Source organism: Lycium barbarum, chromosome 8, assembly GCF_019175385.1.
Source record: "Lycium barbarum isolate Lr01 chromosome 8, ASM1917538v2, whole genome shotgun sequence".
Taxonomy (NCBI): Eukaryota; Viridiplantae; Streptophyta; class Magnoliopsida; order Solanales; family Solanaceae; genus Lycium; species Lycium barbarum.
This window is the reverse complement of record NC_083344.1, coordinates 57,203,950-57,276,038: the sequence shown is the minus strand read 5'-3', so window position 1 is coordinate 57,276,038 and position 72,089 is coordinate 57,203,950. Positions and strand designations below refer to the sequence as shown.

General features: G+C 40.4%; 1 protein-coding gene across 3 annotated transcripts; it reads left to right on the top strand.

Annotated features, from left to right (window-relative positions):
• The first annotated feature begins 47,935 nt into the window (after positions 1-47,935).
• LOC132606148 (telomere repeat-binding protein 4-like) lies at positions 47,936-53,052 on the top strand. 3 transcript variants are annotated; one of them, XM_060319514.1, is made up of 10 exons: positions 47,936-48,239; positions 49,193-49,328; positions 49,410-50,223; positions 50,318-50,527; positions 50,623-50,673; positions 50,791-50,870; positions 51,283-51,485; positions 51,632-51,937; positions 52,030-52,093; positions 52,519-53,052. In XM_060319514.1, exons 2-10 carry the CDS (start codon positions 49,248-49,250, stop codon positions 52,720-52,722), a joined length of 2,013 nt encoding a protein of 670 aa, XP_060175497.1. In that variant the 5' UTR covers positions 47,936-48,239; positions 49,193-49,247; the 3' UTR covers positions 52,723-53,052. The 3 variants fall into 3 exon arrangements, with proteins under 3 accessions (XP_060175497.1, XP_060175495.1, XP_060175496.1); XM_060319512.1 differs by having other exon boundaries at positions 47,937-48,239; positions 49,407-50,223; XM_060319513.1 differs by having other exon boundaries at positions 47,937-48,239; positions 49,188-49,328; positions 49,407-50,223.
• The last annotated feature ends 19,037 nt before the right edge of the window (positions 53,053-72,089 follow it).

Here is a 72,089-nt window from a genome sequence, read left to right as displayed (position 1 = left end):
CTAAGTATGTATGAAACACCGAACCTTATGGTCGGGCACGCCATGTATGTATATAAGTCTATGGCTATGTATATAATATGAATATGAATGTGAAAAGACTATGTATACGAATGCGAATAAGGACATGTATACGAATATGAGCACAAGTATGGTACGAGTACTATTATGGAATACGCATGATGACGTAGGTGTACAAATGCGTATGAAAAATGGAAAGTCCTACGAAAGGCAGGTAAGCGCTATGACGATGACATTATCGTCTCCCCCCTCCTATGCTATTTCATATGTTGTTCATGATGCTTATTTATTGATGTTGCTCATGCTTTACATACTCAGTACATTCTTCGTACTGACGTCCTTTTGTTTGTGGACGCTGCGTCATGCCCGCAGGTGCACAGGGAGACAGACTTGATCCATAGCTGCTTATCCAGAGATTGCATAGCAGAGCTCCATTTCTTTCGGAGCCGCAGCTTTTGGGTACTCATTCTTTTGTGTATATAATTATAGGCATAGCGGGCTCCTGTCCCGCTAATGTGATATGTCATACTCTTAGAGGCTCGTAGTCATGTGTATGTGGGTAGAGATGTTCGGCCATGTCGGCCTATGTTTTGTATATCTTTTGTTGGCCTCGTCGGCCTTGTACTTATGATGTGGCATAGATGCCTATGATATGTTGAATGATGATGGTCGTCTAATGGGATCAATATGATTAACGATAAGAAAAGCACGAATTGACTTATGGTTCACCTAGATGTTATGTTATGTACGATAAGGGGGTGCCCGGGTGGGGTAGCACCGGGTGCTCGTTGCGGCCCCCTAGCCGGGTCGTGAAAAAAGTGGTATCAAAGCAGTTCAGTCCTAGGATTTGTCTACGAGCCGTGTCTAGTAGAGTCTTGGTTATGGGTGTGTTGCGCGCCACACTTATAATCAAGAAGCTGCAGACATTTTAGGAATATATGACCTTCTTTCTTTATAAGAATCGTGCGATAGAGCTATGATGTAGCAAATTCTTGCTCCTAAATCGTGTGTTGTGTATTTCAGAGATGCCTAAAAAGAAAAAGGCTACAACAGCCCAAAAGGGCAAGACGGTAGCAGTTAAGCGGGTTGAAAGAGCACCGCCACCGGTAGTAGAGGAAGATGAGTCCCAGAGTGCGGCTCAATCTCAGTCCTCCCAGACAGTGCCTATTACCGAGGGGCACGTGGGAGCCTCAGCCCCAGCTCCAGCTCCTCCACCGAATGCTTCGGGCCAAGATGTGAAAGAGGACATTACTTTATTGACTCAATTGGTTGCGGCCCAGGCTCAGAGGCACAGTTCAGGGTATGGCGATAGGGCTGTTACTGCAAGAGCCCGTGATTTCATTACTTTGAACCCTCCGGAATTCTTTGGGTCAAAACCGGAGGAGGATCCCCTGGACTTTATTGATGGTATGCTAAGGACGCTCCGGTTGATACATGCTTCAGACACCGAGTCGGTAGAGCTAGCGTCATATAGATTGAGAGATGTCTCGATCCAGTGGTATACGGTTTGGATGGATTAACGGGGAGCCAATGCACCTCCGCCGGTATGGCAAGAGTTTGTCAATGCTTTTCTTCGTCATTACATGCCTCCAGAAGTTCGGCGAGCTAGGGCCGATAAATTCTTGAATTTGAGGCAAGGTAACATGAGTGCTACAGAGTATAGTCTCCGCTTTAACTCCTTGGCTAGGTATGCTTCGGCCATGGTAGTTGATATGGGCGATCGGGTGCACCAATTTGTGAAAGGCCTAGGGCCACACTTGATGGATAAATGCTTGACTGCGTCCCTTCAGGATGGCATGGATATTGCACGCATTCAGGCACATGCTCAGGAATTAGAGGAACACTTACAGCAGCGGAGAAATGAACGGGAGCAAGATAGGGGGCATAACAAGAGGGCTAGACCTTCGGGTTCGAGGGGCGAGTCCAGAGGCGGACACAGGCAGCAGTTTCCCAGCCATTCGGGCTATTCCATGACCAGTCCACCTCCACGGTTTTCAGGCCAAGGCCTTGATAGATCTGTTCGTTCAGGGCCAAGTCAGAGTTATTCAGAGTCCCAGTTCAGAGGTGATTCCGGCTAGTCAAGGCCGTCTGTGCCACGATGTTCCCAGTGTGGGAAGTCGCATTGGGGTCAGTGCCGATTGGGTTCAGATGTTTGCTATTCATGTGGTCGACCGGGCCATATTATGCGTGATTGCCCCTCAGCTCATGGTAGAGGTAGGACCCTGCCATTAGGGTCGGTAGCCGGATCTTCGGCATCTGTACGCCCTACGGGGCCAGGTTCACATGTGCCAATCGGCCATGGTAGAGGTAGGGGCAGAGCTCCCAGTACTAGCGGTTCTCAGCACCGTATTTATGCTTTGGCTGGACGCCAAGATCTTGAGTCTTCTCCTGATGTGGTCACAGGTATATTATCGGTATTCTCTCATGATGTATATGCTTTGATTGATCCGGGCTCCACATTATCATATGTTACTCCATATATTGCGGGTCGATTTATAATTGAGCCGAAGTCTATCAAGCCTTTTGAGGTGTCTACACCCGTGGGTGAATCGGTAATAGCTAGCTGAGTATATAGGAATTGTGTGATTGTGATTTGTGATCGTCGTACCATGATTGATTTGCATGAGCTGGAAATGGTAGATTTTGACGTTATTATGGGCATGGATTGGTTGGCTTCTTGTTATGCCAATGTTGATTGCCGAATGAAGATGGTTCGTTTCCAATTTCCGGGAGAACCAGTCTTAGAATGGAAAGGAAATACGGCATCACCAAAAGGTAGGTTTATTTCCTATCTAAAGGCAAGGAAGATGATCACGAAAGGGTGCATTTATCACCTAGTGCGAGTTCAAGATGTAGAAGCTGAGTCGCCGACTCTACAGTCAGTTCCAGTGGTGAACGAATTTCCAGATGTGTTCCCGGAAGAGCTTCCAGGCCTTGCTCCCGAGCGAGAGATCGATTTTGCGATTGATGTGTTGCCAGACACTAAACCCATATCTATTCCTCCCTATAGAATGGCACCCGCAGAGTTGAAAGAGTTGAAGGAGCAATTGAAAGACTTGCTTGAAAAAGGCTTCATTAGGCCTAGTTCGTCCCCGTGGGGAGCGCCCGTACTGTTTGTCCGAAAGAAAGATGGCTCCTTGAGAATGTGCATCGATTATCGGCAATTGAATAAAGTGACGATTAAGAACAAGTATCCTCTCCCGAGGATCGATGACTTATTTGATCAATTGCAAGGTGACAAGTGGTTTTCAAAGATTGATTTGAGGTCTGGGTATCACCAAGTAAGAGTTAGGGAGAAAGATATCCCTAAGACAGCCTTCAGAACAAGATACGGTCACTTCGAGTTTCGAGTGATGTCATTTGGGTTAACTAATGCCCCGGAAGTGTTTATGGACCTAATGAACAATGTATTCAGACCTTTTCTGGATCTATTTGTAATTGTATTCATCGACGACATCTTAGTGTATTCTAGATCTGAGGACGAGCATGCGGATCATTTGCGAATTGTCCTTGGAGTTCTTCGAGCTCGAGAGTTGTTTGCAAAATTCTCCAAGTGTGAGTTTTGGTTGAACTCGGTATCATTTCTGGGCCATATCGTTGCAGCCGATGGTATTCGAGTGGATAGCCAAAAGATCGAGGCCGTGAAGACTTGGCCAAGGCCCACGACTCCTACGGAGGTTCGTAGCATTTTGGGCTTAGCAGGCTATTACAGAAGATTTGTTGAGGGTTTTTCTTCTATTTCTGCGCCACTCACCAAGTTGACTCAGAAGTCAGCTAAGTTTCAATGGACAGATGCTTGCGAGCGTAGTTTCCAAGAGTTGAAAGACCGATTGACTTCAGCCCCAGTCTTGACACTTCCAGAGGGACTGGAAGGATATGTTATTTATTGTGATGCTTCAGGCGTCGGGCTAGGTTGTGTACTGATGCAACACGATAAGGTGATTGCGTACGCTTCTAGGCAATTGCGGAAACATGAACAGAATTACTCGACCCATGATTTAGAATTGGCCGCAGTGGTCCAGGCATTAAAGATATGGCGACATTACTTATATGGTGTCCATGTGGATGTTTATACAAATCATAAGAGCCTTCAGTATATCTTCAAGCAGAAAGAGTTGAATTTGCGACAACGACGATGGTTGGAGTTGCTAAAGGATTACGATGTTGATATCTTGTATCACCCCGGAAAGGCTAACGTTGTGGCTGATGCTCTTAGCCGCAGATCCATGGGAAGTCTAAGTGATGTACGACCAGAAAAGAAAGAGATGGCCCGTGAGCTTCAACAGTTAGCGAGCCTAGGAGTCTGAGTAGTGGACTCAGGTAGCAGCGGAGCTACTATTCAGAATTCAGCAGTTTCATCGCTAGTAACGGAAGTAAAAGAGCGACAATATGAGGATTCCATGCTAATGCAGTACAGAGATACACTCCCTCAGAAGGAGGAGTCATCATTTGATATTTCGGAAGACGGAGTTCTCCGATGTCGAGGCAAGTTATGTGTTCCCGATGTGGTAGGTCTACGTCACCAAATATTGGGGGAAGCTCATTGTTCCCGTTACTCCGTTCACCCCGGAGCGACGAAAATGTATCATGATCTTAAGTCTATATATTGGTGGAATGGGATGAAGAAAGATGTAGCGGAATTTGTAGCTCAATGTCCTAATTGCCAACAAGTGAAGATCGAGCACCAAAAGTCGGGTGGCTTGTTGCAAGCTATAGAAATCCCGACGTGGAAGTGGGAAGTGATTAATATGGATTTCATTACAGGGTTACCTCGTTCTCGACGTAAGTATGATTCCATATGGGTGATTGTGGATAGACTCACAAAGTCAGCTCATTTCTTACCGGTCAGGACAACCTATGTGGAAGAAGATTATGCGAAGCTTTATCTTAAAGAGATAGTGAAACTCCATGGCGTTCCGGTATCTATTATCTCCGATAGAGGGACCCAGTTTACACCTAAGTTTTGGGAGTCTTTCCAAGAGGGTTTAGGGACCCAAGTGCGCCTTAGCATGGCATTTCACCCACAGACCGATGGGCAGGCCGAACGTACCATTCAGACTCTTGAAGATATGTTGCGAGCATGTATGTTAGATTTTGGAGGAAATTGGGATGATCATTTGCCACTCATTGAATTTGCTTACAATAATAGTTACCATTCCAGCATTCAAATGGCACCGTATGAAGCTCTATATGGGCGAAAGTGTGGATCCCCAATTGGGTGGTTTGAAACCGGAGAAACTAAGTTGATAGGGCCAGACTTGGTCCAGCAAGCAATAGAGAAAGTTAAGCTCATACAAGATCGGTTGCTAGCGGCTCAAAGTCGTCAAAAGTCCTATGCGGATAATCGTTGAAGAGACTTTGAGTTCGAAGTGAAAGATTGGGTATTCTTGAAAGTGTCGCCGATGAAGGGCGTAATGAGATTTGGCAAAAAGGGGAAGCTCAGTCCCCGGTATATTGGGTCATACGAAATTGTACGCAAGATAGGCAAAGTGGCCTATGAGTTAAATCTACCTCTAGACTTGGAGTCAGTTCATCCAGTATTTCATGTTTCGATGCTTCGGAAATGTGTTGGAGATCCTACTAGGATCGTCCCGGTGAATGATGTGCAAGTAACAGAGAAATTGACATATGAAGAGATACCCATTGCCATACTAGATAGGCAAGTACGGAGACTTAGAAACAAAGAAGTCGCCTCAGTTAAGGTCTTATGGAGGAACAACAATCGAGAGAAAATGACGTGGGAAGCAGAAGAGAGTATGCGATCCAAATACCCACATCTATTTCAGCCCATGGAAGAAGTACAAAATGAGACGTCGAGATCAAAAGGTATGCATGTTTTCCTTTTATGCTTTTGGGTCGTGTGTGGCCAATTTTTATGTTATTATGTAGTGGCCCTGTGTGGCATCGATATTATGGGCTGTTGTGGCAGGGTGGCAGTGCCATAATGTAGGGGAAACTCTGGCGAAATTTTATAGAATCCCCGAAGACTTAACATTCGAGGACGAATGTTCTTAAGGGGGGGGGGAGAATGTTACACCTCGGAAAATTTTCCGTTGGTACGCAAGAGAATGAACTAGTGATGAATATGAGTGCATGATGTCCATGAGCAAGAAACGACGTTGATGACCTTAGGCGAGATTTCGAAAGTATCCGATGTGAGACGAGGAAGTTGGCTAAGTTAAGATGAGATACAAGGTGAGCAATGCATGTGCATAGACGGGGGTGATTAAAATGAGAAGTCTAAGAAATATGGGAAGTTGCAGAATTGCAACTGGCCAGTGGTCGTAAATTGCAAAATACGGACCGTAAATTGCTATACGGTCCGTAAACTGGCAGTCGTAAACTGCCATGCAAAAGCTTCAGCTTTCTGCCCAGCCGAGACATGGTAAAATACGACTAGGTTTACGGACCGTAAAGTGATTTACGGCCCGTAAACCATGGTCGTAAATCACCATGCATGCAGCCTTAAGTTTTTGGTTCTGCTTAAGCTTAAAGACGACCACGAGGGATGGTCCGTAAACTGAAATACGGACCGTAGACCTCCATGGACGACCACTGTTCACCCAGCACAGATTTTTCAATTCATTAAATATGAGGATCAAGACTTGTTTTATTTCATTTCCACATTACACCACTTCTCTCTAGAATCATCTCTCTACATTTATTTCATAAGTTTTCAAGGATTATAAGTCCCCAACAACATAAACAAGTGAATCAAGTGTAAGCAAGCCATTAAATACCATTCAAGTCAAGAAATGCAAATGGAGAAAAACTAGGGTTTGGCTCAAAGTGGGGTATTATCAACCAAAGCTTGTTCCTACAACTTCTAAGGTAAGATTCATGATTTTTACAAGATGTTTAAGGTATTGCAGAATTAAAATACACGGATTGTAGAAAATGTGGTCAACTAGGTCATGAATGGTGAATAGTGACATTTTGAGGAATAGTTTGAATTGAATTATGAATGTTGTTGTGTTACGATATGCATTTTTCCTAAATGGCCTGTAGCCCCTTGTTTATTGATGTGGCGCACAACACACCATAAACAAGACTCTACTAGACACGGCTCGTAGACACTTCCTAGGACGAACTGCTTTGATACCACTTCTGTCACGACCCAACTAGGGGCCATGACGGGTACCCGGGGCTGACCACCGAGCACCGCTCGTTCAACTACTCATCATACTCATTAAACCTCTCGTTTTTTTTTGTTCATAAACTCATAATCATAAGAAAATCATTTTCATTGCAGAAAATAAATACTTTTATATACATAAGCCCTTTTGCTATCAAAAGATAATGTACACATATCTACGTATATACAGTAGTGACCTTGTGAGACCATATAACCCACACATACGTATCTACGAGCCTCTACTAGAGTACTAGACGTAAGGTCGGGACAAGACGTCGTCGTGCCCAAAATATTTATACATATGTATATACACAAAAGTATAAGCCCGATTAGCACCTCCGGAATAGTGGAGTGCTTCTGCAAATCTGCTGATAGCTCCTAAAGGTCTGCACCGTCTCCCTGTCTACCTGTGGGCATGAACACAGCGTCCAAAGAAAACGGACGTCAGTACGAATACTGTACTGAGTATGTTAGGCATGAATGAAACAAACATAATAGAGAAATCATAAGTCTTGAGGTGAAGGCAAAACCTGCGTGACCTTTAAGGGTGAATGCATTTCATACATATATTGCATATGCATAATCATCGTACATGAACCATCATAGCGTATACATCATCATGTCATATAATTCATCATCGTAGTGCAGTAGCTTATCATACACATAAAACATTATCCCTATTCGGCCACGTAGGGCTCGACAATATCCGTATTCGGCCCCGTGGTGGCTCGACAGTATCCGTATTCGGCCACGTAGTGGCTCGACACTATCACATATATATCTTCCATATTCGGACACGTAGTGGCTCGACCATATCACATGCATCATACAAAGATCAATATGTCTCATCATTATCATAGCCATCACATACATCTTATAAGTTTATCGTAACCTTTCATTAATGCACACATTTAAATTTAAAGACAATCTATGAAAATCACATCATATTCGTAGCATGAATTTCGTATAAATATCGTATGATAGTCTTTACAGTCTTTGGGCTTAAGCTCATCATTTCCATTATCATTTCTATAGCGTATCTCTTACCTTTATCTCACATGAAATCTTTTATGAACATAGACTCGCAGTTTCTCGAAATATTGGTCATAGGACATACATTGAGGCTTATGACAATCTATAACAATGTCGGAGTGACGTAAGGTTGTGAGCCCCCGCGTATATTATGAACGTTTATGAGTATCGTGCCTCACTTTGAAGGAAATAGAGCATAAGGCGAGTGTTAACAAAGATAACATCATTAGCCTTACAGGAACATCATGCCACAATTTCTTGAATCGCTATACTCTAGCTCATTATCATCACCATCATATTCGTATGTAATTCAATATATTGAAGAACTCATAGGCTTCGTTTTGAAGAAGGATTATATGAGACTTGAAGGATTCATGCCTTTTGAAAGAGAATATAAGCCTTACATACCTTTCTCCTTTAGCTATTCTACCGCTTGATCGTTCCTCTTCAATATTCGCGTCTTTACCTTCAAGAGAATTCGCATCAACGTCAGTTAATCGACTATAAGAACGCGTGACTATTCTCTAGGGCAAATTGAGCAGCATTTCCGTTGTTTCTACTACTTTTCCCATGTTTCATTTCAACTACCAAACATTCACAACAACACTCACAATATCGTATCAACAATCGTCATTTATCTACATTACCACATTCCACCATTTTTCTCCAATTTCTCCACATTTACGGTTTTTTTCTCACCATCACATTTTCTCATACATCACACCTATTTTATGGTTTACACGTCATTTATAACATATTTATACTCCCAACTCATCAACATTCATAATTCAATCCAACTATCATTCAACTATGGCACTATTCACATTTTATGACCCATTTTCCATGTCTTTATACAATTCAAGCATCTTAGCTTTCCAATACCTTAAACAATATGCTAAAGTCATAAAACTTACCTTAGATGGTGGTGGAACAAGCCTATAGTGGAGTTCTTCATCTTTCCTCAAAACCCTATTTTTCCTTCTTTGAAATTTCTTGGTTTGGATGAACTTCACTTGAGTTTCACACACTTTGTTTCATGGATTTGGTGTTGTTGATCTTGATCTCCCTTTGATTCTCTTAAATTTTGTGGATGAAATGTTTGGATAAGTTCTAGAGGGTTCTTGAAGGTTGTAGATGGAAAATGAATGAAAATGAATGAGAAAGTTACTTATAATAATCACAAAATCTGATTTTTAATGAGCATTCGTCGGGGTGTACAGTGGTCGTAAACCACAGTTAACGGACCGTATACTAGTTTACGGGCCGTCTAACGTGGTCGTATTTAAGCATATCAAAAACAGAAAGGTTTGCTGGAGGTCATGATGGTTTACGGCCACAGTTTACGGGCCGTATTTCAGTTTACGATCCGTAAACTGGGTCGTATTTTACCATTTAAACTCTGGACAGAAATTTGAAATTTTTGGAACGTTGGAGGACGATGGCAGTATACGGTCCGTAAATCACTTGACGGGTCGTATTCTGTTTTACGACCACTGGCTGAATTGAAATTCTACAACTTTCTTATTTCCAAAAATTCATGAATCGTCATTCCCTACTCAGTAAAACATCGTACACTCATACTCTTCGTTGGTCTATTCATTGTACGTTGATGGAGAAATTTCTGAGGTGTAACATTCTTCCCCCCTTTTTGGAACATTCGTCCTCGAATGTTAAGTTAGCAAGGATTCTACGAAAAATTCGCCAGAGTTTCCCTTGTAATATGGTACTACCACCCTGTCACAACAACCCATAATATCATTTCCTCACAGGGCCACAACATAATAGCAACATATCTATGGCCACACACGACCCAAAAGCATGAAAAGAAAACGTACATACCTTTTTCAAGCTTGGTTCTTAACTTACATCTCTCCCATTCCCTTTTCATCATACAATGAATTCTTTTATGACATCTCTCATGTCCTTTATTGATTATGCAGCCTCGTACTACTAACTCCATAATCCTGTAGTGGTAACTTCTAAAGTGCTATAACTCATGTCTCGTATATTTTCCTCACACTCACATCTTCATAAAAATATATTGACAATATAGTCTGCACGATAAGGAACCTTTCATCAATAACTAACTTGTTCGGTAGCGCATGTAACTCCCTTACTTTTTCTAACTGACCCTATCTTTTCTCTATTCTTTAGCTACTGCTATCTTAGAGGTTCTACCCTTCACACCCTACTTCCTTAAGGCTTGTGTAGCATCGTCCTCACAATCCCCTTTTAGTCTTATCGGTAGTATTTCTAAAGGTATTTCATATAGATTACCAGTGGTGGATCAATACTATCCTCAAGGATATATATATATATATATATATATATATATATATATATATATATATAAACTGTTAATACCACATATCGTACTTTACCGATTACCGTCGCTACATAACATAAAACCTCTCAATTCATACTTGTTTAATATGATAAATATTTATTTCTCCTTTCACACATTATCAAAGGTACAGATATACCTGTGAGGGCATCGGGAAATGACTCTGGATCCTATCGCTCAGCTAAAGCGTATATACGGGGCTGGGTGGCACCTGAAGTAGTTGCTCCCCCTCTGCCTCTACCTCGCCCTGCCGAAACCGGGAAAGTCTGCCCTCCCGGGCGCACCGAAGAAGAACCAGCCGCTGATCCTGCGGGCTGAACCGCGTGCCTACCGCCTCGAAACGGGCACTCTCTCATAATGTGACCCGACTGGCCGCATACATAACAAACATCCGAGCCCAATCGGCATGGTCCCCAATGTAGCTTACCGCACTGGGTACATTGTGGTATAGATGATCTCCTCTGGCCTGAATCACTCCTATACCGATAGCCCGACTCGGTGAAACTCTGATCCGGTCCGGGATGACTAGAGAAGTCGGACCCCTGGTCTGCAACTCGTGGAGGTATACTAGTCACCGACTGACCTGAGTGCCTAGAATACGTCTACCTCGATCCCCTTCTTTGGTCGCTATCAGCACCTATGGATCTGGCCCTCTTACTTGGCCCCTGATCCATATCACACTCGCCCCTTTGCCGATGTCATTGCTCTTCGAGATTTTGAGCATGGTCTTGAATGCGGGAGATATCCATCCCGTCTTGTAATGAAGCCGTTAAGCAATCTTTGAACAAATGAGGCCCTAGGCCACTCACAAACCTATGCACTCTATCTCCCATATCGGACACCATAGCCGGGGTATATCTAGCCAATGAATTGAATTGAAGGCTATACTCCCGAGCACTCAGATTTAAGAACCTATCCGCTCTAGCTCGGCAGACCTCGGGTGGCAAGTAGTGGCGGATGAAGGCATCTACAAATTCTTGCCAAACCGGAGGAGGCGCATTCTCTCCTCTTGATAATACCCAATTATTATACCATAAGACTGCCACGTCCCGGAGTCTATAAGATCCTAACTCCACGGATTCAGTCTCGGAGGCATGGATAATTTTCAATGTCCTCAACATCTCATCAATAAAGCCTTGCGGGTCTTCGTCCGGCTTAGACCCAAAGAACTCCGGAGGATTTAAAGTCATAAAATCACGGGCTCTAGTACTAACGGCCCTGTCACATGAAACTGAACCCTGTAACTGTGCCTGGGCGGTAACTAGCTGTGTCAATAAGCTGATGGCCTCGGTTACTTGTTGACCCGAAGCAACCGGGGGAGGGATTGGAGCAGAGGCTCCTCCTTGCTCTCCTACGTCGGGCGAGGCCTCATTTTGTGATTCACCCTCCTCTACATTCATCGGAGGCTCTCTTTCTGCTCGCCTTTTTGTAATAGCTTTGCCCTTCTGAGCAGCCGTAGCTTTTCCCTTTGGCGGCATTTCTGAAATCATAACATACTTTTAGGAAGAATATAATATTAGACATGGCTCTACCGCACGATCTTATAAGAAGAAAGATGGTCATTTTTCCTAAATTCCCTGTAGCCCCTTGTTTATTGATGTGCCGCGCAACACACCATAAACAAGACTCTACTAGACACGGCTCGTAGACACTTCCTAGGACGAACTGCTTTGATACCACTTCTGTCACGACCCAACTAGGGGCCGTGACGGGTACCCGGGGCTGACCACCGAGCACCGCTCGTTCTACTACTCATCATACTCATTAAACCTCTTTTTTTTTTTTGTTCATAAACTCATTATTATAAGAAAATCATTTTCATTGCAGAACATAAATACTTTTATATACATAAGCCCTTTTGCTATCAAAAGATAATGTACACATATCTACGTATATACAGTAGTGACCTTGTGAGACCATATAACCCACACATACGTATCTACGAGCCTCTACTAGAGTACTAGACGTATGGTCGGAACAAGACCCCGTCGTGCCCAAAATATTTATACATATGTATATACACAAAATTATAAGCCCAATTAGCACCTCCGGAATAATGGAGTGCTTCTGCAAATCTGCTGATAGCTCCTAAAGGTCTGCACCGTCTCCCTGTGGGCATGAACACAATGTCCAAAGAAAACGGACGTCAGTACGAATACTGTACTGAGTATGTAAGGCATGAATGAAACAAACATAATAGAGAAGTCATAAGTCATGAGATGAAGGCAAAACCTGTGTGACCTTTAAGGGTGAATACATTTCATACATATATTGCATATACATAATCGTCGTACATGAACCATCATAGCGTATACATCATCATGTAATATAATTCATCATCGTAGTGATGTAGCTTATCATACACATAAAACATTATCCGTATTCGGCCACGTAGGGCTCGACAATATCCGTATTCGGCCACGTGGTGGCTCGACAGTATCCGTATTCGGCCACGTAGTGGCTCGACACTATCACATACATATCTTCCATATTCGGACACGTAGTGGCTCGACCATATCACATGCATCATACAAAGATCAATGTGTCTCATCATTATCATAGCCATCACATACATCTTATAAGCTTATCATAACCTTTCATTAATGCACACATTTAAATTTAAAGACAATCTATGAAAATCACATCATATTCGTAGCATGAATTTCGTATAAATATCGTATGATAGTCTTTACAGTCTTTGGGCTTAAGCTCATCATTTCCATTATCATTTCTATAGTGTATCTCTTACCTTTATCTCACATGAAATCTTTTATGAACATAGACTCGCAGTTTCTCGAAATATTGGTCATAGGACATACATTGCGGCTTATGAATAATCTATAACAATGTCGGAGTGACGTAAGGTCGAGAGCCCCCGCGTATATTATGAACGTTTATGAGTATCATGCCTCGCCTTGAAGGAAATAGAGCATAAGGCGAGTGTTAACAAAGATAACATCATTAGCCTTACAGGAACATCATGCCACAATTTCTTGAATCGCTATACTCTAGCTCATTATCATCACCATCATATTCGTATGTAATTCAATATATTGAAGAACTCATAGGCTTCGTTTTGAAGAAGGATTATAAGAGACTTGAAGGATTCATGCCTTTTGAAAGAGAATATAAGCCTTACATACCTTTTTCCTTTAGCTATTCTACCGCTTGATCGTTCCTCTTCAATATTCGCGTCTTTACCTTCAAGAGAATTCGCATCAACGTCAGTTAATCGACTATAAGAACGCGTGACTATTCTCTAGGGATAATTGGGCAGCATTTCCGTTGTTTCTACTACTTTTCCCATGTTTCATTTCAACTACAAAACATTCACAACAACACTCACAATATCGTATCAACAATCGTCATTTATCTACATTTACCACATTCCACCAATTTTCTCCAATTTCTCCACATTTACGATTTTTTTCTCACCATCACATTTTCTCATACATCACACCTATTTTATGGTCTACACGTCATTTATAACATATTTATACTCCCAACTCATCAACATTCATAATTCAATCCAACTATCATTCAACTATGGCACTATTCACATTTTATGACCCATTTTCCATGTCTTTCTACAATTCAAGCATCTTAGCTTTTCAATACCTTAAACAACATGCTAAAGTCATAAAATTTACCTTAGATGGTGGTGGAACAAGCCTAGAGTGGAGTTCTTCCTCCTTCCTCAAAACCCTATTTTTCCTTCCTTGGAATTTCTTAGTTTGGATGAACTTCACTTGAGTTTCACACACTTTGTTTCATGGATTTGGTGTTGTTGATCTTGATCTCCCTTTGATTCTCTTAAATTTTGTGGATGAAATGTTTGGATAAGTTCTAGAGGGTTCTTGAAGGTTGTAGATGGAAAATGAATGAGAAAGTCACTTATAATAATCACAAAATCTGATTTTTAATGAGCAGTCGTCGGGGTGTACAGTGGTCGTAAACCACAGTTTACGGACCGTATACTAGTTTACGGGCCGTATAACGTGGTCGTATTTAAGCATATCAAAAACAGAAAGGTTTGCTGGAGGTCATGATGGTTTACGGCCACAGTTTACGGGCCGTATTTCAGTTTACGGTCCGTAAACTGGGTCGTATTTTACCATTTAAACTCTGGACAGAAAGTTGAAATTTTTAGAACATTGGAGGACGATGGCAGTATACGGTCCGTAAATCACTTTACGGGCCGTATTCTTTTTTACGACCACTAGCTGAATTGAAATTCTACAACTTTCTTATTTCCAAAAATTCATGAATCGTCATTCCCTACTCAGTGAAACATCGTACACTCATACTCTTCGTTGGTCTATTCATGGTACGTTGATGGAGAAATTTCCGAGGTGTAACAATACGGACCGTATAAATGATCATATAGTCCATCTTTCTTCCGATCTTGTTCTCGTCGCTTCGTTTGATCTCCAATCCTTATGGAACCTTCTTAGCACTTGTTTAACACTTCATTAACAATCTAAGGGGCGTTATAACTCTTCCTCAAGACATCATTAAGTCAACATTAGTTCGATACTTTGCAAAACCCTTCCAAAACACGACTCATACTTTACATTCCTCAACGAACTTTCTTCTCTTGCCTCGAATGTCTTTGGAATCTTAATTAGAATCGTTAATTAACCTTTCTTACCTGTAGGTACATCGCATACGTCACACCCTGCGTTAGTCTATCTACCACATAGTGACATGAAATTTTTCCGAGGTGTAACACTCTTCCCCCCTTTAAAAACATTTGTCCTCGAATTTTATGCTCTCAGGAATCCTACATAAATTTCGCCAGAGTTTCCCCTGTAACATGGCGCTACCATCCTATTACAACAGTCCATAATAACACTACCACTCAGGGCTATGATATCACACCACATAATATGGCAACACACGACCAAAAGCATTAAAAGTAAAGCATTGCATACCTGAGGGCAATAGTGTTTCATCTTGAACCTCTTCTGTGAATGGAGATAAATGCGTATACTTGGACTTCGTACCCTCTTTCGCTTCCCAATGCATCTCTTCAACTTTCGTACTCTTTCCTAATATCTTCATCAAGATCCCATCAGTTCTTCATTCACTACTTTAAAACCCTTTGAGAGGGCAACAAGAAATTCTAACAAAATTTTTGAATAATCTTCCCCAAATCTTTTCAAAATGAAATTTTTGCACTCTAATGATTTAATACCCTCTCATTCTTGCAAGATTTATGCGACCGCCGATATATATCAATTCAAAGCCATCTTACAGGTCTTTTCATCTTTCTTGAAGGCTTAACGTACGTGTTATTAACATACCTTGGGAAATTAGAAAATGAGCTCTATCCGCTTATTTGTTCCAAAATGGGGGTTTACTAGAATGGCCCATTTTACCCCAAATCTCTCGAAATGTACCAATCTTCAGACATTGGTAGGGAACCAAGCATTTTGACAAATTTTCATCGATAGCTTATATGATTCTTTGCAATTGCAACACCTATTTTAGCTCTAGATTCATCCTCATTCTTGATTAGCACCACGAAATTGTCTTACACAAGTTTACTCCTTGTTTCCTTCTTTATCCACCCTGTTCGCTTCCAGGTTCTCACCTAAATATATCTTACTGCATTTACTTTGTGATGCGGCCTTAATTTCTTCATGTTTGAGTACTCTAAGCTTGAAATTCTCGTATCACCCATACATTCCCTCTTCTACACGATCATACATATTTGTTCCTTTTCATTGTAGGTCGCTACCATCAAGTATTCACATGTTTCCAATTAGTTCATTTCCATTTCAATCCTCTCCCATTGTTAGCTCCGTATCTTTCTGTTAGCAAAGACATTACTAAATTTTGAATCAAGCACTCTGCCTTTAAGGCTTTCCCTGTACAATGCTATCTCCATCGGTATGAAATCTTAGAACCTTGCATCCATACAACTAGCTTGCAGTGGCTGTTTCACCTGACTCCTCATCTTAGCCGATTATTCACTTCTCTCCCTAATTCAAGTCTTACACTCATCACCTGTATCTTCTCACTATGAAATTATTCGTATGAGCCCTTATTGTATAGAAATACTGTTTTACGCTTATCTGTCTTACACTTGAACTGAAGCCGCAATAATCACGTGATGTATCTTCTTAAGTTTAATACTGCTCTTCCGTTATATGCTCATCCTTTAACTCTACCTCATAATCTATCTTATTGTTGCACGACTGCCATGTTGGGTTCTCCGCTCGTCTTCCCCTCTACGGTCCATATCTTGTATTATCTCGTTCTTATGCCTCCGGCGGCCACGTTGCCTCGGAAAATCGAAGACTACTTCTTTGATGGTCTCTTTTGGTTACCATTTTGTTGCCACGACTATCAAACCATGAGGGATCTGCCTTTAGCCCTATGCTCTTTTCCTCAATTCTATTGAGACCCATAGATTGTCTTGCATATTAATCATTTCATCGATATAGCTCATAACCGCTCCATACTCCCTATACCGTATCGTCTACAAACTCGCCCTCTCTTGGCTCACCTTTTCTTAATAATCACTCCCTGGGACCTTTATCGTGTAACTCACCGGGGATGCAATTCCATTTGTTGTTGTTTGGAAATACATATGAAGTCAGTCCATTAATTGTTCACAATCAACCTTGTTTCTTCTTCCGTCTTACCTCTCATACTTCCCTCAAATGATTTCATCCACAGGACAATCGTTCTAAGCATATTTCAGAGTACCATTGACTACCCCTCCTTTTTTTTCGAACTGCAACTTAAGGTTCAACGCCAATCCTTTCATACTCTTCTCTAATCAGTTCACACTGCCATAGGATTATTGTCCCCTGCCATCTCAACATTTTAATAACAGGATAACACTTTGCCCTTTTAAACTTCTTTAGAGAGATGTTGTATAAAGTCACCCCTTTTATGCATAAAATATCTTACTCCATAAATGGCCCCACATCCCTTGTCATCATTCAATCAGCCACACGGTTCTTACAGTAAGATTCAAAATTTCAATCACTCCATGACACCTATTACCATCCCTACTTAATGTTAGGATATCCACAGGGTCTGATCCTCTTCCACCTTCTATTTATCGGGTTTCTGCTCTATAGACCTTTCTTCTATTTTCCTCGCTTTTGCCATTCCTTCTCTATTTCCAACATGTTTCTCTTCCTTCTCCTTTTACTACACGCATCACACATACCGGGAATTCGTCATTTAGCATTCTTTTGTTTCGTTGATCCACCTTATTTTTGGTTTCGCTTCCCTTCATATTAGTAATAACAACTCTTTTTATATAACCGTTCAAGCAAATTCCTGGATGCATAACTTAAACTATAACACGGAACACAACTGCGATCATAAGGTCTACCAAATGCTAGGCAAGGAGCTTTTGTGAACACATCTCTTCTAATCGCTTTTCTCGAGGTATCGCCGAGGTCATTAAGGCTAGCTTATAGTGACATAAAAGTTTCTCCCACTATAATCTTGAGGTGAAACCTAGCTTAATAATCTAATTCGGTGTCACATGCATCGGCCTATACGTATACATCAAGCTCATTTTATGATTCGATACACCAAAGCATAAAAGGGCTAACCAAAATCTTCTAACGTACGACTTCTTATGGAATGCCTATCTCTTTAATTCTCCTTAGTACACAGAAATTCCTTCTATTTCAAGCACATCATTCTCCCTTCCCATGTTCTTTACTCCATCCTAACCTATTCGTCATTCCCTTAGTTTAATACATGCTTGCTACATTTATCCTGCATTTTAACTACTAGCTCCATCCTTAATCACTCGTTGCTAGTCCTCTCTTCTTCTCACGGCAATTCTGTCTACAGTTCTCACAATTTCCTTTAGATTTCTAAGAGAATTTCGGCAGATTTTCCCTTGAAAACATAACAATCCCAAACCTGCACATAGCCCAGAAAACACATCCCATGCCTTAATAGGACACATATCAAAACACATATAATATACAACTCAGAAGCACAAGACTATTTACCATAAGAGGATATAAGTAATAAAACTTGTCTCATAAGTTGTACCTGCACACTCTTTCTAGAATTCCATTATATATTTTTTTCTACACACAACCAACTCCCTTATGGGAGGTTTACTTACTCATAAATCATGATTCTGGCTATCACTGGGTCACTAACAAGCATAACCATCTCAAATTATATGATTGGCTCAGATTTTCACCTCGACACAGTCAACAACATTAGGAGTAACATATGACAGCGTAGAACCCGAATTAATCGATGCATACACATCATAAGAGGATAATGACAATATACCTGGGACAATATAAGGGGGAGACTCAAGATCCTGTCGCCCAGCTAATGCATAGGTATGATGCTGGGATCCACTTGGACTGGGCATTCCTCTTCGGTCTCTCTCACCGCCTAATAACATCTGAGGCCTTTGCCTCGGAGGGTGTACCGATGATGAAGAGCCAGCTGCCACTCCCGTAGACCGAACCTTATCCTTACCACGTAACAATGGACAGTCGCGCCTGAAAGGGCCTGGCCGAGCTCAAGCATAACAAACATTCAAACCCAAGCGGCACGGTCCAGAATGTAAATTGCTACACCGAATACACTGTGGTACCGGTGACCTCATCTGGCTTCAATCACCCTTGTTTTGGGAACTAGGAACTCTAAAACTCTAGACTGGCCCCATGCAAGCAGATCTATTGGCTCTGTGTCTAGGAAACTCTGGTGGTGCACTAGCTGTTGAACGAGCTGAGTGCCTTGAGAATTGTTGCCTCCGGACTCACAATCAAACCCTGAAGACCTGGTCCTCTTCCTCCAACCCCTGCCATCAAGGTTCGCACCTTGCTGCTGAACTTGCGCTGCTACTAACTGGGTCAGCAAAAGGATGGCCTGCCTCATCTCCTGGCTTGAGGTATCTGGTTGAGGGATTGGGGGTGCTGGGGATAAGGTTGAGACCCTCCTTTGATGTGATTCTTCGAGTTAACAAAGAACCAATTGACCAGGATCTTGTTCTTGAAGCGACTGATGGGCAGAATTCAAGAAACGAACGTAAATCGGGCTATACTTCTCGGAATTATGTGGTTTCAAGATGAGGAGAAAGATAACGATTTGAAATATAAAAATGGCTCTTGAATCGTTTAAAATAAGTAAATATTGAGGGTACAAGGATGGAAAAAAAATTAGGGTTCTGGGTATGAAATAGAACGAAATTGTTTTCAAGAAACGTGTTCTTGAATGATCAAGAACCAAAAAGGTTCCTAAGTCACCACTTGAAATCAACTTACATGATAAAGAAACACCACACGCAACTGAAAACAAGGTAAAGACTATCATAACCTTGCTTGGAACCAAAAACAAGGATAAAGAACAAGAAATAGAGAGTAACTCTATTGCAAAATTTAGGTTTATGCTAAAAACGTGAATTCTATATTCATAAGTCATGAGAACCATTTATATAGGCCTAGGGTCTCTTCTTTTATGACTACAAATCCCTATTCTACTCTAGAAAGGAAATAGGTAAAAACAAGGAAAGTAAAATCCCTATTCTATAAGGAAAAGAATAAAGAAAAGAAGAATCCTACTAGAACTAGGATAAAGATCCTACTAATGATAGGAAATTAAATCCTACTATAATATAAATCAAGAAACAAGAAACCTATTTAGAAAAGGATTCAAGAAACAAGAATGGGAAATAATCTTCAAAATTGAGCTTCTTGGACTTTTCTTTTTCTTGAATTTCAGTCTTGTGTTTCTTGATTTTCTTGGATTTCGTGATCTTCTTCATCTTTCATCACGCTTTGACCCTCTAAAGCTGGTGAAGTATGGGAAAACCGAAATAAGGCCTTACCCTGGGTTCACTCTCCTCCATATCCATAGACGACTCCCGCTCAATCTCCTCTTCAACCACTATCTTGCCCTTCTGGGCTGCTGTAGCTTTTCCTTTAATCAACTTTGCTGAAAACATAACGCACGGTTAGGAAAAAAGGAATTCTTATATTATAGCTCTATCGCACGATCTATGAAGAAGAAAGACATTCATTATTCCTAAATGCCCCGCAGCCGCCTGTTTATAAGTGTGGCGCGCTTCACCCCCATAAACAAGACTATACTGGACATGGCTCGTAGACAAACCCTCGGACGGAACTGCTCTGATACCACTTTTGTCACGACCCTACTAATGGGTCATGACGGGTATTCGGAGCTGACTACCGAGCACCACTCATTATGCTAATCATCGTACCCAACTTGAACATACACAATCTCGAAGGCGCACATATATATATATATATATATATATATATATATATATATATATATATATATATATATATATATATATACACATAAACCATCATGGCTACAACATGATATACACTGATATATCCATAAGACAACAACTACCCATGCATCCGTATCTACGAGCCACTACTAGAATACTGAGACGTAAGGACGGGACAGGACCCCGTCGTACCCAAATGTATATATATACACAAAAGAATACTTCAATAATTGGCACCTCCGAAATAATGGAGTCCTTCTGTGTAGCTGCTGATAGACTCCTATGAATCTGGGTATATATATATACATAAACCCTCGTGGCTACAAAATGATATACACTGATATATCCATAGGACAACAATTACCCACGCATCCGTATCTACGAGCCACTACTAGAATACTGAGACGTGAGGACGGGACAGGACCCTGTCGTGCCCAAATGTACATATATACACAAAAGAATACATCAATAACTAGCACCTCCGAAATAATGGAGTGCTCCTGTGTAGCTGCTGATAGACTCCTATGAATCTGGGCCGCCTCCCTGTCTACCTGTGGGCATGAACACAGCGTCCAAAAGAAAAGGACATCAGTACGAAAAATGTACTGAGTATGTAAGGCATGAATAATACTAACACAGAAAAGAAATAATGAAACATGAGGCGAAGATATAACCTGCTTAGATTTTAAGAGAAAACACATGTTATGCGTATCAATTATACCATCGTCGTTAACTTGCGTCCGGGTACTATCACACGCCGCCCAGAAGTGGTGTCATGTCCGGCCAACTAGGCACGGTGTAATCATAAGCAGCCCGCCTTAGCGGTGTCATGTCCGGCCAACAAGTAACAGTGTAATCATACATATATACTCATCATAAAGCATGCATAAGAGCTCAAGTAAAAGCTACGACTCTATCGGGGTGACGTAAGGTCGAGAACCCCGGTTCCATTATGGAGTAGTCATGATTATCATGTCTCACCTTGAAAGAAATAGCATCATAAGGTCAGCTTAACAACAATGAATAACATCAAGGAATCATATAAAGATCATGAGCTTCATTAGAATAGCATATCATAAGCTTTAGATCCTTTAGACTTAGCTTGATCGTCATCATTATCGTTATCTCATGAGTAGCTGTTAATGATCATAGACTCATCGTTTCCGAAATATAAGAGGGTCATGGAAAGATAAAGGAAGTCATTTTATAGGAATCATGCCTTAGAAAAAGAAGGAACTAGCCTCACCTACCTTTATGTCTCCTTAACCCTAAATGCTCTTCTTCCAAGCTTCCGATTCTACATTCAAGAGAGTTTGTACCAAGATTAGAAAATTGAAAACATACTTAAGCTTAAGCTAATGTGACTAAGAGCTAATGAAAATTGGGCAGCACTTTCTTTGTTTTTTTTTTTTTTTACAACTCTCTCCATATAATATAAAAATTCCCAAACGTCAACAAAAACACCCACAATATCATAATCAATAAATTTCGTTAAGTTAGACATTATTCAATTCTCAAAATTCCCTCTCAAAGTCATCCATAACCATAGCTATAATATAACACCACATTCATCCTCATATAATACTTCTTTAACATCATTTACAACAAGATCTCACTCATATCATATCCAGAATCATAATTCATGCCAACTAACTATTCAAGAATACCATTGTTTCCACATTTGAGCTCCATATTCCACTTTCTTCCCCAACCTAAGTCATTGAACCACTCAATACTCCTAATAGCATGGAATGAACATAAAACTCACCTTTGATTACATAGGAATGGCCCTTGGATGGAAACACTTCACTTGGAGAAAACCCTCACTTTATTTCCAAGGAGATTTCTAGCTTCCAACAACCCTAGTTAACATTCTTGCACTTGATTCCACTACTTTTTGGTGTTTGATCTTTGATTTGCCTTGGATATGTGTTGGTATGGTGTGGAGAAAGTTCTAGAGGTTTTGAGAGTGTTGAGGAGAAGTGGGAAATGAAAGGAATGAATTTATGGCCTCCTTATATAAAATTAAAAAAATCTGCCCGTCGGGAGTTATACGGGCTCTTATACGGTCCGTATAATATTATACGGTCCGTATAAATAACCGTATAATCCCATCAGTGATGGACCTTCACTGTAACGGTTATACGGACCATTATTTGGACCGTGTAATATTATACGGACCGTATAAATGGTCTTATAATCCACCTTTCTTCCAATCTTGTTCTCGTAGCTTCGTTTGATCTCCAATCCTTATGGAACCTTCTTAGAACTTGTTTGACACTTCATTAATAATCTAAGGGGCGTTATAACTCTTTCTCAAGACATCATTAAGTCAACATTAGTTTGGTACTTTGCAAAACCCTTCCAAAACATGACTCATACTTTACATTCCTCAACGAACTTTCTTCTCTTGCCTCGAATGTCTTTGGAATCTTAATTAGAACCGTTAAGTAACCTTTCTTACTTGTAGGGACATCGCATACATCTCACCCTGCGTTAGTCTATCTACCACATAGTGACATGAAATTTTTCCGAGATGTAACAAATGGTCCGTGAGGTTCATAGATTGGCTAGCCTCGGAGTTCGATTGATAGATTCAGGTGATGCAAGAGTTACGGTTCAAGACACAGTGGCATCATCCTTGGTAGTAGAGATAAAGGAGTGCCAGTATGAGGATCCTATTTTAGTTCATTACCGAGATACATCACCTCAGAAAGAAAAGACACCCTTTGTGATTACTGTTGATGGAGTACTCAAGTATCAAGGCAGGTTATGTGTCCCTAATGTTGCAGGGCTCCGTCAGCAGGTTATGGGGGAGGCACATTACTCCCGCTATTCTATTCATCCAGGCTCAACAAAGATGTACCATGATCTCAAAGAAGTTTATTGGTGGGATGGTATGAAGAGAGATATAGCAGAATTTGTCGCTCAGTGTCCAAATTGTCAGCAGGTCAAAATAAAGCACCAGAGGCCTGAAGGTCTATTGCAGGCTATGGAGATTTCGACATGGAAGTGGGAGGTAATTAATATGGACTTCATTACAGGGTTTCCCGGTACTCAGCGGAAGTGTGATTCGAAATGGGTCATAGTTGATAGGCTTAGAAAGTCAGCTCACTTTCTGCCAGTCAGAACTACTTATGCAGCCGAGGATTATGCAAAGCTTTATATTAAGGAGATTGTACGACTTCATGGTGTTCCTACAGCTATTATTTCAGATAGGGGAGTACAGTTCACAGCCAAATTCTGGAAGTCTTTTTAGCAATGATTGGGGACTCAGCTGAGTCTTAGTACTACATTTCACCCCCAGACAGATGGACAGGCAGAGCGTACTATACAGACACTTGAGGATATACTTAGGGCTTGTGTACTTGACTTTCAAGGCAGTTGGGAAGATCATTTGCCTCTTAACGAGTTTGCATACAATAACAGTTACCATTCTAGTATTCAGATGGCTCCTTATAAGGCCTTATATGTGCGGAGATGCAAATCACGCATAGGATGGTTCGATGTCGGGGAGAATCATTTAGTAGGCCCAGACATAATTCAGCAAGCAGTTGATAAGGTGAAGTGATTAGAGAGGGGTTGCTAACAGCTCAGAGTCGACAGAAATCCTATGCGGATAATCGACGACGCAAGCTAGAGTTTGAGATGGGCGATTGGGTGTTCCTGAAAGTTTCGCCTATGAAGGGAGTGATGAGGTTTGGCAAGAAGGGTAAGTTGATCCCTCGATATATTGGGCCATATAAGATCACTTGTACAGTGGGCACAATGGCATATGAGCTAGAACTGCCTTTTGAGTTAAAGTCTGTACATCCAGTATTTCATATATCTATGCTTCATAAATGTATCGGAGATCCTTCAAGAGTTGTACCAGTAGATGATATCCAAGTGACCGAGTAGTTACCATACGAAGAGGTTCCAGTGGCTATATTGGACAGACAGGTCCGTCGGCTGCGGACCAAGGATGTAGCTTCGGTTAAAGTTTTATGGAGGAATAATAATGTTGAGGAAATGACTTGGGAAGCGGAAAAGGCAATGAAGACTGAGTACCCGCATTTTTCCCAACAATACAGGAGGTTCAGTCTGAGGCATCATCGCCCTCAGGTATTATCTCCTTTCGGCTATCATGATTGGTCGTGTAAGGCCATAGTATTGTGTGTTATAGTATGTGGCCCTGTGTGGCATTATTTTGGGTTGCTGTGTGCAGGATGGATTGGTATAAGTACAGGGAAAACTCTGCCGAAATTTTTATAACCCAGGATTATTCAAACATTCGAGGACGAATGTTCCTAAGGGGGGGAGGAATGTTACACCCCTCGCTTTCATTGTGGTTGAACCTATGGTTTCCCAGTCGGGTATGCCCTTAGAATAGAGACCCGAGCCCAAGTTTAGAGGTAGAAAGTGCCTTATCCTGTGTACAAGGGTACCAGCAGATATTCCTGGAAATTTATAGAGTTAGAAGTTGAACGAATCGAATCGACGCAATCTGAACTGAAACAGAAAGATCTGCAGAACACCAGTCATTGTCGACGGGTCGTCGACATGGTCGACGGACCATCGATGTGAGGCATCGACAGGGTCCCACATCCTTGCATCTGTAGCGCAGGTCGACGGAGCAAGTCGACGGACCGTCGACACTTCGACGGGCTGTCGACCCACTCGTCGAACCGGACCGCTGTAACCTTTTTGGCTTCCAACTATAAATAGGTGGTTCATAACTTGATTTCATATTTTCCTCCATTCCAAATCAGAAAAACCCTAATATATTCTCTCCCAATATTTTTCATCATATTAGTGAAGATTTGACAAGACCCGGACCCCGTAAACCCGAGCTTGTGAAGGAGAAGGTTTCTTCTAGGGTTTCTTTAAGGTTGTGAAGCTTAGGGAGTGGAAGTTGAAGTGATTCTTGGGATTTTTGACCCCTCAAAGTATGTAATTATTTCTACCCTTATATTTGAGTCTATTATCAAGAGTTTTAGTGAACTAAGTAAAGAGAAGGTATTTGTGGGAGTGGTAAGTTGATGAAGGACAAGATGGTGACTTGGGGTTATTTTAAGAGATAATTGAGAATGGATTTAAGTATATTTTTGATATATATATATATATATATATATATATATATATATATATATATGTGTGTGTGTGTGTGTGTGTGTGTGTGTGTGTGTGTGTGTGTGTGTGTTGTCATCATGTTGTGGGTATTGTGGTTGATGTTGGATCGGATGAGAAGTTGAAAAGTTGTTAAGCTTATAAGGAAAATGTTGCCCATAAATTTTCAAGCTCTATTCGTGTTTAAAATGATTAGTAAGTGAGGTAAATAGCCTAATTAAGCCCTATGTTATCTTAATTGTAGACTTGCAAGTTCGAGAGGTAGAAGTTAGACGATTAACTATACTTCAAGTTATGTTAAGGCCATTCTTTCCTTCTTTTGGCATGATCCTATGATATGATCCAACAAGCGAGTAAGCGAGCTTCCATATTACTCTACTCTTAGAAGCGTTAAAGTACTTCAGTCTTTGATGTTCGTGTACCCCGTTTATGAGTGATCTTTCTATTCATGGGTCCAGTCTTATGTAGCCAACTTTGTGCATACAGTTTATTCATGCATTACATTCATTATATATTTATGTACAGTGACCCGTGACCAGAAGGCGTTCTATACGCGAATATTAGATATATGTAAAGTATGAGAAGAGATATAGGCATTATACACGCATTACCACTATGATGATGACATTGATTATGGCCACAGAGGAGCTGATATGATATGATGAGATGCCATAGAGGCTTTATGTTACACCTCGGAAAAATCCTCCATTGTTGTCCAAGTGAATGGGCCAGTGAGGAGTACGAGTATCCGATGTTTTCATGAGTAAGAAATAACATTTCACGACCCTAAGTAAGATTCTGAAGGCAATTGCAACAAGAGAGAGGTTATGCTCCACAATGACTAATTAAAGGTTTTGGAAATGTGAAAGTTGAAGGTTTGCATTCTGGCCAGTTGGTCGTAAAATGAAATACGGACCGTAAAGTGGTATACGGTCCGTAAACTGCCATGTCGTATTTTGGCTTCCAAAACTTCAACTTTCTGCCACATGAGCAAATGGTTAAATACGACCCAAAATACGGAACGTAAAGTGGTTTACGGCCCGTAAACTGTGTCCGTAAATCACCACGTCTCAGCCTGAGTTTCTGGTTCTGATATGATTAAACACGACCGCGAATGACGGTCCGTAAACTGGAATACGGACCGTAAACCAAGTTTTCGACCACTGTGCTGTTCATTTAAGATCAGATTTTGGGTTATTAAATAAGGGATCCAAGTTTGTTATTTCACTTCCACCTTTCATCCCTTCTCTCTAAAACATCTCTCTACATTTATTCCACAAGATTTCAAGGATTATTAGTCATCAACAACACAAATCAAGTGAATCAAGTGTAAGGAAACCCATTAAGATCATTCAAATCAAGAAAATCTTATTGAAGGAAAACTAGGGTTTTTGCTCAAGTAGAGTATTTCGACCAAGGCTCGTTCCTACAACATCTAAGGTAATATTTATGGTATATATATGTTGTTTAAGGTATTTGAGAGTTAAAATTCTTGGACATTAGATGAGTATAGAAAAATGGGTCACGAATGACGAATAGTGACATTTTGAGAAATAATTTGAATTGAGTTATGAGTCTTGATGTATTGTGATGTAAATGTGTTATAAATGATTTTGAGAACATGAGATGAGCAATGTAAGTGAATGGACATAGTTGTGTGTTATAGCCATGGATATGAGTAATTGAAAGTAAGTCTAGAAATGTGGATGAATAATGATTATTGTTATGGCATTGTGAATGCATTATTGACGTTTGGGAGTTGATATACGCTATGGAGGAAGGTCGTATAAATAAAGGAGATGCTGTCCGATTTTCTCTAGCTTTAGCCATGTGTGCTAGTTGTCGATTCTAATGATAGTATGACTTTAATGAAGGTATAAACGCAACCGTTGAAAGAGAACGTGCAAGTGGTAAATAGTCGAACAAAAGGTTATGTAGGGCTAACCCTTCTTTCATAAGGCATGGTTCTTTGGACAAACATCTAAATCTTCTACGAGCTTATGATATTCTCTAAATGCTTCTATCTTCAAAGCTACTGAGCTTATGATTCTCCATATGCTACGATTGTACTAGTTCCTCGTATAAAGAGTAAGCCTATAAAGATAGATATGACGAATGATGATAATAGTGATAATGATATCGATGACGATAATGATGACGATGATGATAATGATGTTAATAGTAAAGAGGCTTATGAGCCATGATGTATATGTATCTATGTACGACTATTATGGAACCCCGTGCTTATGAGGCCAGGTAAGATATGTAAATAAGTATGTATATGATTACGTAACGCGCGCACACCTCTGCAGATGGTACGGATAACCCTGACGCCTTGGTATGGCCAGGTAGATGTAACCCTGACGCCTTGGTAGGGCCAGGTAGATGTAACCCTGAAGCCTTGGTAGGGCCAGGTATGAGCAACCTTGAGCCTTGGTTGGCCAAGTATGTATGAAACACTGATCCTACATGGTCGGGTATGCTATGTAAATGCTATGTATATGATATGATTATGTATATGACGCGAATATGAATATGATATGACTATGTATATGAATGTGAATAAGGGCATGTATGCGAATACGAGCACAAACATGGTACGGGTACTATTATGGAACACGGATAATAATGTAGGTACACAAATACGTATTAGAAATGGAAAGTTCTTATGAAAGGCAAGTAAGTGCTCATGACGATGATATGGCTATCTTCCATTCTATGCTACTTCTTATGTTTCTATTTATGCTTCTATATTGATATTTATCATGCTTTACATACTCAGCACATTCTTCGTACTGACGTCCTTTTGTTTGTGGACGCTGCGTCATGCCCGCAGGTGCACAGGGAGACAGGCTTGATCCATAGCTGCATTCTCAAAGACTACATAGCAAAGATCCATTTCGTTCGGAGCCATAGCTTTTGGGTACTTATTCTTTTGTGTACTTAATTATGGGCATAGCGGGGTCCTGTCCCGCTTATGTGATATGTTATACTCTTCTTAGAGGCTCGCAGACATGTGTATGTGGTTAGATGTGTTTGTCCTTGTCGGCCTATATTTTTGTATACCATTTTGTTGGCCTCGTCGGCCCATGTACATTGATGTGGTATAGACGCCTATGACGATATAAAGAGGTTGTTGTCCAAAGAGACTAGTATGATTGATGGATAGAAATGTATGTTTTACTATGTGGCTCACCTAGATGTTATGTGAAAGTATGTCAAGGGGTGCCCGGGTGGGATAGCACCGGGTGCTCGTCGCGGCCACAATATGTTATTAAAATGAATGTGAGGGTAAATAAATACAGATATGGAGTTATGTACACGGATACGCAATAGAAATGGAATGTCGTTGTGGAAAGCAAGTAAGTGCTATGACGACGATATTATTATCTCCCATGTTATGCTATCTCATATGTTGACTCTTAAGCTTTCATATTGATATTGATCATGCTTTACATACTCAGTACATTCTTCGTATTGACGTCCTTTTATTTGTGGACGCTGCGTCATGCCCGCAGGTGCACAGGGAGACAGGCTTGATCTATAGCTATATTTTCAGGGACTACATAGTGGAGGTCCATTTCATTCGAAGCTATAGTGTTTGGGTACTTATTCTTTTGTGTACATAATTATGGGCATAGCGGGGTCCTGTCCCGCTCATGTGATATGTTATAACCTTCTTAGAGGCTCGTAGACATGTGTATTTGATTAGATGTGTTTGGCCTTGTCGGCCTATATTTTTGTATGTTATTTTGTTGGCCTTGTCGGCCCATGTACATTGATGTGGCATAGATGCCTATGATGATATAAGAAATGTTGTCATCCAATTGGGACTAGTAGGATCGATGGCTAGAATGCATGATTTGTTTTATGGCTCACCTAGACGTTACGTGAAAGTATGTTAAAGGGGTGCCCGGGTGGGGTAGCGCCGGGTGCTCGTCGCGGCCCTAGTCGGGTCGTGACAAAAGTGGTATCAGAGCAGTTCAGTCCTAGGGTGTGTCTACGAGCCGTGTCTAGTAGTGTCTTGGTTATGGGTGTGTTGCGCGCCACACTTATAGACAAGAAGCTGCGGACATTTTAGGAATGATTGACCTTCTTTCTTCATAAGAATCGTGCGATAGAGCTAAGACATAAGAAATTCTTGTTCCTTAATCGTGTGTTGTGTATTTCAGAAATGCCTGTAAAGAGAAAGGCTACAGCAGCCCAAAAGGGCAAGACGGTGGCAGAAAAAGCGGGTTGAAAGAGCACCGCCACCGGTAGTAGAGGAAAGTGAGTCCCAGAGTGTGGCTCAATCGCAGTCCTCCCGTTCAATGCCTATATTAGAGGAGCGTGAGGGATCCTCAGCCCTAGCTCTAGCACCTCCAGCACCTCCACCGGATGCTTCGGGCCAAGACGTGAAAGAGGCCATTAATTTGGTGACTCAATTGGTTGCGGCCCAGACTCAGAGGCAAAGTTCAGGGCAAGGTGATAGGGCTGTTAGTGCAAGGGCCCGCGACTTCATTACTTTGAACCCTCCGGAATTCTTCGGGTCAAAGCCGGAGGAGGACCCTCAGGATTTTATTGATGTATGTTGAGGACGCTTCGATTGATACGTGCTTCGAACACCGAGTCGGTGGAGCTAGCGTCATATAGATTGAGAGATGTCTCGATCCAATGGTATACTGTTTGTTTGGCTTCACGGGGAGCCAATGCACCTCCCCCGGTATGGCAAGAGTTTGTTGATGCTTTTCTCCGTCATTATATGCCTCCAAAATTTCGGCGGGCTAGGGCCGATAAATTCTTGAATTTGAGGCAAGGTAGCATGAGTGCTCTAGAGTATAGTCTCCGCTTCAATTCTTTGGCTAGATATGCTTCGGCCATGGTAGCGGATATGGGTGACCGGGTGCACCGATTTGTTAAAGGTCTCGGGCCACATTTGATGGATAGATGTTTGACTGCGTCCCTTTAGGACAATATGGATATTGCACGTATTCATGCTCATGCTCAGAACTTAGAAGAAAGTTTACAACAGCAGAGAAGTGAACGCGAGCAGGATAGGGGCCATAGCAAGAGGGTCAGATCTTCAGGTCCGATGAATGAGTTCAGAGGTGGGCACAGACAGCAGATTTCCAGGCACTCCGGCTATTCTATGACTAGTGCACCTCTACGGTTTTCAGGCCAGAGATTCGATAGATCTACTCGTTCCGGGACGAGTCAAAATTATTCGGGGTCTCAGTTTAGAGATGATTCGGGTCAGGCAAGGCCACCCGTACTACGATGTTCCCAGTGTGGGAAGTTACATTGGGGTCGATGCTGGTTGGGTTCGGATGTTTGTGTTATATCCCGTGTTTTGTACATTCGGAAAATTTGAAATGAGTTTGACTTGAAAGAAATAAGGCTATGTTTATTTTATCTAACATATGTGTGTGATATTTATGAGAAATATTGTTGCGGAAATACGGAGGAAGGCCAAGGGCAAAATTTGGAATTTTGGAAATTGGTTTCGGGAATTACAAAATATGATCCATAGCTAATTGGGCTCAAACAAAAAAAGACAAGAGGCCCAAAAGAGGAGGTGGCCGGCCATGTACATGGAAAAAGGGCCCAAGCCCAAGTAAAATTTAGACTATGTATTAAAGGAGAAAAGAGGCCACCATTCTTTCATTTTCAAGAAACTTCAAGAACAAAAACAATTAGAGCAAAGGAGAGAGGGGTTTCGGCCCCCAAGAGAAAAAAAAAGAAAAACAATTTGAGCCATCTAACTTGATCCAAAAATTTGTCTCTTTTTGAATTCCTACTAAGTTCAAGATTCTCTACAAAGTGGTATAATTATTTTGGCAAGAAAGTGACTTTGGTGGCAAGGAGAACTTATTGGAAAAAGGTAAGGATTTCTTGTTTCTTTTATGTTATGGACGTAAGATTCTAAGTGTGGATTGTTGTTGTTGGTTATGAATTTGTAAGTAGAAAAATGTGTTGTGATGGTTTTGTCGCATTTGTAGGAGTTTCGGATGGAATATGGAATTGGCGGAAACACTTGAATTCATGAATATTGTTTGGAATGCTATGGAAATATGTTTGAATAATCTTGAATTAGTTAATGGATATGGAAAATGTTTATATTAGTTTGATAGTGTGAAGTTGGAATGGAAGTCGTTGAACTATGAAGAAAAGAGGACTATTTATGTTATAGTGCATTTTGTGGTAATTGTTGGTGTTGTTGGATTGTTGGGTTGTTGTTGTTGATATATTGAGCCGAGCTAAGTCTCGGGGATGCTATATGTATAGGGGATATGCTGCCAAAATTTCGGTAGACAATATGAATTTAAGTTTCAATTCATAAAAGCTTGGAACTTATATTTGGCAACTATGACCAATTGTAGATTTTGGACGAAACGGGGATTGAGTTTGGACGAGCGTAAGGCGCAAGCGAGGTATGTAAAGCTATCCCTTTTTCTTATCTTGGCATGTCCTAGATGTACTAGGTTTGAGTTTGAACCTCGGGGATCATTCTATTCATAGAAATCCGAGTTTACTTTTAGCGCTATTTTATTCAGTGAAATTGAATTAGAAACTTATGCTTTGTTGAAAAGAAACGTTCGAACATTCATAACTTTTGTAAACATGATCGAATCACCCCTAAGCTTTCATGGTTGATTCCATAAGGTCAAATGTCTGTAAAATTTGTATGCCGCCTCGACTTGGACCGAGGTGGGCCCTCTAGCCCCGAGTCTCCTTCGTTGCCCTAATTGACTTAACTTTGTTCGATATCGAAAAGAGACTTTTGCTTATGACTTTAGCTATCAAAGAATAATGTTTGATTACTCTATGATATTCTGATTTACATTTTGAACTATGAATACGATTTCAGAAGTACTTTTGTGAGATAAACTCCGTATTGATCAGTTGTCCGGACTAGTTTGCCTAACGGGTTGTCATATGATTATGTCCAGTTTCATAAATGTTTTGATATGTAAATTGCATTAGTTTCCGCACTACTCTGCTCATGCCCATTATTATGATATCGTTCGCCGGTTCCCGGGCCGGTTTTGTGATCGTGCGCACTATGATATATTCGGCAGTATGCTGTGTTACGGTTCCCGAGACCTCGCCATAGGGCCGGGTTCCGTTTATGGAGTTATGCTGTGATATGGCTTATGATATGTTGTGATGATGTGTGACGGGGATACGGAGATTTGAAACCTTCTGGTGTTATGCTGTGTTATGGTGCCATCGACGGGCGGGCGACCATATTCTCTGTGCCCTATGCATGACTTATATTTTGAGAGTAAACATTTTGATATTTTGGGTTTGCACTTATGTTCTGTACTTCTATTTCGTTTATGCCTCAGGTTTGTTTTCTGTATCTTCTGCTTTGCATACTCAGTACATATTTCGTACTGACCCCCTTTCTTCGGGGGGGGGGGGGGGGCTGCGTTTCATGCCCGCAGGTACAGACGCATAGTTTGGTGATCCACCAGTTTAGGACACCCTCTTTTGCTATTTGGAGTGCTCCTCTTATTCCGGAGCCTACATTTTGGTATATATCTTCGTTCGCTACATATGTATGTATTTGTTCAGGGGTACGGCGGGGCCCTGTCCCGCCATATGATTCGGTTGGTCTGTTTAGAGATCTGTAGACGTATATGTGGGTTGTGCCTACTTCTGTTCAGGTGTGTTTGTATGATCACACTCGCCATGGCAGCCTCGTCGGCGTGCATTTGTATATGTTCTGGGCCGTTGTGCCATTTGATAGCCTAGTCGGCTTCTGATATATATGTACATATATGGTTGTGTTTGAAAAGTGTTTTAGACAGTTTGATACGATTTGTGGCAGCGTGTGATATTGTGCCCGGCGATGTACATTCCGCCAATCTATCAGATTTTGATGCGGCCTAAATGGCCTGTATGTTTGTATATGTGTGTATATATTCGGCGATGTGTATTCCGCCGCCCCTTTTTGTTCTGATATGATATCTCTGTACACGTGACCGCTTCAGATGATAATGATTTTCAGATCTGTTTATAATGATGAATTTGAAAATTGACCTAAGCTATTATATGACGATTTGGTATGTTTGTCCGTTTAGGTGCCCAAGTAGGGCACCAGTCGCGGCCCACGGGGCTGGGTCGTGACAGTTTGCTATTCATGTGGTCGACCAGGCCATATCATGCGTGATTGCCCCTCAGTTCATGGTAGAGGTAGGACCCAGCCTTTAGGGTCGATAGTCGGATCTTCAGCATCTGTACGCCCTATGGGGCCAGGTTCACATGCGCCCGTCGGCCATGGTAGAGGTAGAGGGAGAGCTCCCAGTTCTAGCGGTCCTCAGCACCGTGTTTATGCTTTGGCTGGACGTCAAGACCTTGAGTCTTCCCCTAACGTGGTTACAGGTATAATATCGGTATTCTCTCATAATGTATATGCTTTGATTGATCCGGACTCCACCTTGCCATATGTTACTCCGTATATTGCAGGTCGATTTAGAGTCGAACCGGAGTCGATTAAACCTTTTGAGGTATCTACACCCGTGGGTGAATCGGTAATAGCTAGCCGGGTATATAAAAATTGTGTAATTGTGATTTGTGATCGTCGTACCATGATTGACTTGCATGAGTTAGAAATGGTGGATTTTGATGTTATTATGGGCATGGATTGGTTGGCTTCTTGTTATGCCAATGTGGATTGTAGGATGAAAATGGTTCATTTCCAATTTTCGGGAGAACCAGTTTTAGAATGGAAAGGGGATACGGAATCACCAAAAGGTAGGTTTATTTCCTATCTAAAGGCGAGGAAAATGATCACGAAAGGGTGCATTTATCATCTAGTGCGAGTTCAAGATATAGAAGCTGAATCGCCAACTCTTCAGTCAGTTCCCGTAGTAAATGAATTTCCAGATGTGTTCCCGGAAGAGCTTCCAGGCCTCCCTCCCGAGCGGGAGACTGATTTTGCCATTGATGTTTTGCCAGGCACCAAGCCCATATCTATTCCTCCTTATAGAATGGCTCCCGCAGAATTGAAAGAGTTGAAGGAGCAATTTAAAGACTTGCTTGAGAAAGGCTTTATTAGGCCTAGTTCATCCCCGTGGGGAGCACCCGTATTGTTTGTCCGAAAGAAAGATGGCTCCTTGAGAATGTGCATTGATTACCGGCAATTGAATAAGGTGACGATTAAGAACAAGTATCCTCTTCCGAGGATTGATGACTTATTTGATCAATTGCAAGGTGCCAAATGGTTTTCAAAGATTGATTTGAGGTCCGGGTATCACCAAGTGAGAGTTATGGAGAAAGATATCATTAAGACAGCCTTCAGAACAAGATATGGTCATTTTGAGTTCCGAGTAATGTTATTTGGGCTAACGAATGCGCCGACAGTATTTACGGATTTGATGAATAGTATGTTCAGGCCCTTCCTGGATTTATTTGTGATCGTATTTATCGACGATATCTTGGTGTATTCTAGATCCGAGGCAGAACATGCGGATCATTTGCGTACTGTCCTTGGAGTTCTTCGAACCCGAGAGTTGTTTGCAAAGTTTTCCAAATGCGATTTTTGGTTGAACTCAGTGGCATTTTTGGGGCATATTGTAGCAGCCAATGGTATTCGAGTGGATAGTCAAAAGATTGAGGCCGTGAAGACCTGGCCAAGGCCCACAACTCCGACGGAGGTTCATAGCTTTCTGGGCTTAGCAGGTTATTACAGGAGATTCGTTGAAGGTTTTTCTTCTATTTCTGCACCACTCACAAAGTTAACCCAGAAATCGGCAAAGTTTCAATGGACAGATGCTTATGAACGTAGTTTCCAAGAGTTAAAGGGTAGATTGACTTCTGCCCCAGTTTTGACACTTCCAGAGGGATTGGAAGGATATGTTGTCTATTGCGATGCTTCAGGTGTTGGGCTGGGCTGTGTATTGATGCAACATGGTAAAGTAATTGCATATGCTTCAAGGCAATTGCGGAAACACGAGCAGAATTATCCAACCCATGATCTAGAATTGGCCGCAGTGGTTCACGCATTAAAGATATGGAGACATTATTTATATGGTGTCCATGTGGATATTTACACACATCATAAGAGTCTTCAGTGCATCTTCAAGCAGAAAGAGTTGAATATGCGGCAACGACGATGGTTGGAATTGCTAAAGGATTATGATGTCGATATTTTGTATCACCCTGGAAAGGCAATTGTTGTAGCTGATGCTCTTAGCCGCAGATCTATGGGAAGTTTATGTGGTGTACGACCAAAGAGAAGAGAAATGGCTCGTGAGCTCCAACAGTTAGCTAGCCTAGGAGTCTGAGTAGTGGACTCAGGTAGCAAGGGAGCTACTATTCAGAATTCAGCAGTCTCGTCGCTAGTAGCAGAAGTGAAAGAGCGACAGTCTGAGTAGTGGACTCAGGTAGCAAGGGAGCTACTATTCAGAATTCAGCAGTCTCGTCGCTAGTAGCAGAAGTGAAAGAGCGACAGTCTGAGTAGTGGACTCAGGTAGCAAGGGAGCTACTCTTCAGAATTCAGCAGTCTCGTCGCTAGTAGCAGAAGTGAAAGAGCGACAATACGAAGATTCCATGCTAATGCAGTACAGAGATGCGCTCCCTCAGAAAGAGGAGTCACCATTTGATATTTCAGGAGACGGAGTTCTCCGATGTAGAGGCAGGTTATGTGTTCCCGATGTGGCAGATTTACGCCACCAAATATGAGAGAAGCTCATTGTTCCCGTTATTCTGTTCACCCCGAGCGATGAAAATGTATCATGACCTTAAGTCTATATATTGGTGGAATGGGATGAAGAAAGACATAGCGGGATTCGTAGCTCAATGTCCCAATTGTCAACAAGTAAAAATCGAGCACCAAAAGCCGGGTGGATTGTTGCAAGCTATAGAAATCCCAACTTGGAAGTGGGAAGAGATTAACATGGACTTCATTACAGGCTTACCCCGTTCTTGACGCAAGTATGACTCTATATGGGTAATTGTAGATAGGCTCACAAAGTCAGCTCATTTCTTACCAGTCAGAACGACCTATGTGGCAGAAGAATATGCGAGGCTCTATGTCAAAGAGATAGTGAGACTCCATGGTATTCCAGTATCTATTATCTCAGACAGAGGAACTCAGTTTACAGCCAATTTTTGGAAGTCTTTCCAAGAGGGTCTAGGAACCCAAGTGAGCCTTAGTACGGCATTTCACCGCAGACTGATGGACAAGCCAAGCGTACCGTTCAGACTCCTGAAGATATGTTGCGGGCATGTATGATAGATTTTGGAGGAAATTGGGTTGACCATTTGTCACTCATTGAATTTGCTTACAATAACAGTTATCATTCTAGCATCCAAGTGGCACCGTATGAAGTTTTATATGGGCGAAAGTGTAGGATCCCAATTGGGTGGTTTGAAACAGGAGAGACTAAATTGATAGGGCCAGACTTGGTCCAGCAAGCTATAGAGAAAGTCAAGCTCATCCAAGATCGGTTGTTAGCAGCCCAAAGTCGTCAAAAGTCCTATGCGGATAATCGTCGAAGAGACTTAGAGTTCCAAGTGAAAGATTGGGTATTCTTGAAAGTGTCACCAATGAAGGGTGTTATGAGGTTTGGAAAGAAGGGGAAGCTTAGCCCCCGGTACATTGGGCCTTATGAGATTGTACGAAGGATAGGTAAAGTGGCCTATGAGTTAGATTTACCTCCGGATTTGGAGTCAGTTCACCCAGTTTTCCATGTCTCGATGCTTCGAAAATGTGTTGGAGATCCTACTAGGATCGTGCCAATAAGCGATGTGCAAGTGACAGAAAAGTTGACTTATGAAGAAGTACCCATTGCCATACTAGATAGGAAAGTACGAAGGCTTAGAAACAAAGAATTTTTCACGACCCAGCTAGGGGCCGCGACGGGTACCCGGGGCTAACCACCGAGCACGCTCGTTCTGTCGCTCATTTTACTCATTTTATACCCTTTTTATCATCTTTATACTCATAGCGTAGGAAAAATCATATCTCGTATGGAAACATAAAATACTTTCATGTACATGTGCCCTTGGGCTAGCAAAATAATATATATAGGTATAGATATACAACAGCGATCTCGTGAGACCATCTAACCCGCACTACGTATCTACGAGCCTCTACTGGGGAACTGAACATAGGGACGGGACAAGACCCCGTCGTGCCCAAAATACATATACAAGGCTATATATATACACAAAAGAATAGCCATAAGCACCTCCGGGACAATGGAGGGCTTCCAATCAGCTGACAGCTACTACGGATCTAGATCGAGCTCTCCTCCCTGTCTACCTGTGGGCATGAACACAGCATCCAAAGAAAACGGACATCAGTACGAATATTGTACTGAGTATGAGAGGCATACACAATGAAGTAAGACAATGATATAAAGAAGATACTCATATGGAACATCGGAATCTAACTGCCAAGTATAAGAAAACAAATCATGTTGTCTTACGCATGCTCATCATCATATCATATCATATATGCATCATGTACAAACTGCCCGTCCATATCGGATCGGTGTGATAATCATAACATGAGCCCGCGTCGAGGCCTCCCGTGTTCGGGGTAACATCTCATGCCGCCCACTAGTGGTGTCTGTCACGACCCAACCCCGTAAGCCGTGACTAGTGCCCGAACTGGACACCCATATGTACCTGTTAACTATAATCATCCACAACTAGCATAATACAGACTTATCAGTACCAAGGCAAGGTGTCGTCTCAAAACTGTCGCATTACTTAGACGTATCACAACAACCTGTCTCCTGGGGAGGTACAACTTTCAACAGACATTATAGTACATAAGCCGACAAGGCTTTCATAATATATAAGGGAACATCCCCGCCATAAACGAGCCGACAAGGCTATCATAACACATTACTTCTCAAAACACACACACACACACACACACACACACATATATATATATATATATATATCTACGCAAGCCGACAAGGCTGCCACTACGAATGGGAACGTCCCAAAACATAAGCCATATAGACACAACTGAACCACATCGATACATAACCCATACATATGTCTACAGACCTCTAAGAGTAACAACAGCATCATATGACGGGACAGGGCCCCGCCGTACCCCTGGATAAAATACACATACACCATAGAGATTCTGTACCAAAATCTAGGCTCCGGAACAAGGGAGCTCTCCAAGATAGCTGAATAGGACTCCTAAACTGGCGGGTTACCAACGTGAGCATCTGTACCTGCGGGCATGAACGCAGCCCCCCGAAGAAAGGGGGTCAGTACGGAATATGTACTGAGCATGTAAAGCATAAATACAATAAACAGGATCATACTGAAGTGAGGAGTACAGAAAACCAGTACAATAACCAGAAAACCACAAGGCTTACCTTTGAATCATAAATCATGGTGTCAATATCAGACTTAACTCGTTATGAAACTTAATGTCACCATTAGAGAATAATCCTGTTCATATGCATATGTATAACGTGTCCCGGCCCTCTAGTGAGGGACTCGGTAAATAAAATCATATCATCATCATGTATATATATAATGTGTCCCGGCCCTCTAGTGAGGGATTCGGTGGATAAGATCATCATGTGTCATCCTGGCCGCCATCCCCATATCATCATGTCATCATATCATCATATACATATATATAACGTGTCTCCGCCCTCTAGTGAGGGACTCGGTGAATAATGCAGTGGATCTGTGCACGAAAACATGTCCTGACCCGGGACTCAGTGAAGGATGTAACCGTAAGCACGAGCAGAGTAGTGAGTAACCATATACATACAAATCATCTTTGAGACTCAATACATAAGTAGACTAATCAGCTCTCAAGTATCAGAATAATAGCCATATTAAGTTCTTTCTAAATGTCATTACGAACTATATCAAGGAACGTCTCAGGGATCATATATATGTATCAAATTAATATGAGATAGCTTATGAAAGTCAAGGACACCACTCATTATGGAATTCTTTAAGAATAGGAACTTTTATACATCATATACTAGTCAATCATCTAAGAGACTCGAGGGCAATAGCTCAACTATCCTGAGAGTTCTAACATCAAGAAACGAATAAAAATCATAAGTCATGCTCGGAACTAGTGAGTAGAATTACCCCAAAGCTCATATCATATCTTACTTACATCTAGGACATGCCAAACGAAAGAAAGGAAGGATAGGCTTTACATACCTGTTGATGACTAATCGCAAAACCGTTCGCTTTGTCGCTCTTTTAGCCTAGTTAACATAAAGGTAACGTTATCGTCAGTACCTATACTTTTTAGTTCGCAAATCCGTAGCCCATCACTTATTGAACTTGTTCTTTAACCTATACACTCTCGTTTAGGGTTTTCCATTAGTTAAGGGTTTAACGAAAATCGGGCAGCATTTCCCCTATATATTCGCCTAACCCGAATTTCTAATTGTTCTCCTGTCAACACAGAAATACCAACAACAACAATATACACATAAAATTCTCACAATTCAGCTCATAACAATTCTAACAACCCGACAACTTTCCTTAATTCATTTCATCCCACAATTTCCTATAACATCGATTTCAGGCACTTTCTTAATTCCAATTTCGTCCAATCCAATTTTAATATTTCCATTACAACACCATTAACGTAATTACACTATAAAATACGAAAATCTTACCAAATTTTTCTCGGAGGAATTTCTACTCTTAATTGCTCCAATTTCAGAATTTCTTCTTCCCCGATTCAATATCCAACGTTGCTATCACCTCCTTGAACGCGTAGAACACTTTTAGAACTTAATATTTCTTTCCTCAAATTTTTGAGCTCATCCGTGAGCTGCCATGGCAGCCATAGCTGTCGCTTCTTTCCTTAAGAAACCAAATGATTAGCTAAAAGAGAATGGTTTAATTTAGGGGTGCTGGTACGTTTTCTTAAGGAGTAAAAATGGAAGTAGTGTAAAACTGGGAATTCTCCAAGTAGAAAGTAATGTGCAGCAATTGTAAATGCAAAAAGGCATTCACTTCCTTGGCCTTAAACGTGTCACCATATGTGCTTTGTGACTCACCACTAACACTTAATGCCATGTGGCAGCACCTAGGGCCATGTGGCAACCAACAAAAGGCCCTTATCCAATTAATTTTAATTAATACCATAATTAATTCCATACTCTCCCACTTTATTCCACTTTTAACCAATTACCCACATAACTAATTTCTTGATCCTAATTCACTTGAATAATAATCATTTTTAGCACACCTTATATACTCATTTTATACTCCTATGATATGTCACTAGCTCATGGCCTCTTTTTCCACACATAAAATATTATTTCCAATCATCGATGTCACTCTTTACCGTCTTAAATCATTTCGGGACTTCATCCTTTTATACACCGAGTTCTTAATTTGCATATTTGAATATGACCAAATCCTCTATGCTTGAGTAAATTTTCTCATGTTGGACGTTTCAATTTCCTAGTCCAAAAATATAGATATTATAGCTTGGATCGTATTTTATTCAAATAAATTTCAAACCTCGACGAAACTTATTTCCTTCGATTTTTTTAACTTCTAATCCTTATGATACATCTGTACTCACTCTAATCACTTATAAGCTTGGGGATAACCACGTTTCCGTTAGTAGTGTCATTTAACTCGCACGTTTTCCAACGCACGAAAATACGGGCTATAATAGTGTCTGCCCATGCCATCTGGGCATGGTGTATCGCATAGCTGCCCGCCTTGGCGGTGACTGCCCGGCCAAATAGGCGCGGTGTAATAGTAATATCATCATATGCTCATCACAATATTCTTAGCTTATCATAATACATACTCTATCGGGGTGACGTAAGGTCGTGATCCCCCGATTGCATTATGGAACAATCATGGACATTCTGCCTCACCTTGAAGGAATTAGCATATAAGGTGAGTGTAAGCGATAAATAACATCATTAGACTTTCTATACTTTAACTCATTACCTTGTGTAGCTAATTATAGACATAGGCTCATGGATAAGAAACAAGTTACGCTATAGGATTCATGCCATTAGAAAGAAGGGACTAGCCTCACATACCTTTGACGTTTAACTAAACTATCGCTCGCTTGTTCTCCTTCGATATCGCGTTTCTACCTTCAAAAGAGGATTCACATTTACGTTAGATAATCGACTATAAGAATGCACTACTATTCCTAGAGACAATTGGGCATCACTTCCTTTGTTTACACTACTTTTCCCATATTTCATGTCAACTTCCAACACCCACAACAACAATTACAATATAGCAATCAACAATCATCATTCATATACAATGACCACGATCCACCATTTCTCTTCATTTTTCCCACATTTATGGTTTTGGGTTCACTATCGTATTTTCTCATGTATCACACTTATCTCATGGTTTACATGTCATTTATAACGTATTCATACTCACAACACACTAACATTCATGATTCAATACAACTACCACACTCATGGCACTATTCACTCATTTATGACCCATTTGCTATGCTTTACTACAATTCGGGTGTCTTAACCTTCCAATACCTTAAACAACATGAAATGGTCATGAAACTTACCTTAGATGATGGTTGAACAAGCTTTGAATGGATTTACTCCTCCAGCACCAAAACCCTACTTCACTCTTTTTTTAAAACTTCTTGGTTTTGGATGAACTTCACTTGAGTTTCACACACTTTGTTTCATGGATTTAATGTTGTTGATCATTGATTTCCTTGTTATTCTTATGGTTGAAGTGTTTGGAGAATTTTCTAGAGAGTTCTTGAGTGGTGTAGATGAGAAAATGAAATGAAATGAATGAAAAGGATCCCTTATAGTAATCACAAAATCTGATTTTTTTATGAACAGTAGTCGGGATGCACAGTGGTCGTAAACCCCAATTTACGGGTCGTATTCTAGTTTACGGTCTGTCCTTTGCGACCGTATTTAAGCATATCAAAACCAGAAAGGCATGTTGGAGATCATGGCAGTTTACGACTCAGTTTAGAGGCCGTATTTCAATTTACGGTCCGTATTCCAAGTTGTTTTTAACCATTTGAAGCATTTGACAGAAAGTTGAAATTTTTGAAAGGTTGGAGGACGATAGCAGTTTACGGTCCGTAAATCACTTTACGGGTCTTATTCCACTTTACGACCAACTGGATCAAAGTGCCAACCTGCAACTTTTCATTGTACGTTCGCGGGGAAATTTCCGATGTGTAACAGAAGTGGCCTCAGTTAAGGTTCTATGGAGAAGCAGTAAACGAGAGAAAATGACATGGGAAGTGGAAGAAAGTATGCGATCCAGATACCTACATTTATTTCAGCCCTTGGAAGAAGTCCAAGATGAGACGTCAAGATTATAAGGTATGTATGTTTTCCTTTTATGCTTTTTGGGTCATGTGTGGCCGAATTTTTATGCTATCGTGTTGTGGCCCTGTGAGGCATCGATATTATGGGTTATTGTGACAAGACGGTAGTTCCGTATTATAGGGGAGACTCTGGCAAAATTTTTATAGAATCCCCGAAGACTTTAACATTCGAGGACGAATGTCCTTAAGGGGGGAAGAATGTTACACCTCGGAAAAATCCTCCATTGTTGTCCAAGTGAATGAGCCCGCGAGGAGTACGAGTATCTGATGTTTTCATGAGTAAGAAATAACATTTCACGACCCTAAGTAAGATTCCGAAGGCAATTGCAATAAGAGAGAGGTTATGCTCCACAATGACTAATTAAAGGTTTTGGAAATGTGAAAGTTGCAGGTTTGCATTCTGGACAGTTGGTCGTAAAATGAAACACGAACCGTAAAGTGGTATACGGTCCGTAAAATGCCATGTCGTATTTTGGCTTCCAAAACTTCAACTTTCTGCCAAATGAGCAAATGGTTAAATACGACCCAAAATACGGACCGTAAAGTGGTTTATGGCCCGTAAACTGTGTCCGTAAATCACCACGTCTCAGCCTGAGTTTCTGGTTCTGATATGATTAAACACCACCACGAAGGACGGTCCGTAAACTGGAATACGGACCGTAACCCAAGTTTACGACCACTGTGCCGTTCATTTAAGATCAGATTTTGGGTTATTAAATAAGGGATCCAAGTTTATTATTTCACTTCCACCTTTCATCCCTTCTCTCTAAAACATCTCTCTAAATTTATTCCATAAGATTTCAAGGATTATTAGTCATCAACAACACAAATCAAGTGAATCAAGTGTAAGGAAACCCATTAAGATCATTCAAGTCAAGAAAATCTTATTGAAGGAAAACTAGGGTTTTTGCTCAAGTGGAGTATTTCGACTAAGGCTCGTTCCTACAACATCTAAGGTAAGATTTATGGTATATATATGTTGTTTAAGGTATTTGAGAGTTAAAATGCTTGGACATTAGATGAGTATAGAAAAATGGGTCATGAATGATGAATAGTGACATTTTGAGAAATAGTTTGAATTGAGTTATGAGTCTTGATGTATTGTGATGTAAATGTGTTATAAATGATGTTGAGAACATGAGATGAGAAATGTACGTGAATGGACATAGTTGTGTGTTATAGCCATGGATATGAGTAATTGAAAGTAAGTCTAGAAATGTGGATGAATAATGATTATTGTTATGGTATTGTGAATGCATTATTGACGTTTGGGAGTTGATATACGCTATGGAGGAATTTCGTATAAATAAAGGAGATGCTGTCCGATTTTCTCTAGCTTTAGCCATATGTGCTAGTTGTCGATTCTAACGATAGTATGACTTTAATGAAGGTATAAACGCAACCGTTGAAAGAGAACGTGCAAGTGGTAAATAGTCGAACAAAAAGGTTTGTAGGGCTAACCCTTCTTTCATAAGGCATGGTTCTTTGGCCAAACATCTAAATCTTCTACGAGCTTATGATATTCTCCAAATGCTTCTATCTTCAAAGATAATGAGCTTATGATTCTCGATATGCTACGATTGTACTAGTTCCTCGTATAACGAGTAAGCCTATAAAGATAGATGTGACCAATGATGATAATAGTGATAACGATATCGCTGACGATAATGATGACGATGATGATAATGATGTTAATAGTAAAGAGGATTATGAGCCATGATGTATATGTATCTATGTACGACTATTATGGAACCCCGAGCTTATGAGGCCGGGTAAGATATGTAAATAAGTATGTATATGATTACGTAACGTGCGCACACCTCTGCAGATGGTACGGATAACCCTGACGCCTTGGTAGGGCCAGGTAGATGTAACCCTGACGCCTTGGTAGGGCCAGGTATGAGCAACCTTGAGCCTTAGTTGGCCAAGTATGTATGAAACACCGATCCTATGTGGTCGGGTATGCTATGTAAATGCTATGTATATGATATGATTATGTATATGACGCGAATATGAATATGATATGACTATGTATATGAATGTGAATAAGGGCATGTATGCGAATACGAGCACAAACATGGTACGGGTACTATTATGGAATACGGATAATGATGTAGGTACACAAATACGTATTAGAAATGGAAAGTTCCTATGAAAGGCAAGTAAGTTCCCATGACGATGATATGGCTATCTCCCATTCTATGCTACTTCTTATGTTGCTATTTATGCTTCTATATTGATATTGATCATGCTTTACATACTCAGTACATTCTTCGTACTGACGTCCTTTTGTTTGTGGACGCTGCGTCATGCCCGCAGGTGCACAGGGAGACAGGCTTGATCCATAGCTGCATTCTCAGAGACTACATAGCAAAGCTCCATTTCCTTCGGAGCCATAGCTTTTGGGTACTTATTCTTTTGTGTACATAATTATGGGCATAGCGGGGTCCTGTCCCGCTTATGTGATATGTTATACTCTTCTTAGAGGCTCGCAGACATGTGTATGTGGTTAGATGTGTTTGGCCTTGTCGGCCTATATTTTTGTATACCATTTTGTTGGCCTCGTCGGCCCATGTACATTGATGTGGTATAGACGCCTATGACGATATAAATAGGTTGTTGTCCAAAGAGACTAGTATGATTGATGGATAGAAATGTATGTTTTACTATGTGGCTCACCTAGATGTTATGTGAAAGTATGTCAAGGGGTGCCCGGGTGGGATAGCACCGGGTGCTCGTCGCGGCCCCCTAGTCGGGTCGTGACACTTTACAGGCATTATATACGCACATACATCAAGCGTTATATACGCACATATATCAGGTGTTATATACGCACACACATATAGATGCATGACCATCACTGATAGGCATGAGCATACATATTATGTGCCCACATAGGCATTGTCAGTTATACAGATTTATGCAGATTTAGGCAGATACTAGTTCATACAAGTACATGCAGTCAGTTATTTCAGTTTATGAGTTCAGATCTTATCCATGCTTCTTATGTATATATGTTGTTCTTATGCCTTACATACTCGGTACATTATCCGTACTGACTCCCCGTTGCTCGGGGGCTGCGTTCATGCCCGCAGGTACAGGGAGACAGACAGGTGGTCCAGCTCAATAGGATCTCTAGATCTAGCAGTGGTCAGTATGCTCCATTTGATCTGGAGCTACAGTCAGTTTTGGTATGCCACCCTTTGTGTATGCATATGGGTATGACGGGGCCCTGTCCCGTCATTTCTACAGTTTTCATTCCAGTAGAGGTCTGTAGACAGTTGTATGTAGTAGTCAGACGATGTAGCCTTGTCGGCTTCTATTCTTTTGTGTACAGTCTATGTAGCAGCCTAGCTGGCTTGCACTGTTCTTCCGCATGTTGTGTATATATATGCAGATTGTACAAAGTTCTAATGTTTCCCTCTTATGAGATCAGTTTATGCCATTTATGGGCCTTTGATGTTTAGTATGTTTTAGATATGTGTTTAGGGGTGTTTGGTCACTAGAGGTCAGACACTCGTCACAACTCATCGGTTTGGGTCGTGACAATTAGTTTGGGAATCGAAATTCAGCAGTAATGTTTGTTCAGAACTCTATTTTGAATATGTAATTTATTTTTAGTTGACCAAATAGCCAACACAAATATGATAAAATTAAACTAAAAGAGTATATTCGCCGACCACATATTTTCCTACAAACTTTGCATTTTATCGTTAACGTATGTATTTATGAAATTCATAATAATTTTTACTTCCGTGAACATAAATATTAAAAGAAGAACTTTAACTATTCTTGTTTAGATAATATTTTTTTATTTAACATATATATTCATGCTTTTAAAATATAAAATATTTAACAATTCATAATCAATTAACAAAATAATAATTCATTAACAATTAACAAACTATCAATTCATAATCAATATTTAACAACTAATTAATTAATAATTGCATATTTTACAAATAATAGTACATTACTATATTAAACAACTCATAAACAATTAACAATTCATAAAGAATTAACAAATTAACAACTCATAAACATATAACAAATTAACAATTCATAAACATTTAACAAATAATGAATTAGCCAAAAAAAATAAATGGAATAGTGGCAAAAGCCACTGCCCAGCCTGATCAAACGAAAAAAAAAAACGAAATTTGTTTTTTTTTTTTTGGAAATTAACGACGATTAAATGTTAAACATACTTAGAATATAATATATATAACAAAATAATAACAAAAGTTCATACTACAAAACCTTAATCGAAAATTTTTGTAGGGTTGTGTTAATCGAATTGTACGCCGCTTTTTTCCCAAAATTCGAACTTAGAATCTTGCTCCTTGACTTGAATATACCGAGAGTCTAAACTTTCCCGACGAAAATTAATAGAAAACGACAAATTTTGATGTGGGGACCACCTTGAAATAGCCTCAAATGGCGTTTTTGAATTTTTCTTTTGCCACTGGAGGGATCAGTGGTGGAACCTGATGGGGTTTTATGTTGGGTGATATAGCGCAGTAAAATAGTATTTTACTATGCTATAGGGGAGAGAGAAATATTGTTTAGCGCAGTAAAATCTTACGCTAAAGCACTTAACGGCTCCGTCACAGTTAAGTGCTTTAGCGCAGTATTTTACTGCAGGTACTTTTGTACCAAATATTTTTGGGATATTTTAATTTACTTAGATTTTTATTAAGTCATTTTTGTTGCGGACTCTCCTTTTAACAGGATGGTCTGGTTTTGAGATCAATAACAGCAATACCATAAAAACTACCCCACAACATCATCATCATCTTTGTGGGGAATAGCAAAAAAAGAGAGAAACAGGGAAGGGGTTTTTTTACAACAGTTTTCTTTTCCAAGCCCAGAGAGGTTTTTCAATTCTGTCTACAAACTTCACTTAACATAACACAATAACTAAAGAGAGAAGATAAAAATGTTTAACGAGTAAATATACATTCTAGGAATTCAAAATTATCTGTACAGAAGGAAGGCAAAAAGTAGATTTTCTTAATCTCAGGTAATTCGATCTGACTTATCTTTTTCCCATCTCTGGTCTGCATTTGAATTATGGTGATTTGGCAGTATTAACTATTTTTGATCTGGGTTTGGGATATTAGCAATCTCTTTGTTTTCTGGTGGAAAATTCAGGTTGATCACGCCTAGATCTGGATCAGTTTTGCTGAATTTTTCTTCTTAATTTAGTTGCGTGAAATTCAAAGCTGCTTAGATATTCCTGCGTAAAGGGCTAAATCAAATGAAATATGTTCTTTTTTATACATATGTTTAGAAAGCACTTACTTAAGTTTCCATTTTTGCAAGATAGGAGGATCGAATATACTGCCAGTGTTTTGACTTTGGATGATCGGGCGTCTCTTTTTAAAAGAAATGTCTTCAAGTTCTTATCCCCTTATGTCTCAAAGTCGCACAATTCTTATTAATTTTCTCATTATTGGCTGATCGCAAGTGGGAACACGAAAGATCCTATTTTTCAAGACTTTAGGGAAAGGAAAATAATAGTGCCTTTTCAGTTCTATGATCAGCATTTTAACATATACTTGTGCGGAAAGATGATATTGTTCTTAAACATGTTTCCACGTATTTGTCACTTAAACCAATTGTGTGTCAAAAATAGAGGATAAGTTCTTCTGCCCGTGAATGTTTTCATAAAATAAATAGCATCCGTCTCGGATTGCAATAATTTAGGATTTGATCTTTTATTTTTATTTTTCTGCGCATATGGTAATATAGATTTGATTTTTTTTTTCGCAATTGTCATCACTATTGAAAGTGGGGAGCAATAGAGTGCAACCCCAAAGTCAAACTTTTGTAACAATGATTTGTTGTGGTGCCCTAGTATAACCATTAAATTAAGGTCCTTGTATTTTTTTTCCATATCTGGAATTTTTGTACGTCTCGCTTTTGATTACCATTTATGGTATGGTAGATGACATACTTTCTTTAATAGTGCAGATCAAAGTGAAATTTGTGCATTTGATCATCCACTTATTGGCATGCTACCTAAGATATGGTGTCAAAGAAGAAACTGAATTTTGGTTTCAGTGGCTATCAAATTCCTGTTATACCTAAAGCTCCTAGATCAGCTAGAGTAAGGATGTTCAATTTATTACATTAGGCGTTTACTTATTTTTCTCTACCTTTTTTGCTAAATGGTGATTTCTTTCAGAAGAGATGCCCCTGTAAAAAATTGGACGATGATCAAATATGTGCATTTGAATTATTGGCGGCTGTAGCTGGCAAACTATTACTTGAGAGTGAAAGCTCTGCTTCTAGTAATGCAGACGCACCAGAGGGAAACGATGAGCTCACTGATTGCAGGGATATTATTAAACGTGAACAAATGGAAAATGATAAAACTCTCAACCAAGGGAGTTGTGTAGAAAGTACTTGCATACCCAAAGCTGCAGACCAAGAGAAAAATTTCAAGAATGTTTCCAGTAAACCTTATCATACTGAAAACAAATCCTTTTTAGAACATTCTTCTACAATTATAGGTTCTAATTCCTTAACAAAAGACTTGTCTGACGTGAAGATGGAAAGCAGCAAAGAGGTCAATGCGGATGCAAAGTTACAAATCAAAGTGGAAGGTGGATCTTCAGATCCGGATGATCCATGTGACATTAGAAAACAGTTAGATGATGACAGCAAACAGACTGAATTAACTATGGCGAATGCTTGCAGTGTAAAAGCTCCAATTGAAAAGAATGTGAATAATAGTGCCTTAATTAACTCAGACAGTAGTGTACAGTTGCCCTTGTACAGGGACCCCGTTCTTTGTGCTTCTTTTGTGAAGTCAAGGAACAATGTAAAGTTAGGTGTTAGAGATGATGACGAAAAATATTTTGGGTGCTATAGGCGTATCACTAAGATAAGGACCTTCAAGCCAACATCACATAGTGCATACAGAAGAATAAGGAAGATGCTTACATCTAGACACTGGAAAGTAGCTCCTAAGTTGAAGGACTGTGAGAGTTCTTACTCTAGTAAGTGGAGAATTTATATAGCATAAGATATACCCTTACTCAATTTTATCAGCTTTTCATGCCATATTCTAACTAGTTGATTTTGGTGTTTTAGGTGATGGAATGAAGTCCTTTAATCGCAAAAGGAAAAACATGTGTGGGAATGAAAGACATCTGCTTGATATTCCTTCCAAGAAAAGGAAATTTTGCGACCATAGCTTTGCTGTGGCATATGACCAGGAGGCCAGTAGTAAAAGCATTTCAAATAAACCTGCAAAGGGAATCAACAGAGATATTATTACCTCTCCAGTAATCCCGCCTAAAGGTCAATACCTTATTATCATCCTTACTTATTATCATCCTTTCTGTTGAAGGTGCATGGTTTATGCTGTTTTACTGAGTAATATACTATCCCTACAGGGACTGTTGTTTCAGCTTCAGTTAGAAATCATCAGAAGAAGGATCCTAATGGTAAGAGACTTCAGATTTTAGTTTAGACTGCATTTGCCGCCTAAACAATTCTTTCTTTTTTTGATTAGACAGACTTTTTTCTCGGAAAACCTTTTGACCTTAAATTTTCCTTTCCAGTTAAACTTAGCATTAAGTCCTTCAAGGTGCCAGAGCTTTATATTGAGGTTCCTGAAACAGAAACAATTGGTTCCCTGAAGGTACTTCGCAGGCACTCTTTTTTTTATCCATTAATCTCTGATGCGTTGTGAAATCTAGAAAATTTTCGATCTTTAATCAAGATTACTTGACCTTATGCATCTAGGAATTTTAGCATTTGCTGTAGGGATTTGATGTGTACAACTGTTTTTGTTAGCACTGGATCACTATTAAGATGATCTTATGTACAAACACAGAGTAAATATGCACTTCTTAGAAATTCACAAGTCCCTGTGGGTGCATCCTGCACTTGGTATTAACTACAGTATTCATTTAAGCTTCTTCCATTTTGCAGTACACTCTCCCTGAAGATGTTTAATTAAGTGTTTTTATGTGCGAAGTTCTTTATCTTTAATACAGAGGACAGTTCTGACAAGTGGAAATCAAATAAACAGTTGTTTATCTTTTATACAGAGAACAGTAATGGAAGCAGTAACAGCTATCCTGGGAAGTGGATTACGGGTGGGGGTGGTCCTCCAAGGAAAGAAGGTCAGAGATGACAATAGAACCCTACAGCAGGCTGGTATTTCCCAGAATGGCAATCTCGATACATTGGGTTTCACTTTGGAGCCTAGTTTCACCAAAGTTCGTCCGTTAGATGATCAAAAATTATCTAGGTATTATTGGGAAGACGATTACTTGTATGCTTTTGAATAATGGTGCTTTGCATCGCTATCAAAGAAAAAGTGAAAGAAATGTTACAATAGGCTTTGGCTACTCTATGGATAACTGACAGTGTCTAATCAGTCATTTTTATATTCAGGCGTCCACCTAGTCCTATCTTGGAATTGGGGCCTAGCTATGTTTCGTCAGAGACTAAGTTGGACAAGCATGATGGGAGTAACCATGAACTGGAGATGTCACCTACAAATCCTATTGATCAATCAGCTGTTCCAAATTCTAAAGCCTTGGCCGTAGTTCCTCCTATGAATGCAGAGGCACTTGCTGTGGTTCCAGTATATCATAAAAATAGACATTCTGAACTTTCACAGCGTAGGACAAGGAGGCCATTCTCAGTTGCTGAAGTAGAAGCGCTGGTCGAAGCTGTAGAGCAGCTTGGAACTGGAAGGTATGGAAACAATTGGATTCTTTTCACGAACAATAAGAACAGTTAGAAGTTTGTAATTCCCGCGGGATCTGCATTTAAATCTTGGGATGCAGGTGGCGAGATGTTAAAATGCGTGCTTTTGATAATGCCTATCACCGAACTTATGTTGACTTGAAGGTTAGACATCTAATTAGTACGCACTTCTTTTCATTTTAGAATTTTGGTAATCCATTCTACTCACATGCCTACTCTTCCATCTTTTTGTGAACAAGTGCTTACTTCAACTTTCCAAATAGTAATCCTTGGCTCTGAAAAAAGGTTCCTGTTCTGTTACTGTCTGTACTTTGGAAACCATGTATTTGATATTTATGCCAGCATGAAATAGGCCTGTTGTCATATGAGAAGATGCTTTGCAAATTTTCACGATCCAACAGGTTTATTATATTGTAGAATTGTTTATTATAATGGCTTACTGGATCTTATGACAGCTGTGAATGGTTGCATAAAAAGCTAAAGGGAGTTGTTCCGGATAAACTTAGAGAATTTTTAGTTAAGTATTATTAAAGCTAATGATTGTTGCCATTATCCATGTGATATTATAGGATAAATGGAAGACATTAGTCCATACAGCAAGCATTGCCCCACAGCAAAGAAGGGGAGAGCTGGTGCCCCAGGAACTTCTAGACAGAGTCTTAGCTGCCCATGCCTACTGGTCTCAGCATCAGGCCAAGCAACACGCCAAACAACTTGCTGATCCTCCCAAAATTTTGGATGCTCAGGTGCAGAATGATGTCTCCGCCACGTGAGAGGAGATGTCTATCGTGAAGATGTAAAAAGATCAATGCGATTCTGATAGGAGACACAACGAGGAAAATTTGTAAAGAAAGCTTCGTGTTGACTCACTCTCATTGATTTATTGCCATGTCTTCCATTGTGACTGGGTGGGACTGGCATTTGTAAATGAATCAAGGAATAAAGCAGTCTAACAGAGGCAACAAAATTCTTTTGCTGCTGTTGGTTCTATTCTTTCATGTACTGTTAGGATTGGATAGGAAAATGACGAAAAGAATCAAATGTATTATGAATGTACATTAGTTTTCATATTATTCAACCACTACTCTTTTTTTACTGATGAATTCCTAGACTCTAGCTTGATGTTGTACATTGAATCATCCTATTATTTTCTGAGTTTTGTTAAGTTAATGCATGATACTCCTTGTTGGCGAAAACTTCAAAAATCATTCGTTACATCTTCCCTTTAAATCGAAAAACACAATTTTTTGGAGAGAAGACACAAAAAGAGAAACCAGATACAGAACAAAGATAAAGCAAATCAGAGAAGGTAAATAAACTAAACAAATAATAAGGATATTAAAAAAAGGGGACTGAATAAACAATACGGTTCTTTAAGTGTTTCTTAATCTTTCAAGGAAAGCAGGGCAGCACGTCGAGCCATGTGAAGTTAGAGTAAATGTGGGTTTGCTTCAAGCGATGGGCAAACTCACAACCCATATAATATGTATTGAGCATGACGCCAGTAGATGACAGTGCCAACGTGGGTTAGTTCCTGAATCATCCTGCTCGTATCTGCTACAGTATCCCCTTTTCGCCTTCTTATTTGCTAATGATATGAAACTCCACGTGATATATATCCAGATTTGAATATTAATCTTGTAGATGTTCATAAATGTCCAACTATTCTTCTGTGCTTTGATTTCTCCCATGTATCTGGCTTGATTTATTTTCATTTATGTACTCAAACTCGTAGATATGGAATCTGTGATTTGTCACTATTTAGAATTCTTCTATGTTCCACCTCCATGTCTAGAAAATGCTGATAGTTGACTGCACCCGCATCCAAAGTGTCACGACCCGACTAGGGGCCGTGACGAGTGCCCGATACTTGTACCGAGCACCCCCTTATCTATCATATTACCTTTACCTCATGGCAAGCCGTGTAAACAGAGCCATATTTTCTCTTTTTTTTTTTTTTTTGAGTTCTAGAATTCATGAAAAATTATTTCTCAAATTCCAAATTTGCCCTTCGTCTCTCTCCACGTTTCCACGAGTCATATTGCGAATTTCCTTTTTATGCCCTTGACCTTCCTCATCATTTCCACTTCTAATTTTTTTTTTTATAAGCAACTCATATGCCAAACAAAATAAAATATAGCCTTGCTTGTCGTCCCCCCGCGATTGTCTTGAATTATCCGATTATACAAAATGCGGGATATAACATCCTCCCCCCCTTTAGAACATTCGTCCTCGAATGTTAAACTGGCCTCATAGCTTAGTATAATACTTCGGGGAGGTTTATTTCATAAATACCTTACAGGTTGCTTAGCATATCCATTTTAGGAGCTTAGGTTGCCTTTATGTCGTAGGTCATTTAAGTTAGTTCCGAACGCTGGCCCTGCGTTAATAAGTCTCCTTTATTGGATCTTGAATCATCATAGTCCACTTTAGGTCCAACATGCTCTCCCCCCCTTTATTAAGGGGCCTACGCACGCCTCTGCCCTTTAGATGATCGTCGCCTCTTGCGATCCTTACAGTTGTAATTCCTTCTCCGTATAGTCTGCCGCATCCATCCCCTCACTAGACATGTTCCCGTATATCGCCATATCGTGGATTCCTTGCATTAGCTAGCGTGGACTCAATATCGGTCTCACCCTGTGACATTTGTACTTTTCTCCTTCATCCTCAAAGCTTTCTGTTGTCATGCCTTCCCCTTTTCTGTTAGTTTAGTCCGTCTCGGCCTATATGACTCGTATGGGGTTTCTAACCACTTTCCACACCCCAATTTACTTTGGGCTGTCTACTCTTACACTCGTCTCTTATTTCCGCATTTATGAAATTTTCAGCATATTTCCCAGGGGGTCACCCATTCTGAGACTGCTCCCACCTGAGCACGCTTAACCTTGAAACTCTGGTGCATTTTAATACGCGATCGCTGGTGTAATTTTTACCGACTGCCCCGTACGGCCTTTGTCATATTATTTAAAGTAAGTCGGGGTCCTAACAGCTCCCAAAACGTCCTCACGGTGGGTCCCGCTCCTATCTTCACTTTCCTAACCATACAACTACCATATTGCCTCTGCTTAAATCTTCGCTATTTACTCCTATCCATTCATATAACTATCTTTTACCGGGGTTTCTAAATTCACACTGGTGACGGGGACATCTCAGTCGCCATTACTTATAACCGCTAAACCTTTGACCCCCTTTTGAATTTCTACCTGCCGTTATTAATTAGTGTTCCTGCAGAGGTTACGTATACATAGAAAGTTTTAAAGAAAATCTCATATACCTGTAGCCGATCAATCTCGAGCCTGGCCCGGGGAGCTACCATGTGAAGTATGTTCTTCATTCTCGTCTGTCTGCTCATCGTTCGCCCGACCCTCGTCATTTCTCGCGTCCGAATCCGAAGAGAATAGCGGTGATTCCTGGTTCTCTGATGGCCGGAACAAGGGACAGAAGAAATCCGTAGCACTCTCCGAGGTGGCCGGACTGACACGGTCCTCCATCACGGGGGTAACTGGCATGCCCCCGGAAGTCTCCTCATCCGTCGTCCCAGAAGAGTGCTCTGACGGGTCTGTGCCATGACTATCCTCCTCCCTGGAGGTAAGAAGCTCTGGGGGAGTCATCGTCGAATCCTCTGAGGGATCTGTATCATAGCCACTGTCTGTGGAGTCCCCTGCCCTAGGGGTCAGAATCTCTGGAGGAATCGTCGCTGGGTCCTCCGACGGATCCGTATCATAGCTGTCCTCCGCGGGGTCCTCCGCTCTGGGAGTCAGAAAATCTGGAGGAGTTGTGGCTGGGTCCTCTGACGGGTCTGACTCAATCGAATAGCCGAGGCTCCCCCTACTCGGCTCTGGAGATACTCTAGGGGCCTTACTGGTGCCCACATCATCTGAAGCTGATCTCTTCATCGACAGTACTGAAACCATAGCATAGGATTAGGAAAGGAATGTGGAAACCTGGTAGCATAGCTCTATCACACGATCTTAGAATACAAGGAAGGTCATATTTCCTAAATGCCCTGTAGCCTCCTGTTTATAAGTGTGGCACGCTACACACCCATAAACAAGACTCTACTGGACACGGCTCGTAGACAACCCCTAGGACCGAACGGCTCTGATACCACTTCTGTCACGACCCGACTAGGGGCCGTGACGAGTGCCCGATACTTGTACCGAGCACCCCCTTATCTATCATATTACCTTTACCTCATGGCAAGCCGTGTAAACAGAGCCATATTTTATTTTTATTTTTTTTCCTTTCTGAACATTAACATTAGCAGCGTCATTATGAACATAGACTAGTAAACTTCGCTATCACTTTATATAGCAGCATTAAGATGCCAAAATACCACATATCTAACTGTACATAACTGACTGTGCATATCTGTCTACGAGCCTCTAGACGTAGTACATTTATACATAGAAAGGGCCGAGTACTGTCGTGCCCGAGAATACATACACAAAATAGTACCACTGAAGTGAGGCTCCGGAACAACTGGAGCGCTGTAGAGTACCGCTGGTAGAGCTCCTAAGGATCAAGTCCACCTGTCTGCTGACCTGCGCGGCATGAAACGCAGCGTCCACAAGAAGGGACGTCAGTACGAATAGTGTACCGAGTATGTAAGGCATGGAAGATAACACAAGCAATAACATAGTGTATGATTAATAATGTCATGGAGTCATAGGACATAGAAAATAGAACTTATATCATGTCATGTATTATCATATCGTATCATATCTTATCTTGTCTTGTCGTAGCATATCGCGTCATAGTATATCGTGTCATAGTATGTCAGGCTATAATATATCATATCATAGCATAACATGTTATAGCGTGTCGTGTCATAGCATAGCGTGTCATAGCATGTCTTACCATAGCATAGCATGTCATAGCGTATCATATCATAGCTTAGCTTGTCACATCATGTCCTGTCGTGGCAGATCATAGCATATCATGTCATAGTATAGCTCACTATAGCATATCTTATCATAGCATGTCTGGTCATGACATGGTAGGTCATATCATAGCACCGAACATTATCGGCTCACCCACATAGCGCCGATATACACCGGCTCACCCATATATCCCGCGTCCGGGCACCCCGCGTCCGGGACGATAAGCCAGCTGATCAGGTGGCAGTGAAACATATTTCCCTTCCCATTCCCCCATGTATCCTTTCCCCCCAGCCCAGGTTCATATACATAGCTTGCATATATGTACTTTGTATGCATATACACATCTTATATACGTACACATATTTTTGCATTCATATACATAGCTTGTATACATATACATGTCTTATATACATTTACTTATCTTATATACATATACATATTTTATATACTTATACATATCTTATATACATATACATGTTTTATATACATATATATATTATATAAATATATATGTTATATATATATATATATATATATATATATATATATCATATAAGCACACAAGGGAGCCCAAGGAAATATCATGTAGCCATCGGAGTGACGTAAGGTCGGTGACCTCCGATTACATTATGGAATACTCGTGATCGCTTTTGTCTCACCTCGAAGGGACGAATATTTTAAGGTGAGATGGTCAACGAAGAATAGTATTAAAGTAAACGTAGAATGAAATCGTGGGCGTCATAGATGACAGTTCATAGGCTTGGGAGTCTTTAGAAAGTAAAGTCATAGCTAGGGGATATAAATAAGATTCAAGAATTAGTTTATCACTTTCGTATTCACATAGAATACTTAGCTCAGGAATCTTAGTCATAGAATCGTTCCGGTAGTACTTTTCATAGGCATATCCTCTTGTCTAACATCATTGTCATCATTATCATCATGGAAGTCTCCTCGTTAGAGTACTTATAGTACTTATCATTTGGTAACGAAATCGGGATCAAAGGATTCCCTTGGATTCAACTTCTAGTAAGTCCAACAAGGCTGTAAGGAAAATCCGAGAGTAACGGGCCCACCTCGGCCGGATGAGGTAGCGTATACTATTTGCATATGTTACATGTCATGGCGTTACTTGTGGGGGTTCTAGGGTAATCGGGTCCCATTTATGCAAGTTCTAGGAGTTTAAGGGGTATTTCCATCATTTTGCACACTTTCTAGTTCAATTCTATTGAACAAAAGGGAGAAAACTTTAGGTGCGGATTCCGGGGAACAGAGTTGTCCCCGAGGCTCGTACCCAACTTATTATATCTAAGACATGCCATAGAAAGAAGGGTGAAGCCTTACATACCTCTTTCTGCTCTTTTTGCTGTTCCAAATTCACGTTGCAATCTCGTCAAAATCTGCGAATTGGTCATGTTTACCAAAACTCTTATTAGGATACTTAGAGTTAGAATCTTAAGGAAACACTTGGCTACCGAAATTTCGGCAGCATTTCCTCTGTAAATATACCATCCTCAACATTCAACACAACCAAATTCTCATCAATCACAATCTGGGAATTCAAACCCGGCCAAACTATTAACATAATTCAACAACTACACTAGCGATTCACATATTTCATTCAAGATGTATGATCTCAATTTACCACTTTCTTCAAAGCCTCCCAACTTCAATGAACACAATAGCAACCTTATAATATATATTCCAACAACATCATACTAATACCATTACATGCTATCCATGCAAGAACATTGTCTTTCAATATACATAATCTTCCAATTATCAATACTTCACCAAACTTATCAAGCCTTTATTTGCAATATAAAATCTACAACACAACAACCAAAACATTAATTATAACTTGCTCATTATTCTTTCACAACTCACCAATATACATGACCATACATCATATACACACGGCCACATATACATGCCACAACTCACGGCCACAACATGCATGCACATCTACATTCTCTCCAAATTCATTCAACTTCCATTTTCCACATATAATTCACAATCATAACAACCAAACACTAGACAAAATAATTGAAATATGATTCCTACACATATATACACATGCTACACCTCACGGCTACAACACAACATCAATATTTCCATGAATTTCATCCACTTTCACATACTACAACATGCATAAATATTCATAACATCTAAAAAAAGAAGTGAATTCTTACCTTCTTCCTTAATTCTTCACTTGGCTAGAATTTGCAACCATATGAATATAGGTTTTCTTGCTCCACCAATCACCCCACTTTGCTTAGGATCCTTTAAGGGATTGTTTGGCTAGAAAAGAAAGATTTTTGGATGAAAAATTTCCAAGGTTCTTGTGGGCATAGGGGTGGCCGAATGGCCCTTCAAATTTTTCTCCTTGTTCTCTTGTTCTTGCTTGTCTTGAAATTTCTAGAAAATTGTGGAATAAGATGACTTAGTCATCCTTTAAATGGATGAAATTAAAATACCATGTGGGATTAAGCCCACCAAGAGGTGCACGACCAACATGGCCCAACCCTAGCCCACTTTTTTTTTTCTTTTTTTTTTTTGAGTTCTAGAATTCATGAAAAATTATTTCCCAAATTCCAAATTTGCCCTTCGTCTCTCTCCACGTTTCCACGAGTCATATTGCGAATTTCCTTTTTATGCCCTTGACCTTCCTCATCATTTCCACTTCTAAATTTTTTTTTATAAGCAACTCATATGCCAAACAAAATAAAATATGGTCTTGCTTGTCGTCCCCCCGCGATTGTCTTGAATTATCCGATTATACAAAATGCGGGATATAACACAAAGCTTGGTTAGCTAAAGAATCAACTAATTTATTCCCCTTTCTCAAAATGTGTGTAAACCATTTGTTTTTCTTGGCTTAGCTCCTTAATATCCTCAATCCATGCTGCAATACTCCAAGGTGTTTTCCACCCATCTGTTATAATCCTTTGTACTATTTTAGAATCAGTTTGAAAAAATGATCCTATCCTTTTAAGTCTGACTTCACCATCTGCTTGCCTCCAATAATGTCATTGCTTCAGCCTCTGTGTTAGTTGCCCATCCTATTTCCTCAGCTTTAGCAAAAACTAGGTTGCCTTGCTCATCCTTGACACAAAAGTCATATGCTCCTCTTCCAAGATTACCTCTTGATGCACCATCTGTGTTGTACAAGATCTTGCCCTTCTGGGCTGCTGTAGCTTTTCCTTTTATCAACTTTGCTGAAAACAACGCACGATTAGGAAAAGAAAATTCTTATATTATAGCTCTTTCGCACAATCTATGAAGAAGAAGGACGGTCATCATTCCTAAATGCCCCTCAGCCTCCTTTTTATAAGTGTGGCGTGCTTCACACCCATAAACAAGACTCTACTGGACACGGCTCGTAGACACACCCTAGGACGGAACTGCTCTGATACCACTTTTGTCACGACCTAACTAGGGGCCATGACGGGTACCCGGAGCTACCCTACGGAGCACCACCCATCATACTTGTTGTCAAACTCTTCCTGAATATACATTTCTCTCAGCACGGAACTTGTCATAATACAATCGTTATCATTTCCGGAATACATCTACCTTTGTTCACATAATCCTACAAGGCTATCAAAAATGATATACAAATATACACTATAGTAATCATGAGACATCTACTACCCACACATAAGTATCTATGAGCCTTTACAAGAATACTGAGACATAAGGACGGGACAGGACCCCGCCATGTCCCAAACATGTACACAAAAGAATATACCAATAGGTTGCACCTCCGGAGTAGTGGGGTGCTCCTGTACAACCGCTGAGTAAGCTCCTAAGCGTCTGCACCGTCTCTCTGTCTACCTGTGGGCATGAACACAGCGTCCATAAAGAAAAGGACGTCAGTACGAATAATGTACTGAGTATGTAAGGCATATATGGTAACATAATAAGGAAATATAGAAAGCATAAGAAGAAAAGATAACTGTAACTGCTTGCCTCTTGAGGCGGAATCATGCATGCCCACTTTTACCTTTAAAACCAGATTATAACACATATATACATATATGAGTAAGCTGTCTGAGTCATATGTCATCACTAGCCCGTGTCCGAGTATCCCGCGTCCGGGATAGTCATCTCACGCTGCCCACTAGTGGTGCTGCCCGTGCCATATAGACACAGTGTAATCATCCATAAGCTGCCCGCCATAGTGGTGCTGCCCGGCCGTATAGGCGCGGTGTAACCTTACATATACATAAGCCAATGCATGTATGAGAGCTCAAATAAAAGTTATCAATCTATCAGAGTGACGTAAGGTCGGGAACCTCCGATTATGTTATGGAATAATCATGATCATCATGTCTCACCTTGAAGGAACTAAAAACATGAGGTGGGACTAACAACAAGAAGCAACATTCATGAAATCATAAAAATAAGAATATTGAACTCATCATAGCATTATCATTACCATAGAACATATCTCATCTTTATTTTATAAGAAGCTCTTAAAAATCATTAACTTTCCTCTTTTAGAGTGTAAGAAGATTATGGAAATATAGAGAAGAAATCACAATATAAGAGAGAGCCTTTAAAAGAAGGGAACTAGCCTCACATACCTTTATTTCTTCTTAATGACTAAGAGTTCTCCTTCCAAGCTCGTGATTCTACATTCGAGAGGATCCGTACAAAATTAGCTCATTGAGAACATGCTTAAACCTGGACTAAAGCGACTAAAAGGCTAACAAAAATTGGGCAGCATTTCCTTTGTTCCTACAACTTTCTCCATGTAATCAACAACTCCCAAATATCATTAATAACACCCAAGACATCATAATCAATAAACTCTTCAAGTTAAATATTATTCGATTCTTAAAATGCCCTTCTAATGTCATTCATAATCACAACTATGGCGTACCACCATATTCGTTCACATATACTGCTTCTTCGACATTTTTAATATCATTCATCACAAGATCATACTCATGTCACATCAAGAACTATGATTCATGTCAAGTCACTATCCAAGAATACTATTAATTCCACCTTTGAGGTTCATATTCTACTTCTTTCCTTTATTCAAGCTATTTTAAATCCAAATACTCTTATTAACATGGATTAAATGTGAAACTCACCTTTGATCACATAGGAATGGTCCTTGGATGAAAATACTCCATGTGAGAAAACCCCAACTTCAATTCCAAAGGGCTTCTTGGCCTCTAGCAACCCTAGAGAGCATCCTTGCACTTGATTTCCTTGGCTTGATCTTTGATTTGCCTTGGATTTATGTTAGTAGGGTGTATAGAATATTCTAGATCTCTAAAGAAGTGTGGAGGAAATGAGAGAAATGAAAATTAAGAACTTGGGTCTAATATATATACTTGCAAAAATCTGACCCGACATGGTTTTATACGGACACTTATACGGTCCGTATAATTTTATGCGGTCCGTATAAGTGACCGTATAAGTCAATCAGAGACTGGTCCATTCTAAAACTGTTATACGGACCATTATACGGACCGTATAAAGTTATACAGACCGTATAAATGGTCGTATAACCAACTTTTCTCCCGAACTTGTTCTCGTCGATTCGTTTGATCTCCAATCCTTATGGAACCTTCTTAGCACTTGTTCAACACTTCATTAAAAATATAAACATCCTTATAACTCATTCACAAGACCTTACTAAATAATCTTTAACTCAATACTTATGAAACCTTTTCCCCAAACGTGACTCATACCTCACTTTCCTTCAATGAACTTTCTTTCTCTGATTCATATAACTTCAAAATCTTATCGCATACACTTTAAAACTACCCAATACCCTCCTTAATGTCATAAGAACTCCATGTTCACCTTAGGCTGACGTTAGTCTACGTACGACACAACGATATGAAATTCTGAGGTGTAACAATTTGTCTCTGTCTGTGGAGCTATTTCTAGTGGAGTCTTTCTTATGCATCCTGATCACCTGCATGATCAAAAGACTACCAGGACATTTATAAGTTTTTCTCATTCTTCTTCTTCTTTCTAGATTGCGCTATAAAGCTTGAACTTTTGTTAGGATCGTTTCGTTAATTTGTGCTTCGCAGAAATGGCTTTAACTCATGCGGGAGCTGCTAACCAAGGGAGTAATGGTGCTTCTGATTCATTATCTGGCGGACGAGCTGCTAGGCTCACTAATCGCACCACTGTTGAGACTAGTGCTAGGGTCGAGAGCGGTAATAAAGACCAAGCACCACCGCCAGCACCACCTGGTCCTGCTGCGGGCTTGGCTGATATTGGATCAATACAGAATGCTATCCAGATGCTTACCACCCTTATTGCATCCCAATAACAGCATGGAGGTGCAGATTTAGCACTGGGTGGGGGAAGACTTAAGCACTTTTTGGGGTTGAATCTGCCCGAATTCTTTGGTTCGCGAAAGGAGGATGATCCCCAATACTTTATGGATGAGACTTTCAAAGCTCTAAGGGCTATGGGTGCACATGGTTTTGAACCTATAGAATTCGCATCATATCAATTGAAAGATGTTGCTCGTTCTTGGTTTGAATTATGGGAGATTGAGCGGAGTAATAATGTTCTAGCTCCTACTTGGGCTGAATTTGAGGGGGCATTCATGTAAAGGTTTCTATTTGATGAGGAGCGATTTGATACGACTACTAATTTGGAGAAGATTAAGCAGGGCACTATGTCTATTCGTGAGTATAGCTTGAAGTTCACCCATCTGGCGAGGTATGCGTCGTATATGATTTCGACTGAAAAGCACAAGTTGACCCAATTTGTGCGTGGTTTAGTGCCACATATTAAGTCTGCGTGTGTTGCTACTGCTATTTCTTCTACTTGTCCATTTTTATCCTTTGTTGGGTTCGCTGAGAAACAAGAGAATTGGAAGGATGAAGAGAGACTAGAAAGAGAACAAAGTAAGAAGGCCTGATCTACGGGTGGTTTCAGTGATTCACAAAATATAGGGCAAACTGTTACACCTTGTAGTTTTATGATATGATCCTAAAGGGAATAAATGGCACAAATGGCTCAGGAATGCTAAGAAGGATGTTGGAGCCTCTTTTGGACCCACATAAGAGAGCATATGGCGTTTGGAAGATAGCTTGGCAAGTGGCTAGGAGCGCAAAGTGACTAGAAGTGCAAATTATGACTAAAGGGTGAAAATCTTGGCTAAGAATCCAATTCAAGGCTAAGATTGCAAATGGAGGTCGTAATTGCAAGAATTGGGACGTTGAATGCAATTGAAGGCCCATGTGGGGTTATTTTCGCAAAGAGCCACTTTAGGGTCTTTGTTGTAAGAGCACTAGTATAAATAAGACACTTAGTCTTTCATTTGCTTTTAGCTTGAATATTGTGTGAACTCAAATATTGACAGATTTTAGTTATTAGATAGTTTGTTTGGTTATTGTTCAAGTGTGATTTCCAAATTGTGAAGTGAATTGCTTATCCATTGAATTCATTTAGATTGCTCATTTGTGGCTTCAAATTGAGTCATCCTTTATTGAATTCAAATTGCTTTGGTTCTTTGGTTGAATTCAAAATAGGAGAGTCTAGGTTTCATATACCTAGATTTGCCTATAAGATTCATTACCAATTGGGTCAAGTATCTATCCTTCTATCTTCTCATCCCCCAATTTCCCATACCCCTTTTATTTTCTTTTGTTTTTGTTTAATTCTTAGAGTTTCCCTAGGTTGATTATCATTTGGTATCAGAGCATAGTCTAAGAGATTGTTCCTACAATTTCTAATCCTAGGCTCAAAATTTGAAAACCCCAAAAAAATAAAAAAATTGAAAATTCAAAAATCCCAAAAAAAATTGTTATTGTGGTTTGATGTGAGTGTTTTTTAGGCTAGATTTTAGTTCATTGAGGTGGAAAACATCTAAATCCAAAGTTTGAAGTTGTTTGGTTGAGATTTGAAGATTCCATCATTGAAGGTTCATCCAAGCTCGAAGAACTCAAAAGTGGGTTTAGTGATTGAGAAGCAATTGAGGCAAATTGGATATTGGGCTTTGTTCTCCAAGTGACAAGGAGCTTAGATCTGAAAATTGGGGCAAAAATGAGTTGAATTGGCCTTAGATTGCATTTGGGTGTTTCTTAAGAACATTCATATCTTTATACTGGAGAAGATGACCAAAAAAGAAGGTTGAATCCAAAAAAATTCCAAGTACAAAAGAAAAGTTGTTTGTTGAGCTCAAAAGGGTAAGTACTAGGTTGTGTGGGGCCAGAAACATCACCAGATCCAAGAAAATTCGGCCCAAATTTCAAGAAGAACGAATTCAACAAGAAATCACTGAAGCCATTTTACGGTCCCACATACGGACCATATAAATTTCACGGTCCGTAAAATTGAAGGCCACGAAGTTGCATTCTGTTCATGATTTACGGTGGGAAAATACGGACCGTAAAAAGTATATGGCCCGTAAATTTTGGTCCGTAAATTTGGATAGGCAATTCCGAGTTTCTGTTCCTGTTTTACGGTTGCATTTTACGGTCCGTTAATTATTTACGGGCTGTATAATTCCACAAGCCCAAACCATAAATTTGAGGTACATTTTCAAATCCAAATTTTCATTTCATCTCAATTCATTTCTCAAAAATTTCTTGAGCCTTAGTTGTTGGTTTTGTGTCCCTAATCCTTTGGTAGGGAAGAAAAAAAAAGGATAAAAATTTAATTTTTTTTAGTTGTTTCAAATTGATACCTAAAATCAATTGGGGCGTCACGGCCGTGTTTTCAAGTTATCATCTACCCGAGCCTGAAATTTCATTTATTTTTCGATTTTAGCATTCCATTTTCTTGTGTCTCTCAACTAGTAACAATTTGGTAGTTGTTCCTACTTGTGTTTACTAGTTCTTGCGTCCGCATTTCTTTCAAGCTTTTCTTTGTTTTATTTCATTGAAACTTTATTGGCTCTCATCCGTTTTGCTTTGAGCCGTCCGTCATTCATCTAAACAAGAGTCCATTCTACCACAAAGGATAAGCAACGTGTGTATTTGATTAGACGAGAGATTCATCAACAACTTCGAAAGAGCACGGAGTGTGGTATGATTGAGAGTTCAATACGAGTGACGTAAAGCTTTTATTACTAACGTTGTTTGCTAGTTTTGCAGGTCATAATGTCTAATCAAGGAGATCGTACTCATTAGGGGGAAGAACCATCACACTTGGTGAGTTCGATGAACATGATCATTAGTCAATTGTCGACATTAACGACGAATGTAGGTGGATTGACGGCGAGGATAGATAGTTTGGAGGCAAAGGTGGTGCAAGTTGAATCCTCAAGTAGAGTGGACACTCCCCATTCTCAAGTTGAAGGGGATTTGGGCAAAAATGCGGAAACTACCCCAACCATCACACATGGGAAAATACAAGCATTGTGCTTCCCACCTACCACTTCCTCACCTAACCCAAAACCGCCACAAAAACAACCACCTAATACCCAAAACACCAATTGACAAACCTATCCCTAACTATACCGAACATCCCAAAGTGAACCCACACCCCAAAGAACCCCACACAATGTTCCACATGTTCCCCAACAACCACCCTAAGACCAATTCCAAAACCCTTTTTATGATGAAGAAGCAGAGGAAGATGCCCAAGAGAGGTGATGGCATGAACCAAGGCAAGGAGGAAGGCGTGGAGAGATGAACAACCGGGGTAGAGGAAGGCAAGGAGGTTTTGAAAGGTTCCAAGGCCATGAAGCGAGGTTCCAAGGTCATGAAGACCGCGGGAGATGGCAAGGGAATGAAGCACGTGAGGACTGTTACACCCCGTAAGAGTCTGTGCTATTTTAATTAAGACAAGAAATAATGAGTTAAGAAAGTTCAAGGAAAGTTAATCAAGTTAGTAAGAATATCGTTATATATATGGTTGCCTTAAGTATCCCGAGGTGACATCGTAACCTAAAGGATTTGAAATCGCGTTATGAGCGTATATGAGGTAATGTGAGTGCCCTTTTAAAGTATTTGAGATTATTAGTAATGATATAGAAGATGGATAAAAGATATGAATATATTTTTGCGATTGGAGTTTCGTCGAAGCTTCGTAAGTTCTCCAGTTACGTTTAAGGTTATGGTGATTCTCCGGACCCTTCGAGACGTGTATGGATTGTTATGTATGTATATGGGTATGTATATGTATGTATAAGAGGTTACATGAGAGTTGGAAGAGGATTAGAAGATAAACGAATCTAAACAAAATGAATCGGAACAACTTCAGTAAAATCTCGGACCAGATTTTTAGCCCATATTGTTGGGGGCATATCTCCTAGTATATGAGGAGTTTTAAGGTGTTTCAAAAGCTTTAAAATAATTTCATCGAGTCTAGTTTCCAACGCAACAAACCGCTCGTCAAAATGATATTTGGATAAGGAAATATGGACGATGCAATTTGGGCTGGCAGGGCAGCAAGTTTGGACCCGACCCAAACACTAATGTTTCGGCCCATGAGGCCCATTAACGTTAATATATATGGCAAATTCACTTGAGGGCTGATCATTTTCAGTTAATATCCTCCAAAAACATTAGAGAGAGAGAGAGAGAGATCCTAGGCTAAGGAAGCCATTTTGATCAAAATTCGAGCTCTGAATCCCGAAGCTCATGAAGAGAAAAACGTTGTACGTTGCGTTGCCTACAATTTGAGATAAATATTGGTCTTGGGGGATGCAATTTTCGTGGTGGAGCTTCTGATAAGGTATTTATAAAATTCCTTTTATGTTATTAAAGTGTTTATTTAGAGTTTTAACGAATTAGAACGGAGAAAACAACATTATAAACTCGTTTGTTGTTTTGTTGAAATTTATGGGTGAGGGGTTGTTTTAATTGAAATTGATGGACTGATTTGAATTAATATTTTGGTTGTTGTAATCATGGATATGTGAGGAGAGTGAAGGAATTTAATGGTTAGAGTTGGAGTTAAATTGTTGTGGGTTGTTGTAAGGATTATAGAGATAATAATGTGGTTTTATTGCACATGAGTAGATGATGTGGTGTCGAGTGGCTGCTGTTGTATTTCCCTGAAATTTTCTGAAAATATTGCATGAAATAAGGTATAAGAAGTGCATATGGGCTGCTTGGTGTATTGCAAGTGTTCGTTAGAATTTCGGGCATCGTTATGTTACAGTTGGGGGCTGTTTTGATATGTTGTTGTTCTTGTTGAAATAAAAGAATTGAAGATATGGTTGTGTCCATATGTTATTGTTGGTATTTCTGTGTCAACAGGAGAGCAATTGGAAATTCGGATAGACGAGTTTATAGAGGAAATGCTGCCCAAATTTTTGTAGACAAGTGATGAGTTAAAGATTGAATACCAAAAGCCTTATAGTTAACAATTGGTAAAAATGACCATTTGTAGGTTTTGGGCGAAACGGAGATTGAGTTTGGACAAGCGTGAGTAGCGCGAAAGGTATGTAAAGCTTATCCTTTCCTTCTTTGGCATGCCCTAGGTCTACTAGGTTGAGATTTCGGCCTCGGGGACCATCCTGCTCATCGTAACCCGAGATTAGTTTTCGTTACTATTCATTCAATAGAATTGAATTATAAAAGGTGCATTTTACTAGAAAAGTGGTTGGACTTCCAAAACGTTTACAAATGTAACCCGATCGTTCTAAAACTTTCCTGGATGACTCCGTAGAGTCTAATGGGCGTGATTCTCGTCCGCCGCCTCGACTTGGCCCGAGGTGGGCCCGCTATCCCCGATGCCTCTCTTATTGTTCTGTTTGTCTTATTCCCGTACGGTAAGTCAAGGGAACTCATGGTTATTGTTCCGACTACTAAACGGGACATATTTTATCTATCCCGAGACGAATTTTAATGATTATTGACCCAATTGTGGGGACCGAAACCCTGACATGTGATGTACGACTTTAGCCAATGTACTCTTGTCCGGAGTTCGCAGGTAACTCCTGGTTATTATGCTGTTCACTATATGATAGGTGTTATGACCACCTTCATGAGCATTATAAAATGTTTTTGACATCTAAAGCGTTTTTAAAAATCTTACCCTGAGATTCTGGACAAACTACTTATTTTCTTTATTTTCCGATATACGATTTTGGTATACCTGAGTCCTGTGTGATGCATGATCCTGGCATGTGTGATTATGTTTGGAAAGTGATAATTTGGCATTTTGTCTGGTTATCTTCTGTGTTACCGAGTCCCGGGCCGGTTATGTGAATATGCGCATATGTGATATTGGCCGCTGGACCCTCGACCGCGGCGTGCCCGACATTGACTGCTGGACCCTTGACCGCGTCATGCCGGACGTGTGGCATTGACTGCTGGACCCTTGACCGCGTCTGCCGCACTTGTGATTATGCCGACATAGATCGCTGGACCCTTGACCGCGGTATGTCGAACTTGTGATAGAAAACCGCTGGATACTTGACCGCGGTATGTGTGATTGTGACCGCTGGACTTATGGCCGCGGAAATTGTGCGTTGATTCTTCTATGTGTGTGAAACAAAGATGTTTTCCAAAAGAAAGCAAACATTTTGTCATCCCGATTGCCGTGTTGATTTCTCCGGAACTTCTTTTGCCTGTTGTACGCCGGATACGACTCCTTAGTATGCTGGCTATTGTGCTCGCTTTCTATATATCATATTTCAGTTGTGACTTTGCTTTCTGTGTTGTATGCTTTACATACTCAGTACATATTTCGTACTGACCCCCTCTTTTCGGGGGGGCTGCGTTTCATGCCGCGCAGGTACTCCCAGGTGAGTTGAAGACAGTATAGAAGATGTTCCAGTGCAGATGGCAAGCTCCATTTGTTCCCGGAGTGCTGCCGAGTCAGAGTTGGTATGTTATGCTTTCTGGATTACGTTAGAGACTTTGCAGACAGCGTCGTGGGTATTGGTTGTCAGTCTGTAACCGGCTCCGTCAGCCAAAATGTCGGTCTGTGTTATGTACTGAATTTTGTATGATTATTGATTCGTTATGCTTGGAAGCTACGTGAAAGAATATTTCTGGAAAAAAAAATTTACGATGTATTTCATCTCATTTGATTTGAAAAGTTTGACATGATTTTATGTGCAGCAAGAGTCTGAGGGTTCGCTCGGCCCTAGGTAAGGGTCGGGTGCCCATCACACCCTAGCGGAATTAGGGTCTGACAAGGACAATGATCGAAACTTGAATACCATCAAGGTAACACTTCCTAGATTCAAAGGAAGTAGTGACCCGGAAGAGTTCCTTGAGTGGAAGTTGCAAAGTAAGGATATTCCTCAGCAACAATGTGTCGGAAGCTTTAAAGGCATGGTATACCCTCACCCAATTTGGGGGATATGCATCAACTTGGTGGGAATCCAAGAAGCGGGATAGAGCTCAACGTCAAATTTTCAACATTCCTACTTGGGATAAATTGATTGAGCTTATGGAAGCAAGGTATCTACCTCCTACTTACCATCAAGAAGTGCTCAAGAAGGTATACATGTTGAAGCAAGGCTCTAAGAGCATTGAGGAGTACTTCGATGAGTTTTGCAAACTTGAGAATGAAGTCCAAGATTGAGGAGCACTTGAATTACACTCTCATAAGATTTTTAGCCAACTTAAATAGGGAGATTTCCAAACCTATGAGGCTACAAACTTATAATAGCTTAGAGGAAGCTTTTCATTATGTTTCCAAGGTTGAAGCGGATTTGAAAGATGAAAGGGCTTACCAAGGCAAGAGCACTCCATCTTCAACTTGGAACCAAGGGAAAGAGAAGTGGAAGACGTCCACTTAGGAGAAGTCTAAGATCACTACTCCCACTCCTCAAGCTAAGTTTGACTACAAAGCTAGAGAAGACGACCAACCCAAAGGAGGTAACAATGCTAAACCCAACTTCCCTCGTCTACCTACCATTCAATGTTTCAAATGCCAAGGTAGAGGACATATTGCAAGTGAATGTCCCAATAGGAGAGCAATTACGGTCTTGCGGGATGGGTACCAAACCGATGAGGAAGATGAGGGTGAGGATGGTGTTGATAATGAGGTAGAAAAAAGTGAGAATGAGGGAGGCACCGAAAGTGATGATGGGGAAAAGATGGAGGAAAGATTGAATTTTGCTATTATAGTTAGGAGAGCCATGGGGGCACTAGCTGGAGAAAAGATTAACCAAAGGGAGAATTTATTTCATTCTAGGTGCAAGATAGTGGACAAGGTGTGTTCATTGATCATTGATGGTGGGAGTTGTCAAACCAAACTTTTATTTGAAGGGCATGATCGGTGGAGAGGTGATATGTAGTGATGTGAGGGGGTTATTACCAACTTATGCCAACCCTTCTAACCATTCTACTTCTTCTACTTGTCTTGTTTCCTGTGTAGGTACTCGTGAAGATGATCACCCTAAGGAAACAATGCCCGAAAATCACCAAGCCCTTTTAGAAAGTGAAGTACTTCAAACCTCCTCCGAAGAGGAAAGTCAATGCAAGAAACTTGACCAAGGTAACAAAGGACATGTGCTTGAACTCCAAGGTAACTAAGTTATTCCTTATACTCTAACAAATGTAGAGGAACATTTGGTGCTTGATCGAAAATTGAGTGAGGATAGAGTTTTGTATTGTTAGAAGCACCTTGACTCTTTGCTAATTAATGATGATGTCTTTGTTGAGAGTGCCTTCACACTAGTTGATCCATATGATCACCCCATTGATTCTTCTTGCAAGATCAATTTGCGTCCACCTAGTATGAGCACTTATGTTGCTATTGATCCTTTTGAGAGTGAATTTGCTAGCTCTCATTGCCAACCTTTAGTTACACATTCTCTCTTTAAGGATAATGTTTGGGATTGTAATGCATTTTTGGGAATAGGTTGTCACAAAGGGAAGAGTAACACTTGTCTACAACTTGTCACCTATGTTTTGTGTGATGCCTTTCCTTACCCTTGCCTTGGAGTGAAGAATGCATTGAGAATTTGGAGTAAGAACACATATGGCAATATTTTTCAGCAAATTGCATCACTGGAAGAGGTAATCAAAGTCCATGAGGAACAGTTTGAATCATCTCCAACAGTACAGAATAGAGAGAGACTACATAGGGTGCAGGCAGACCTGAGTAGATTCTTACATTTGGAAGAACTGTTTTGGAAATAGAAGTCAGGACTAACATGGTTTCAAGATGGAGATAGAAACTCAAAGTTCTTCCATTCTTATGTAAAAGGGAGGAGAAAGTGTTACACCTCGAAAAATCTTCCGTTGGTACGCAAGTGACTAAACTAGTGAAATACGAGTATCGGGTTAATGATGACTTAAGGGCATTTTGGGAAAGAGTTATAACGTCCCTTAGATTGCTAATGAAGTATTAAACAA

Bases quoted from the DNA above. Each gene is read 5' to 3' on its own strand.
- LOC132606148 (XM_060319512.1), top strand. From the start codon at position 49,248: ATGGTGTCAAAGAAGAAACTGAATTTTGGTTTCAGTGGCTATCAAATT. The intron at 49,329-49,406 runs GTAAGGATGTTC...GATTTCTTTCAG, and splicing joins AAGCTCCTAGATCAGCTAGA to AAGAGATGCCCCTGTAAAAA. The intron at 50,871-51,282 runs GTACTTCGCAGG...TCTTTTATACAG, and splicing joins AAACAATTGGTTCCCTGAAG to AGAACAGTAATGGAAGCAGT.